General features: G+C 42.2%; 3 protein-coding genes across 3 annotated transcripts in view; all 3 read left to right on the forward strand.

Moving 5' to 3' along the window:
• Nucleotides 1-2,129: 2,129 nt before the first annotated feature.
• On the forward strand, nucleotides 2,130-17,187 carry LOC138766104 (cytochrome P450 2C16-like). Its single transcript, XM_069943450.1, has 9 exons — nucleotides 2,130-2,349; nucleotides 3,347-3,512; nucleotides 3,732-3,881; nucleotides 8,181-8,341; nucleotides 8,447-8,623; nucleotides 15,401-15,542; nucleotides 16,063-16,250; nucleotides 16,384-16,525; nucleotides 16,805-17,187. Exons 1-9 carry the CDS (start codon nucleotides 2,167-2,169, stop codon nucleotides 16,984-16,986), a joined length of 1,491 nt encoding a protein of 496 aa, XP_069799551.1. The 5' UTR covers nucleotides 2,130-2,166; the 3' UTR covers nucleotides 16,987-17,187.
• A 6,086-nt stretch (nucleotides 17,188-23,273) lies between these two features.
• On the forward strand, nucleotides 23,274-37,850 carry LOC138766107 (cytochrome P450 2F2-like). Its single transcript, XM_069943455.1, has 9 exons — nucleotides 23,274-23,505; nucleotides 26,633-26,795; nucleotides 29,064-29,213; nucleotides 29,290-29,450; nucleotides 29,533-29,709; nucleotides 30,197-30,338; nucleotides 31,706-31,893; nucleotides 36,125-36,266; nucleotides 37,307-37,850. The coding sequence occupies exons 1-9, from the start codon at nucleotides 23,338-23,340 to the stop codon at nucleotides 37,486-37,488; spliced, it is 1,473 nt and encodes a 490-aa protein (XP_069799556.1). The 5' UTR covers nucleotides 23,274-23,337; the 3' UTR covers nucleotides 37,489-37,850.
• A 10,311-nt stretch (nucleotides 37,851-48,161) lies between these two features.
• LOC138766108 (cytochrome P450 2F3-like) overlaps nucleotides 48,162-72,089 on the forward strand; it is a 24,734-nt gene continuing 806 nt past the window's right edge. The window contains exons 1-9 of the mRNA XM_069943456.1: nucleotides 48,162-48,183; nucleotides 52,689-52,864; nucleotides 53,786-53,948; nucleotides 58,868-59,017; nucleotides 60,448-60,608; nucleotides 64,405-64,581; nucleotides 64,715-64,856; nucleotides 70,046-70,233; nucleotides 70,642-70,783. Coding sequence (XP_069799557.1) covers nucleotides 48,162-48,183; nucleotides 52,689-52,864; nucleotides 53,786-53,948; nucleotides 58,868-59,017; nucleotides 60,448-60,608; nucleotides 64,405-64,581; nucleotides 64,715-64,856; nucleotides 70,046-70,233; nucleotides 70,642-70,783 — 1,321 coding nt within the window. The remainder of the gene's footprint in view (nucleotides 48,184-52,688; nucleotides 52,865-53,785; nucleotides 53,949-58,867; nucleotides 59,018-60,447; nucleotides 60,609-64,404; nucleotides 64,582-64,714; nucleotides 64,857-70,045; nucleotides 70,234-70,641; nucleotides 70,784-72,089) is intronic.

The raw sequence follows: 72,089 nt of genomic DNA on the forward strand, positions 1-72,089 counted from the left end.
AGCAGCACTGCAACTCCCAGCCAGCAGTCTGTAGTAATAGTATTAATAGAAGCTTTTAAGCCCTGAAAAGGTCTGTTTGTTTATATTGCTGGTATATACCCTGCCTACTGGAACGCTAAATCCTACACTGACACTCTCCCTGACCAGCAGCAGCTCTGTCCCTGATCTCTCACAGCATGCGTCTGAAGCGAGCACTGCCAGCGCCGAGTTTTTATATGGCAGGGTCATCTGATCTGGCCAACCAATCGCTGCTATCTACATGTTTAAGTCCCACGTCATCGCAGGATGTACCAAAGAGTCTCCTGCATGTTTATTGGCTGCGAAAAAGCGTGCAAACTTACAGGAAACAGATGATGAGATTTCCTCGAGTATCGCGAGATGCTCGTCCAAGTAACGAGTACCATCGAGTACCCTAATACGCGATCGAGTACCAAGCTCGGACGAGCACATTCGCTCATCTTTAATCCTGATGTTTGGTTCGCATCCCAAACATGAACTTAAAAAAAATGATCATGATCAGTTTGTGTTCGCTGAACATTATGCACATACGTACAGATTATCAAGTGCAAAGTCTAGAATATGTAATAGCAAAGCTGTTGGGCTGTTGGGTTAAGTTTTTTTTTTCACAGAGAATGCCTGGTCCCTACCGGGTTAAGAAATGAATCCTTATAGTGCTTAAATGCTGGATTCTGTCACCCTTCCTAAACTGACAATTTTACGACGTTCTAAGTCCTACTCGGTCAGCTCTCCCTCCCTGCACTGACTAACTACCACTGCGAATATTTTGTACCTGCTCATTTTACTCTATTGACTGAACGGCACAAGAATCAAGAGAGACTGTGAGAAAATTCTCCCGAGCGTAGCGTTTTTATAGCATGTACCCAACTTACGTAATGACGCTAATCGAAAAGCCCATCACAGTAATGCTAGTAGTGAACATGGCTACTATATTACCTGATGTGCCCTTCCTTCCCCACACATTCATTGGCTCTTTCAATTTGGTGGGAAGAAATATATGTAGTTGCTTACATTCGCATGTTATAAAATGCTCTAAAATGTTCATTATAACCATGCCGATCATCGAACAAATTTTTGTTCGTACTAACATGCGAACATTTACAAAAATGTTCGCTCACCACTACTTATACAGTGGTTACAGCATGGCACTTTAAGATACAATGGACCTGTCATTTGACTTTGCTGTGCTATGTGAGGATATCATACCATGTTTCCCCAAAAAATAAGACAATTTCATATAAATTTTTGCTCCGAAAGATGCCCTAGGACTTATTTTCAAGGGATGTCTTATTTTTCCATGAAAAATAATTCACATGGCACATGCACTACAGGGACAGAGCGTACGGTATGGCAGCTTCTGACCACCAGGAGAGCTCACCACAGCACACCCGTATAGCATAGCAGGGACAGCACACAGTATGGAAGCAGGCAATGGGATAACGGCTGATTGTGTGCAGCTCTACATCTGGGGGTAGGGGACAACAGGGATGGCGGCAGGAGACGGGGCCTCTTCATACTGTGCCTGCCAACTGTTTCATGCTATCAAGCACTTTCTCAAGGCCTTGAGGAAGCATTTGATAGCGTGAAACAGTTGGCAGGGAGTGTGTGTTCCTCTACCTCCTGTTATGTGTTTTTGGATTCAATAAAGATAAAGCTTTTAAGTAGAGATGAGCGAACCTGCCAAGGTTCGGGTTCGGATGAACCTGAACTCTCGGCATCTGATTCCTGCTGTCTGCGGCCTCCGTGAAGAGGGTGGATACAGCTGGAGGACCGTCTGGAAAACTGGGATTTTAATTTTCAACCATTTACATTTGAATTTCAATACAAGTACTAATAAGAATATAATTTGGTGTGAAATACATATAATGTTCATCTCTGCTCGCCGGTTCCTACATACTTCTCTAAGTGAACAGGTTAGTTGTGTTTTTCTTAATCTTTTGTGCTCATAGTACAATGAGTCATGCCCCTGCCACAAGTTTTTCAGTCACGCCAGTTTGTTTATAACCTTCACAAAGAACTGGGTGATCTGTCGCTATTGAGCAATCTGGTATTAAGTGTGGTGAATACATTCCTCTTCTTGAGCCATGCCATGTATAAATAGTTGGGATACTCCTACCCCTACATTTCATTTAGGGGAACATTGTTACAATGGAGTTAATTGGAGTGACTACCTTGTTGCTGTTTGCATGTGTAGTCTTAATTCTATTAAGCGTAACACAACTCAGAAAAGGGAAGAGCAAAGGTAAATTGCCACCGGGGCCAACACCATGGCCTATCTTGGGAAACATTCATCAACTCAATGGCAAAGAAGTATTCAAGTCACTCAATAAGGTGAGTTTATATAATTCCAAATTACAGTATGCATGAAGGATGTATAGAAAAGAGAGACAAGGGGGTGGGCTTGCAGACGATGCAATGCAGTAAAGTTTATGATAAGTAAAGATACCTATTGTGCGATGCAGGGTTTTTATAGTTTACTATTTCTTTGGTGGCGGTGGTGCAAGTCATGTAAGACATGCAAATTCCATCTGAGTACTATTACATTTGTAGTAGTACACCTGGGCTTATATTTACTATGTTTAATTGTTTCTTGGTTGTACTTAAGTCCCAATAAATGATTATGAAAGACGTAGCACTTAACCTATCTTCTAGACCTCAACATCAATGCAATGGAGCTTAGCCAATAAAAAGCATTGCATTCTAGCACTAGAAAGTTTAAAATGCAAATTGAATGCATTGCTATTGTATGATATTATGTTGAAATTAGGTCAATGCAGATATGTAATTTATACTTAAAGGGGTTGTCCAGCAAAAAAAACTTTTTCTTTCAAATTAAATGGCTTCAGAAAGTTATATAGATTTGTAATTTACTTCTATTTAGAAATCTGAAGTCTTTCAGTACTTATCAGCTGCTGTATGTCTTACATGAAATGCTGTTTTATTTTCAGTCTGACACCGTGCTCTCTACCACCATCTCTGTCCCATACAGGAACTGTTCAGAACAGTAGTAAATCTCCATAGAAAACTTCTGCTCTGGGAAGTTCCTGTCTCGGACACAGGTGGCAGCAGAGAGCACTGTGTCAGACTGAAAAGAAAACATTTCCTGCAGGACATACAGCAGCTGATAAGTACTAGAATGCAAGATTTTTTTAATAGAAGTAAATTACACATTTCTGAAAACAGTTGATTTGAAAGAAAATTATTTTCACTGGATAACCCTTTTAACATGGGGGTGGCTAATTTTTGGGGTTTGGAGGTTGAACGATTAGTGTATGGTAGAATATAACAACCTAATTGTGTTGATCTGTTTGGCTTTCCTCCCTAATAGTTGAGTGAAAAGTATGGACCTGTATATACTATCCATATGGGCACAGATCCTGCAGTGGTATTGTGCAGTTGTGATGCAGTGAAGGAAGCCCTCATTGACAATGCAGAGGACTTTGGTGCCAGGGGGCATATGCCACTTTTGGACAAGATAAGTTCTGGAGGGCAAGGTAAGAGCCAAGACTGGATATTGCTTATATTAATATTGTATAACTAGCAATTACCTAATGAACTACAACTTCACAACCTTACAACAAATTAGTCCCAACAAAATCCCAGAGCTGGATATGCTACAAATTGTTATACTTGGTTTCTTTTTTAATAACTTTTGTACAGTTTCCATAATTGTCAAGCACGCTCTTCCCAGTCACTCGAAATATTTTTTTCAGGGGTGGTAGGCAGCAATGGCGAGCGCTGGAAACAGCTACGCCGCTTCTCTCTGATGACATTGAGGAACTTTGGGATGGGTAAAAAAAGCATTGAACAGAGAATTCAAGAAGAGGCCCAGTTCCTTGTGGAAGAATTCCGAAAAACCAAAGGTGAGAGGTATTGTAAGTAAAGATCTAAAGCATTAGAGAATATATGCTCAAAGCCTATAGAAGGCAATGGGCTTCAATTCTGCTTTCTCGATTTCCGGTCGGATTCCTCTCAAATTCAGCTCCTATTCTGCCAGAGCAGAATAGGCGAGGAATTTCAAGCAGAAAACTTTCAGCTACAATTCCTCGAGATGCTGAGTGTGCATATACCCTAATATTTGGGCAGCTGAAAAAAAATGCTAAGGGTATGTTCACACTGAGCAAATGGGGCGGAATTCCCCCTGCTTCAGTGTCAGACGGCATCTTTATGGGAGGTCTTGCGCGCCTCCGCTCTCCGCTCAAAGAATTCCCATTTCAATTCTTTGAGCGGATAGCGGAGGCACGAGCCCTCCCATAGAGACGTCGTCTGACTCTCTGCCGAGGAATTCCGCCCCATTTGCTCAGTGTGAACATACCTGTAGGGTGCGTTCACACCTACAGGATCCGCAGCAGATCCGCAGCAGATTTGATGGTGCAGATTTGATGCTGTGTTCAGTTATTTAAATGAAATCTGCTGCGGATTTGCTGCGGATCTGCTGCGGATCCGCAGCAGTAAATACGCTGCAGATCCGGTAAGTGTGAACGTACCCTAAGGCTGGATTCACACGCTGTAACTGTGCGGCTGTATTTTTTATGCGGCTGTAAATGTGCGGGTGAAACTCCGGCCGTGGGAAAAAATAGACATGCGGCTCAAAACATACGGTCATTTACTTGGAAATCTGGTTCAACTAAAAATAACAAATAAAATGTTAAGAAAGTGATGGAAACACCTCTGGATGCATCTGGGAAAGCAGGGAACACAGTTTACATGAATCGCTATTACCGGGGTTTGCGATCCTCTGCACTATAGCCGATGTCTCTCATGGTTAATATATTGAATTAATAAAACACACTTTCTGTCTAATAAAGTCCCTTTTATTGTTCAATAATTAAATGTAAACGATTCCATCATTTTGCAATTAAATATACTGTTAAAATAAATATATATATAAATAAATGTATATTTATATATATATTTATTTTTTGACAGTATATTTAATTGCACAATGATGGATTCGTTAGAATTAAATTATTGACCAACGAAACTGAATTTATTTAAACGAAAATTTGTTTTCTTAATTAAATATTAATTAGTACAGGAAACTCCATAAGCCGGTAATTCATATGCCGGCAATAGAGCATTCTGTACTAATCATCACTTTACTTTAATGAAAACATCAAATGTTTCTTCTAATTATGTTATCACAATAGCATTATTAGAAGAAACATTTAGAATTATATGTGCGCTTAGCTGATTGGCTGATCGGCTGAGCGCACATATAATTAGCTGGTCCGCAGCACAGTGACTTCATTGTGCTGCGGACCAGCGAAGAGGACACATCGGGGTGAGTATAGAGCTCTCCCCACCCCCTCCCCAGCACTGCACCCCTCCCAGCAAGGAAGGGGGGTCACTTAACCCCTTCCTTGCTGGTATGGGTGCAGTCTGACATCAGTCTGGCCCCCAAGGGGTTAAGGGGGATGCAATACATCCTCCCTTAACCCCTTGGGGGCCAGACTGTAAGCAGCGATCTGTAAAGATGCTGCATACTGTAAGGTGCACAACACCGCTCACAATGATGGGTGTTGTGCTCCTGTTTGTGTGTTTTTTGTGTGTTTCTCCCTTTTTGTTTTTCAGATATCGGTATCCTGGGGATTACGTCGGATTCCGTGGACTACGTCGATGACCAGCGTTTTTTTAATGTTTTTTTTAATAAAATGGTCAATGAGGGGTGTGGGGGTGTTTTTATTTGAATAAAAAAATTTGTAAACTTGTGTCTTGTCTTTATTTCTTTACTTTATAGACTTAGTAGTGGAAGCCGTCTAATAGACGGAATCCATTACTAAGTCGGGGCCTAGTGTTAGCCGGTATAAAATGGCTAACACTAACCCCCTATTATTACCCCAGTACCCAATGCCACCAGGGGTACTGGGAAGAGCCGGGTGCCAGTGGTCCCGGAGCGTCAAAATTGGCGCTCCTGGACCGGGCGGCAGCAGGCTGGTAAGATTTAGGCTGGGGAGGGCCTAAACCAATGGCTCTTCCCACCCTGGTGTTACCAGGCTGCTGTCGTTTGGTTTTTAACCCGGCTGGTTCTAAGAATAGGGGGGACCCTATGCGTTTTTTTTTAATTATTTATTTATTTAAAAAAAAAAACGCATAGGGTCCCCCCTATTTTTAGAACCAGCCGGGTTAAAAACCAAACGACAGCAGCCTGGTAACACCAGGGTGGGAAGAGCCATTGGCTTAGGCCCTCCCCAGCCTAAATCTTACCAGCCTGCTGCCGCCCGGTCCAGGAGCGCCAATTTTGACGCTCCGGGACCACTGGCACCCGGCTCTTCCCAGTACCCCTGGTGGCATTGGGTACTGGGGTAATAATAGGGGGTTAGTGTTAGCCATTTTATACCGGCTAACACTAGGCCCCGACTTAGTAATGGATTCCGTCTATTAGACGGCTTCCACTACTAAGTCTATAAAGTAAAGAAATAAAGACAAGACACAAGTTTACAAATTTTTTTATTCAAATAAAAACACCCCCACACCCCTCATTGACCATTTTATTAAAAAAAAATTAAAAAAACGCTGGTCATCGACGTAGTCCACGTAATCCGACGTAATCCACAGGATACCGATATCTGAAAAACAAAAAGGGAGAAACACACAAAAAACACACAAACAGGAGCACAACACCCATCATTGTGAGCGGTGTTGTGCTCCTTACAGTATGCAGCATCTTTACAGATCGCTGCTTACAGTCTGACCCCCAAGGGGTTAAGGGGGATGCAATACATCCTCCCTTAACCCCTTGGGGGCCAGACTGATGTCAGACTGCACCCATCCCAGCAAGGAAGGGGTTAAGTGACCCCCCCTTCCTTGCTGGGAGGGGTGCAGTGCCGGGGAGGGGGTGGGGAGAGCTCTATACTCACCCCGATGTGTCCTCTTCGCTGGTCCGCAGCACAATGAAGTCACTGTGCTGCGGACCAGCTAATTATATGTGCGCTCAGCCGATCAGCCAATCAGCTGAGCGCACATATAATTCTAAATGTTTCTTCTAATAATGCTATTGTGATAACATAATTAGAAGAAACATTTGATGTTTTCATTAAAGTAAAGTGATGATTAGTACAGAATGCTCTATTGCCGGCATATGAATTACCGGCTTATGGAGTTTCCTGTACTAATTAATATTTAATTAAAAAAACAAATTTTCGTTTAAATAAATTCAGTTTCGTTGGTCAATAATTTAATTCTAACGAATCCATCATTGTGCAATTCAATATACTGTCAAAAAATAAATATATATATAAATATACATTTATTTATATATCTATTTATTTTAACAGTATATTTAATTGCAAAATGATGGATTCGTTAGAAATAAATTATTGATCAACGAAAGTGTCTTGATTACAAAGAAAATGTGTTTGATTAATTTAATATATTAACTATTAGAGGCATCGGCATTCGGCATCATTGCCGGCTATTTTTGAAGTACTCCGTACGGACCGCCTGTCAATCCACGGCCGCATATTCAGCCGCAAACAATGGTCTTGTTCATTTTTTACGGGTCCGTTTACGATAGGGCCGTAGATTCATACATAGTGTGCACTGTGCAGCCGCATATCCTATACTTCCCAGCATACACACGAACCATCAAAAATACCGCCGCACAATTACAGCCGCAAATACAGCCGCACTGTTACAACGTGTGAATCGAGCCTAAGGGTGCGTTCACACCTACAGGATCTGCAGCAGATCTGCAGCAGATTTGATGCTGTGTTCAGTTATTTAAATGAAATCTGCTGCAGAAAATCAGCTGCAGATCCTGTAGGTGTGAACGCACCATAAAAGTGTTTCTTTTAGCAGTAGTATTTTATTATTCATGATGCTTTTCACATAAAACATTACAGTTTTTACATTGGCCACTTAAGCAGACCCAATAGACTGATGCTTCCTATTTTTATTAGCTAATTTGTCAGCTTTGTTGTGTAGACTGCGACAGAATGAGCAGAGTCATCTCATTAACTCACAAGGGTGGAAAAGTTAGTGACAGCGCTACTGTATTGATGAAGGCCTAGACAAGGCAAAATAACATTATACGCAGAATTTAAAAAGTTGCATGCACCTCCCATGTTACGAACTATATTAGCTGTCAAACACCTTGTTGTGAGTCCTCAAAAACTAGAAGAAAAAAAATCTTGCTCTAGTAACCTCTTATCTCATGACAGGACAACCACTTGATCCAACATTTTACTTTGCCAAAGCTGTTTCAAATGTAATCTGTTCAGTGGTATTTGGACATCGATTTGAGTATGACGACAAAGAATTTCTGAGGCTTCTGGGATTCTTGAATGAACTCTTTAAAGGATTTAGCTCGGTCTGGGGACAGGTAATAAAAAAAAAAAAAAATTGCAACCAGTGCAGAAATAGCAAAGGTTGAATATCTACATGACTGTGTACTTCACGGTGACTTTGCTTCATCAATTTCTTTCAGATGTACAATGTCTATCCTAAAGTAATGGGAAAGATCCCAGGGCCTCACCACAAAATGTTCACTTCTGTTGATGGCATTCAGGATTTTATTAAAAAACGGGTACAAATGCATAAGGAGACTTTGGATCCCAATAATCCTCGGGATTTCATCGACTGCTTCCTTAAAAAGATGCAACAGGTAAGTTAGGTTCATGTATGTAGCTAAGATAGTACTAGAAGGCATGTACTCCAAGTCCTCCAAACTAGAGATGAGCGAAGGGTTCGGGTTGGAGTCGATCCGAACCTGAAAGTTCGGTATTTGATTAGCTGGGGCTGCTGAACTTGGATAAAGCTCTAAGGTTGTCTGGAAAACATGGATACAGCTAATGACTATATCAATGATTTCCACATAGCCTTAGGGCTTTTTCGAAGTTCAGCAGCCACCGCTAATCAAATGCCGAAAGTTCGGGTTCGGATCGACTCGAGCATGCTCCAGGTTCGCTCATCTGTACTCCAAACCCATTTGCCTTTTCCAACATATTCATATACAAGGCGAGGGCTGCTGAATCTTTGCATTGGATTAAGGAAAATCTAGTTATACCTCGTTTACATGATAACATACACTTGTAGGGAAAAGGTCTGCATCCAACACTTGAAGGGGTTATCCAGGTAACAAAAACACTATTTTAAACAATTCTCCTTCCCAATACCACCCTATGTCTAATATACATGTATAACCTATCTTGCACCCTTTCCCTGTTTTTTCTTCTCATACTTATTGGCTCCAGACATGTAAAATAATTTACTCTGGTCCACTCTGAACATGCTCAGCTCCCTCTTCCCCTCTCCCTTAGTTACAAGATATGTGATCTCCTCTCCGGGGGCTGGGTTAGCTGTCTATTGACTTGGTAGCTGGACCCCCAGGAAAAATTATCTGCATCATCTCCATGCACCTGTGCTGCTTCCATACACTTACATGTGTCCCTGAGCCTAGGTTTGTCTAATAGGAAAAGTTATAGTTCTGTCTCTGCTTGATGTCAGTGAATGCAGGCATATGTACCTGTCTTTGTTTCGCAGCTCTGTATATTGTAAGTGTTATAGATGTTCTTAGAGTCTGGATGGAGCTAGGATGTTTTCATTCACAGTCAGCAAGAAGAGATCTAAACCTACACTACACCCTCACCCCCTGTAAACAGATGCCCGTTATGCAGCACATAGCTACACCATGCACGTCAGCTCTGCTACATCAACTAGTATGGAATACATACTGGGGTGATGTGATGCAAAATCCGTGCAATAGTAATGACAGCAGTGGGCAGGAAAGAAAGCTAAGGGGGCGAGTACCCAAACTGACCAATCAGGGAAATGCATGATGGGAAATGTAGTTTCCTATCTTGGTTATAGATCGGCTTTTAGAAAAACCTGCAACTCGTAACAGGAATGGCAGCAGCTAAAAAGACAGGAGATGGCTGAAAAATACTTAGGGGGACTTGGTGAGTAAGATGAGCTAGCATTTCATCTTTTCACTCTTAGGTGGACAACCCCTTTAACCCCTTAAGGACAGAGCCTGAAATGGCCTTAATGACAGAGACAAATTTTATGAATATGACCAGTGTCACTTTATACATTAATAACTTCGGGATGCTTTTACCTATCCGGCTGATTCTAAAATTGTTTTCTCGTGACATATGGTACTTTACATTTCTGGTAAATTGGAGTCGATACTTATAACGAATCTTTATGGAAAAAAAAACAAAATAACGTGAAAAACTGTGAAAAAATGCATTTTTCCAACTTTGAAACTTTTCTGCTTATACCGAAAATGGTTATACCACATAAATTATATATTAAATAGCATTAGCAACATGTCTACTTTATGTTGGCGGGATTTATTAAACTATCTTTAATTTTTTTAAGACAAGCGTAAAACATAAGCAGCAAATTTCCAAATTTTCTGTAAAATTTCAAAAACAGATATTTTTAGGGACCTGTTCAGGTTTAGGCTATGTTCACACTGTGTATATGTCCGGCCACATATTTTCGTGGCCGGACATATACGCGGGGATTTACGCTACTTGCGGCCGGCTACGTACGGAGCGCGAACTTACGCCCGAAGTTTACTTACGCTTCCCGAGCGCCCTACGTAGCAATCTGACAGCGGTCTTTTACTTGGAAATCTTCGCCTAGCCCCGAACACAACACAGAACCTTTTGGATTGGCACAAAAAGCTAGAAAAGTGAAGAAATCACCACTACGTACGGACCGCATGTTACGTTACGGGCGTAAGTTACGGCATTTTCGTCCTCAAACAATGGTCTGGTTAATTTTTTACGGCGCCGTGTACGATCCTCGCGTAAGTTCTTACGTAGTGTGAACTGTGCCGCCGTACATCGTATACTTTCCATTGTACGCAAACTACGTAAGTCTCCGGCCGCTTATTCACGGAACGCGCTACATCCGGAGACGTACGTAGTGTGAACATAGCCATAAAGTGCATTTGAGGGGCCTGTATGTTAGAAAGCCCCACAAAGCACCCCATTTCAGAAACTGCACCCCCCCCCCACACTCTGCAAAAGCACATCCAGAAAGTTTTTTAACCCTTTAGGGGAGTCACAGAAATAAAAGCTAAGTGTGTAAGAAATTTAAAAATTTTAATTTTCTGTGCAAAGATTTTATTGTAATCCAATATTTTTCATAATTATAAACATATTACCAGAGAAATGCACCCCAATATTGATCGCTCCGTTTCTGCAGTTTATAGAAATACCCCATATGTGACCCTATTGCGCTATTTGACGCAACCACAAGCCTCAGATACAAAGGAGCGCCTAGTGAATTTCAATGGCTCCGTTATATTTGGTCATTTCTGACTGTACCACTTCAGGTTGGCAGAGGCTCTGGGGTGCCAAAACCTAAAAAAACACCCCTAAAGGGACACCATTTAGAAAACTACACCCCTCAAGGAATATAACAAGGGGTGCGGTGAGCATCTGGACCCCACAGGTGCTTCACAGATTTTCCGAACAATATGGCGTGAAAAAAGAAAAATGTATTTTTTACACTAAAACGTTGTTCTAGCCTTCAATTTTTCATTTCCACAAAGGGATAAAAGATAAAAAAAAAACAGAAAACATGTAGCGCAGTTTCTCCCGAGTACAGAAATACCCCACATGAGGACATAAAAGCTCAATTTGGGTGCAGGGTAAGCCTCCAAAGGGAAGGAGCGCCAATTGGCTTTTGGAAGCTGGATTTCACTGGAATGGATTTCAAGGGCCATGTCGCATTTACAGAGCCTTCGTGCTGCCAAAACACTGAAACCCCCCCACAAGTGACCCCATTCTGGAAACTACACCCCTTAAGGAATCTAACAAGGGGTGCAGTGAGGATATGGACCCCACTGGTAACGGGCACAAATGTGGAAAAATGTGACGTGAAAGTGAAAATTTTCATTTTTTTCACTTTCACGGTACAAATGTGCCAGTCATCAAGGGGTCAATATCCTCACTGCACCCCTTGTTAGAATCCTTGAGGGTAGTAGTTTCTAGAATGGGGTGTGGGGTTTACAGTGTTTTGGCAGCACGAGGGCTCTGTAAATGCGACATAATCCATGCTAGCCAAATCCAGCCTCCAAAATCCAAATGGCGCTCCTTCCCTTCGGAGGCTTGCCCTGCGCCCACATGGGGCTTTATGTCCACATGTGGGGTATTTACGGACTTGGGAGAAATAGTTCTACACATTTTGTGTGTTTTTTTCTCTTTTAACCCCTTGTGAAAATGATTAATTTAAGGCTAAACCAACATAGTAGTGTAAAAAATGTAATATTTCATTTTCACGCCACATTGTTCCACATTTGTGCCCATCACCAGTGGGGTCCATATGCTCACTACACCCCTTGTTACATTCCTTGAGGGGTGTAGTTTCCATAATAGGGTCACTTGTGGGGGGTTTCAACTGTCTTGGCAACACAGGGGCCTTTTAATTGCAACATGGCCCCTCGAAATCCATTCCAGCCAAATCCAGCCTCAAAAAACCAAATGGCGCTCCTTCCCTTTGGAGGCTTACCCTGCACCCGCATGGCGCTTTATGTCCACATGTGGGGTATTTCCGTACTCAGGGGAAATTGCTCTACACATTGCTCTACCCCATTCTGGAAACTACACCCCTCAAGGAATCTAACAAGGGGTGCAGTGATCATATTGACCCCACTGGTGACTGGCACATATGTAGAATATGTGGTGTGAAAATAAACACCATTTTTTTTCATTTTCACGTCCCAAATGTGGCCGTCACCAGGGGGCCATATCCCCGCTGATCCCCTTGTTAGATTCCTTACGGAATGTAGTTTCCAGAATGGGGTCACATGTGGGGGGTTTCTACTCTCCTGGCCGCACAGGGGCTTTCTAATTGCATCATGGCATCCTCTAATGGGAATGGCAGCCATATCTATTTAGCTAGGGAAAAGGGACAATTTTAATTTATTTGGGGGATATTAGGCCAATTATTAGTTTATAAGGTTGAAAAAGACAGGTGTCCATCAAATTCAACCTGTGTTGATCCAGAGGAAGGCAAAAAACCCTCGTAAGGCAGACGATAGTAGCCTCATCACTGGGAACAAATTCCTTCCCGACTCCATAATGGCAATCAGAATAATCCCTGGATCAACGTGACCCCTGACATAGGAATAAGGGACAGAATTTAGATAATGTAGAACTCCGATGACGTGTGGTACGCCTTGAAGCGATCCTGTATGCAGAGGCGATCAGGACAGGTGTCACACTGGAAAATGTTGTCCTTCCTGATCCCCCTGTTATGCCACACTCTGCACTTCTTCTGGGGTCTCTTGTTTTCCAGTGTGGGGGACGTCACCTAGAAAATGTTGCCCTGGTGCGATCCGGGGTCCTTTATATCCAGAAATGCTGGGTTCGCTCCATGGCTGCTAAATATTAGGGCTCTATTACTGCTTCTGATATTTTCGAATCGTGCCACAAGCTACAGTACCAGAAGAGGGGGTGCTGAAGAGGGACCAGAAGAGAGGGTGTTGGTATAAAAGTTATCCCCGTACAGGTGGTGGTAACCTTTATCCAGCAGTGGGAAGATAAGTTCCCGAACAATCTTCCCACTAACTCCGAGGATAGGGGGGAGGGCGGCATTGTGGGTGATGGATTCGGGTGTCCCTACCTTCATACACTCTAAGGGTACGTGCACACTGCGAAATGGCGAACGATAACGCTTTGTGCATTCCGCAGCTTGCACCCACCGGCGGACTGATGCAGGCGCGCACGTCTCCGCACGTGTCAGACTCCAGTCTATGCACGGGTGGATTCCGCTCTCCATCCAACGTGTTCATTCTTTGGATGGACGATGGAATCTGCCTGTGCATAACATGGAGTCTATGACACAGGCGGAGACGCACGCATCTGCCCGCATCACTCCGCCAGCGGGTGCCAGCTGCGGAATGCATGAAGGGTTATCCTTCGCCATTCCACAGTGTGCACATACCCTAATAAATCTGTAAGTGTACCCTGAGGTACTCTCATAGAGGTTGTAGAATTTCATGCCACACCGTTATCTCGTACTGAGATGGTACTGGCGGAAAAGAGGTGTCTGGGGAGGCAGCGTACGCTACGCTACCCCCAGACACGTCACAGGATAATGAGGACGATGAGGATGAATGGAGGAAAGAAGGATCCCCCCATTCATCCCCACTGGCTGTTTCGGTGTCGGAGGCAATAATAGCGTATGCGTCCGACGCCTAAACACATGGGGGCCTTTTTTATATGGGGATTGGTATATGGGGTAAGTGAATGTGTAGTGGTGTAGTGTAAAACTTTATTTAGTGTAGTGTAATGTAGTGTTTTTACGTTTTATTTTAACAGTAAGTAAAAAAAAAATCTACGCCAAAAATGGTGTTGCTGATAAATGCCGCACTTATGTGCAGCACTTATCAGCAGACCATGGCAGTAGGATATAGAAAAAAAAACACCCTACGCCAAAAAGGAGGAGTTGCTGATTAGCAGCGCACTTACTTGCGATGCTGATCAACACTCAGCGGCTGTAGGGAGCGGAAAATAGAAAAAAAAAAATTGCGGGAAAAAAAAAAAAAAAACATTTAATACATGCCTAACATCCCTATAGCTACTGATAAGTGTGTTACACGTATCAGCCACTAGAGGGCAGTAGAGCACAAAATCCGGAAAAACCGATGTTAGATGACGAGGGACCCGAACGATGCCGAAGCGGACCCGGCGGAAATAGCCGAAGACCCGAGAAGAACACGAGGACACAGCGAACCCGGAAGTAGCGATCGGGACCCCGGGATCCCGGTGAGTATGGCCCAAATACCTGCTCTGGACCCCTCAGCTAGCTAGCTGAGGGGTCCAGAGCAGGTATTTTACATTTTGAGGGACTTTGATCGCCGTGATCGGCCGGACGTTCACGGCGAACGGGCCGGTGGCACCGTGGCCACCATTACTTTTTGTAGTAATGGCGGTCGGCACTGTCTCGGACAGCACCGACCGCCATTTTTTTCCGAGTCATCGGGTCACTGATCCCCATCAGGTGCCGATCCCCGATATCGGCTGATCTGAATTGATTAGCCAATAGCGGCGATCGTCGGCACGGGAGGGGTTAATCACCCCCCGTGCCGAGAAGCTAAGATGGCCTGCTATACATTATAATAGGCCATCTTCCCCGATCGCTGCGTGTGTACACGCAGTGATCGGGGAAACCGCGGGCGTACATTTACGTCCATTTGCGTTAAGGCACCGGCTGCGAGGGCGTAAATGTACGCCCGCGGTCGTTAAGGGGTTAAGGCACATAAGAGGCTCAGACCCTTCCCCCTAGCCTTAAATTAGTACATCTTTTAGAGATAATTTGCAGACCCCAAAATAATTACCATATAGTACAATAAATTACCACTTCTCTTAAATAGTTAAGAGTTACCTTATGCATCCCCAATTGAACCCTGTGTCCATAGGAAAAGGACTTACCTGAGACTGAGTTTCACATGGAAGCCATTGTCAATACAACATTTGATTTGTTTGCTGCTGGGACCGAAACTGTTAGCACAACACTGCGTTATGGATTGATGATTCTTCTAAAGCATCCAGATGTTGAAGGTTGGTAAAATTCTTGAAATACCTATAGGCCGTTACTGCAGTACCGACCGGATGAACTTTATTTCTTGTGATTTGGAATGCCGGCGCATTTGGGTGCGCGTGCATCCCAATTACCCACATCAGACAATGTAGAATGCAGCCAGACCCGCTCTTTACATTGTCTGCTCTGTTGGTCTTGTGTGGCCGATATTCAGTAAGTAGTGGCCGCACAAAACTGACAATTTTTTGTGCAGCCGATTGGAATTCCGGCCAGAGTATATACAGAGTGTATACTTTTACTACTAGTGCACCAACAACTACATTAAAAAGTCACAAATTGCTCACTTTGAATTTCCCCTATGGTCATAGAACCTAATTATAAAAATTATTTTTTGAACATTTACAATAATTTTCTCTTCTGATTGAAATTTGATTTCAATCAGAATATGTTAAGGTTTAGAATATTGGCATGAATGATTCAAATGATGGAATGACCAAGGTGCCTGTATGTTTAGACCCCCATTTCCTTCATTCTCTACAGAACGCATCCATCAAGAGATTGACAAAGTCATTGGACGGGACAGGGCTCCATGTATTGAAGATCGTTCTCGAATGCCCTATATGGATGCTGTAATCCATGAAATTCAAAGATTTATTGACCTCATACCATTGGGTCTCCCTCACAAAGTAATCCGTGACTTGAAGTTTAGAGATTTTTTTATTCCGAAGGTAAAATTGTGCTGCCCTTTGTGCTACGGTAGAATTTTGCTGAAACATTAAAATAGACCAGAACAGTATTATGATCTTATATGAATATAAAGAAAGGGTTGTAATGGTCACTATATTGGATTATCATTCCCAGGGTACTACCATCTACCCAATGCTCAGTGCTGTTCTACGAGATCCAAAGCAGTTTAAGTATCCGAATCAGTTCAATCCAGGGCATTTCTTAGATGAAGATGGCAAGTTTAGGAAAAATGATGGATTTATGCCATTCTCTTCAGGTAAGTGCTCGATACTAGATGGTTATCACCATGGAAGAAAAATATTTTAGTCTGAAGAAATCAATGGGCTCCAATGCAAAGCATGGGAAATATTCACTCTACTACAGCTATCTACCGGATGAACTGCATTCCTTCATTTGCCCCTTCCTCCTCACCATCACCACCATCCCCTGGTTTTTGCCACGTTATGTATCTTAAGTGATGTGATCTTAATATGGTAATATTGGGGCGCACAGCTAGATAATTGTTGATTTGTTCAAATATTCCTTTATCCCACAGGAAAACGGATCTGTCTTGGAGAAGGCCTTGCAAGAATGGAACTCTTTTTGTTTTTCACCACCATCCTACAGAACTTTAGCCTCCAATCTCCTGTAAGCGTACATGAATTAGACTTGACACCTTTAATGAGCGGTTTTGGGAATTTTCCTCGTTATTACCAGTTGGGCTTCATCCAGCGTTGATTCATTTTAAACTTTTTAAATGAAATTTGTTTCTTTTTGCATTTAGGAAAATTAAATGTCTCTTGGTTAGAATTTTGAAGCCATCTGGCAGCAGCTGCTAGGGTGTCCCTTTCGGCTGATAAAAAACTGCAGAAGACATTCAAAAATGCTTAAAGGAGAAGTCCGGCTAATTTTTTTTTCACAGTATTGTATTGCCCCCCAAATGTTATACAAATCCCCAATATACACTTATTACGGAAAATGCACATAAAGTGTTTTTTTCCCTGCACTTACTACTGCATCAAGGCTTCACTTCCTGGATAACATGGTGATGTCACTTCCTGGATAACATGGTGATGTCACGACCCAACTCCCAGAGCTGTGCAGGCTGTGGCTGCTGGAGAGGATGATGGCAGGGGGACACTGAGGGACACAGGGCACTGGAGGGACACTGAGCATCCCTCTGCCATTATCTTCTCCAGCAGCCACAGCCCGCACAGCTCTGGGAGTGGGGTCATGACCTCACCATGTTATCCAGGAAGTGACATCACCATGTTATCCAGGAAGTGAAATCACCATGTTATCCAGGAAGTGAAGCCTTGATGCAGTAGTAAGTGCGGGGGGAAAAGCATTTTATAAGCATTTCCCGCAATAAGTGTATATGGGTGATTTGTATAACTTTTGGGGGGCAATACAATACTTTAATAAAAATGTTCACTGAACTCCTCCTTTAAAGTGTTAATGTCACCTCCCTCGTCACCATCCACAAGGTTAGATGCTGCACATTTGATTTATCTGTATAAAACTTTTCTGTCTTCTTACTGCTCTAAAATTGCTTCATTTCATTGGTGGACACTGTCACCTAGGCGTGACTTCACTGCAGTTGGGTCCTCTCCTCAGCAGGCAGATGGGTAACAGCTGCTGTAAAGCTCCACCTAGGTGACACTGTCCAACAATGAAACGAAGCGAGTGTAAGGGGGAGGGGGGAGAACAGTATAATTTCAAATCAAAATGCATAAAATATGAAAATGATAATAATAATTAATTATCTTGATGGAACATACTGTAGGTTCTTTATTTAAAATAAAATTAAAATTAAATTATTATTATTAATTTATTTAAAATAAATATTAAAATTAAATTACTTTGTGTACTAATGATTAATATATCATATAGTTAAAAAATGTTTACCCCTTTAAACACAAAATTGTTTGAGCTTTTAGATCTGCTTTAAAATATACACATATGAGGAGGTTTATCAAACATGGTGTAAAGTGAAACTGGCTCAGTTGCCCCTAGCAACCAATCAGATTCCACCTTTCATTCCTCACAGATTCTTTGGAAAATGAAAGGTGGAATCTGATTGGTTGCTAGGGGCAACTGAGCCAGTTTCACTTTACACCATGTTTGATAAATCTCCCCAAATATATAATTTATATAAGCTAAATAAGATACAATAATTGCCTCAACGTTATACACAACTAATAGGTTGCAAGACCATACACAAACAGCAGTAAGTGGACGTGATGGAGACAGTGCAGACAGATGGCCAGGGCTCAAGTACTCAGTTTGCTCAATATGCAGTGGTGAGTGCTAGCAGAAGTCCAATCCTGGCAGTTTAACCCTTTCATCCCCAGTAATTGAGTACAAATTATTTCTGTTATTAGATATCTTATATTGTTATATTATACATGATGTAGCGCCCCCTGGTGTTTCTAGTTCTGCTGAAGTCTGGGTCTACTTTCTTCATCCTCCAATGGTGGACAAGTTCTTCTTTTAGTTCTTTCCCCCAGGCACACTGAAACTTTTGTATAGGGAGAGAGGAATAGGTCTACTGAGAAATTCATAGAAATACATCTCTCTCATAGAGAGAAGTGTAGTACTATCTCTCTCGCTCCCTCTCTTTACATATATATGCTTATAGAGCGCATATAGGAGCTATAAGTAGCACCAATAATAACAAATTATGTTAGGGACAATGAGGAAGAAAGTTGAGGCTATGTTCACACAATGTTTTTCAATAGACTCAAAATAATGGTAATGGTAAGTTTACTTTGGCATCTGCGTTGCAGCAACGGCCATTGGCTCATTAAACAGGTTCAGATTGAAGACTAACCCCTTTTAACACCCTTTTGGGTATGGCTATTAAGAAGTAAAACTGAATTTAAGTTAAAAATGGAGAAATGACAGCCAGAAAATAAAACTATATGTGAACAACTAAAAATACCGGCCACTGTTCTCAAAATAACGGACACAAATGAATATCATTAACATTAATATGACAGACGATTTTCGCAGCTGCCATTATTTTACATTGGGTAAACAAACGGCCGTTTTTTGCATAGACTTCAATGGGAATAATTGAAAATAATCGAAAACAATGGCCATTGTTTTTAAAACGATAGCAGACGTTCCTTTGTAAAGAAGACATTGTGCCAATGAGATGTAAATTAGATCCCGTAACACTATGTATTAGTGAGATTTATGAACCTGTTTGTGCAGGACTACTTTTTAATCAGGCCAGTGGAGGGAAACAGGGGAAGAGAGTTGTGATAATTAAAGCGGTATTCCACTCAAACATAACTTTTGATATGTTGCTGCCCATGGTGAGACTAAAAATTCATTCTATACTTGTTATTATCTATTCAGACTTCTTTTCCCCAGTTCTGAGCTGCTGCTTTCTGCTGAAAACACAAATATCTGTGTGTGAGCTTTTCTTTCTGTCTTTCCCTCCTCCCCCCTCCCATTAATGTAAACAAGTCCCTGCATGGCTTTATCTGCAACATTGTAGTTTCTTTGTGATACTGGAAGGGGTTAATCACAGTGAGTTCATTAGCAACTTGACCTTAACCTTTCCACATTACAAAGAATAATACAATACAATATTGCAGATAAAGCCAGCCAGGGGCTTGTTTACATCAGCTGTCTCAGAAGGGAGGGGAAGAGGGGGAGACAGAGAGAAAAGCTCATACACAGTTTTTTGTGTCTTCAGCAGAAAGCAGCAGCTCAGAACTGGAAGAGGGAGACAAAATAGATAATAATAATAATAATAATAATAGTAAAGTATGGAAGGAATTGTTAGTCTCGCCATGGGCAGCAACATATCAAAAGTTATGTTTGAGTGGAATACCCCTTTAAGGGCTAGACTGCAATGCATATTGGTGCTGCTTACAGCAAGTGCAGAAAACAAAGTGGTAGAGAGGTGATAAAGAGGTGAAAATTACCAGAGAGTGTCTGTTTTCAGATGGCTTGTGTTGCAATAGTGGTGTGTATTACACCCACTATTTTTTAGTTCCATTAAGTAAAAATAACCTCTTCAAGGGATTAAAAATCTAGATACAACTCTAATAGGACAAACTTTATCAAATCTTTTGTGGCTGCACTGCCCTGTAAAACCATGAGAGAAGCAGGCACTGCTACTATAGTATGGGTGCTAAGCTAAACACAACCTTGAATAAAGGTGTTATTACAGTAGAAACAAAAAATCTACTGGGGGTTAGTGAAAAAAAAATCCAAGATCTTTATCTTTTCAACAAACATCAAACATTCTCATCCCATTTTGCCAATAAGCAAAAATGAAGGGTGGAATCAATTACAATCTATTTCTCAATGTTACCGCTGTCAATGTTTCTAATAATGTAATTGAGATTGTTCTAATCTGAAAACTGATCTCCATGTCACAAAACAACTTTAATTATACTGATAAATTAAAATAAATGGGTTTTCCCACGACTAAGAAGAGGTCTGATATATTATATAACTATGTCTGCTTTTTCTCTGTAGTAGTAGTAGTAGTAGACCTACCAGAAGACAAATAAAGAAGGTACTTTTCTGTACAGTAAAAAAAGTGACTTTTTTTATTGATACCTTATTTTTATACTGACATATAATGTCAAAGCTAAGAAACTGTAACCAGGCTAATGCTCTCAAATATCCTGGCATATTGTAATAGAAGAGAAAGAGCTGTGCAGATTGATATATCATTTCATATAAAAAGTATAACTTAAGAGTCTTGTGGGCGGTCCCACTGAATGGCAGCCTTTCTTGTATAAGCATACACACAAAGGTGGCTGTCAGTCACTAGTTAGGACTGCCCCCTGGACTCCTAAGGCCCAAGTATAACAAGAGATTTAAACTATATAAATCTTCTTCCTCACAGATCTTCTTCCAGAAACAGCGCCACTCTTGTCTCCAGCTTAGGTGTAGTTTTGCAATTAAGCTCCATTTACTACAATGGAACTGAGTTACAAAACCCCACCAAAACTGGAGACAAGAGTGGTGCTGTTTCTGGAAGAAAGTAGCCATGTTTTTCTAATCTTTGGCAACCCCTTTAATGACCTTAACTAACACAACCAAACATATTTGTTTGTTCAGTTCTTAAGATCTAATCCAGTTGGGTAAGGAGTTATGGATTTAATATGTCTGCCAAAATAAATTCATATTATACTTGTGAAATAGACAAAATATCATCTTTATCTGTAAAACTGGCATAAAGAGTTCATTAACTCAAAAGAAGGATCATAGCAGGAAGAGTTATCCAGGATTAGAAAATCATAGCTGTTTTCTTTGGGAAAAAAAAAAAAGCACCACCCCTGTCCTCAGGTTGTGTGTGGTATTACAACTCAGCACTATTCACGTCAACTGAACTGAGCTGCAAAACTTCACTAAACCTGTGGACAAGAGTGACTTTGTTTTAAAGGGTTTATCCAGCGCTACAAAAACATGGCCACTTTTCCCCCTCTCTTGTCTCCAGCTCAGGTGCGGTTTGCATTTAAGCTCCATTTACTTCAATGGAACTGAGTTTGAAACCCCACCCAAACTGGAGACAAGAAAGGGGGAAAAGTGGCCATGTTTTTGTAGCGCTGGATAACCCCTTTAATCCTGGTTAACCCCTGTAATATTTTGTTAAAGAAGATTTCTCTGACCCTTAAGCCACAATCCACTTTTCGAAAAGAAATACAAGAAAGAAAATTTGTGTAAAAGAGAAAAAATACATTTTGTAAAACATAAAAAATGTATAAAAAATAAAAAAATAAAAATAAAAATAAAAACTTCTTTCGTATTGCTGTGTCTGTAATGACCTGAACTGTAAACAATCTCGAGTTAGAAAAATAACAAGGGCACTCACCGGTTTGTGCAGTAATCTTTATTGTCTTCTTAATAAAACATGGTATAGCAGGCGGCGAGGACGCCAAGCACCTCTATGGACAGCTGTTTTGCGGTATTCGCTTCGTTGCGGTATTCGCTGACAAAGCGAATACCGCGAAACAGCTGTCCATAGAGGTGCTTGGCGTCCTCGCCGCCTGCTATACCATGTTTTATTAAGAAGACAATAAAGATTACTGCACAAACCGGTGAGTGCCCTTGCTATTTTTCTAACTCGAGATTGTGTGTGAAAGTGCTGGACTGCCTTTCAGCAAGTGAGCACCACCGCGCAGAATATACAGAGTGTATTACTCCACTCACCATTGTGTGGATCCCAACCGCATGAAAAGAGTTGTAGTGCCGGTGTCTGTGACTTTTTAATAGACCTGAACTGTAAAGTTATTGTGTTATTTATGAATGTCATAAAAATAAAAAAAATCCGAAATATTTATGCTCTTTTTGTTTGTCCTATCAAAAAAAAAAAAAAAAAACGTAAAGTCATGTGAGCTAAATAAAATAGAATTAATAAAAGGTGATCATAATGTTATGTGTACCCAAAATAACACCAATTAAAACAAAAGTTCAAACACCCAAATTGAAGAAAAATATAAAAGAAGATGTGGATAAAAATTAAAAACAACTGTGGATTGTATTGCCACCCCATTTACTTGCATGACTTAAAGGGGTTATCCAGCGCTACAAAAACATGGCCACTTTCCTCCAGAGACAGCCTCACTCTTGTCTCCAGCTTGGGCGGGGTTTTGCTGCTCAGTTCTATTGAAGTGAATGGAGGTTAATTGCAAACCGCACCTGAACTGGAGACAAGAGTCGTGTTGTCTCTGAAAGAAAGTGGCCATGTTTTTGTAGCACTGGATAACCCCTTTAAGGGGTCATGCAACCAGACAGCAAGATATTGGGGAATCCTTGTCACGCATCCAGGAATCGCTATGTAACCCAAGCCTTGGGTTATGGTCCCACATGATGCAATATAATACTTTAATAAAAAATTTCACCAGACTTCACCTTTAGTTGGATATACATAAAAAAGTGGCACAGTGCCAACACACTGACCCAGTGACATCTGTATCAGTGAATGATGTTTGCTGAATGATGTTTGTGAAATATTCAGTTTATTTGTCATAACATTTCCTGGAATCTCAGTACATAGTGCTGTGCCCATAGACTCAGTCAGTTCTTTTCCAGCAGTCTTCTCCAGTCTGCTTCACCATGGACCTCAGTGGGATCCTTATCCTTATTTTCCTCTTTCTGGTCACCCTGCTGATTCTATCTCAAAGAAGACTGAGGGGGAAATTACCTCCTGGTCCTACTCCCCTTCCATTTATTGGTAACATGCACCAGGTTAAGATGAATGACCTTATCAAGTCCTTGGTGGAGGTAAGTTGGACAAAGGCCCTTTCCATTGATTTCATATAAACTGACCCAGTTCACGAAGGCTGCAGAATAGGTTTGCACCATGTGATCTTATAATGTAAGTACAATGTATAGAACTCATCTGTGCCCTGGTTGTACCAGCCTGCTTTATAAACATAAAATATATCTACTGCACTTTAAGGCTATATTAACACACATTTTGGCAAGTATTTTTTAGCCAAAATCAGGAGTAGAACCAAAAGATTAAACATTTTAATGGAAATTTAAGACTTTTAGGTTAAGTAAAAAATACTGTGTGTGAACATAGTCTATGGCTATGTGCACACAATGTCAAAATGGCGGCCGTTTTTCTAGGACGTATGTCATTTAATGCCAAAAGAGGGCCACAAATAAGGTCATGATCATTATTTGTAGACGACCTTTTGTGTTTAAATGATGGTCATCTAAAAACACGTCTGTCATTTCGACGTTGTGGTCAGGGCCGGCCTTAGGGTAGATGGCGCCCTGTGCGAAACTTTCTTTTGGCGCCCCCCCCCCCCCCCTCCTCTGCTGATACCCCCTAATAGTGACATAAACTAAATATTACAGCCTCCCACCCCCCCAGACAACCCCCACTGCCCCCCCGCTGACTGTTATATATGTGACCTTTTTATCACTTTTTGAATTTTTTTTCTGGGATGTGATTTCACTAAAAATCTGTAAATTTGGACTTCAGGATATCAGGGTATGCTGGGGGTAATAGTTATGCACTGTTTTGGCTGTTGGGGTATGTTGGGAGTAGTAGTTATGCACTGTTTTGGCTGTTGGCGTATGCATGGGGTAGTAGTTATGCACGGTTTAGCTGTTGGGGTATGCTGGGGCAGTAGTTATGCACTGTTTAGCTGTTGGGGTATGCTGGGGGTAGTAGTTATGCACTGTTTAGCTGTTAGGGTATGCTGGGGGCAGTAGTTATGTACTGTTTAGCTGTTGGGGTATGCTGGGAATAGTAGTTATGCACTGTTTAGCTGTTGGGGTATGCTGGGAATAGTAGTTATGCACTGTTTAGCTGTTGGGGTATGTTGGGGGTAGTAGTTATGCACTGTAGCTGTTGGGGTATGATGGGGGCAGTAGTTATGCACTGTTTAGCTGTTGGGGTATGCTGGGAATAGTAGTTATGCACTGTTTAGCTGTTGGGGTATGCTGGGGATAGTAGTTATGCACTGTTTAGCTTTTGGGGTATGTTGGGGGTAGTAGTTATGCACTGTAGCTGTTGGAGTATGATGGGGGCAGTAGTTATGCACTGTTTAGCTGTTGGGGTATGCTGGGAATAGTAGTCATGCACTGTTTAGCTTTTGGGGTATGTTGGGGGTAGTAGTTATGCACTGTTTAGCTGTTGGGGTATGTTGGGGGTAGTAGTTATGCACTGTTTAGCTGTTGGGGTATGCTGGGGATAGTAGTTATGCACTGTTTTAGCTGTTGGGGTATGCTGGGGATAGTAGTTATGCACTGTTTTAGCTGTTGGGGTATGCTGGGGATAGTAGTTATGCACTGTTTAGCTGTTATACTGTTAGGCAAGGAGAGAAGAGATGCCAGTGTCTGTATATATACTGTGACAGTGCATGTATACACAGCAGCAGGGTCAGAACAGTGTACATGAAGTATATTGCCACAGTGTATACAGACTCTACAGAGAGAGAGAGAGAAAAAGAAGATAGAATATACACAGATAGATAGATAGATAGATAGATAGATAGATAGAAGATAGATAGATAGATAGATAGATAGATAGATAGGAGATAGATAGATAGATAGATAGAGGGATAGATGGATAGGAGATAGATAGATAGATAGATAGATAGATAGATAGATAGAAGATAGATAGATAGATAGATAGATAGGAGATAGATAGATAGATAGATAGATAGATAGATAGATAGATAGATAGGAGATAGATAGATAGATAGATAGATAGATAGATAGATAGAAGATGATAGATAGAGGAAGCATCAGGCTTACAGCAGGGGCACAGGATGCGAGACGCTGCAGGAATTGCTGAGGAGCATGGAGGAGGCACAGGGCTGGGCAGAGGTTACAGGTCATCACACTGATGGGGAAGCACGGCCTGTGCTAAAATGGTCAGCTTACACACACAGTCCGGCACGCAGTTGAGCAGGCTGCATTGTGGCAATGAGTGAGTGAGTATCCCACCCGCGGTGGGCGCCGGGGCGGGGCTTGTCAGCGAGGGGCGGAGCTTACCGGGACGTACCCGGAATATTAATTTGCCAGTCCCTAGTCTGGCTTCAGGAGCGCCCCAAACCAAGCACTATGCAGGGAGGGCAGGCGACCAGCTAGGGGGGGCGCTTTGGCAGACAGACAGAACGTCTGTCTGCCAGACAGTTAGGTGTGCAACTGTCTGCCAGAGCGCCCCCCAGCGGGCTAGGAGTGATGCGCCCTGTGCAAGCGCACAGGTCGCACACCCCTAAGGCCGGCCCTGGTTGTGGTAACATAACCTCAATCTGAAGAAACGATGGCTGCATTATGAACACTACATCCTTTATATCTGGGTCTTTTTGTTGATGCAGCTGCAGTCACTAAGATCTCAGTTCTGGACCTAGAGAGAGACGACCGATAGTAGATAGATAGATAGATAGATAGATAGATAGATAGGAGATAGATAGATAGATAGATAGATAGATAGATAGATAGATAGATAAATAGATAGTAGATAGATAGATAGATAGATAGATAGATAGATAGATAGATAGATCTATCAATAGATAGATAGATAGATAGATAGATGGATGGATGGATGGATGGATGGATGGATGGACGGACGGACGGACAGACAGACAGATAGATAGGAGATAGATGGATAGATAGATAGATAGATAGGAGATAGATAGATAGGAGATAGATGGATAGATAGATAGATAGATAGATAGGAGATAGATAGGAGACAGATAGATAGATAGATAGATAGATAGATAGATAGATAGATAGATAGATAGATAGGAGATAGATAGGAGACAGATAGATAGATAGCTAGATAGATAGACAGCACCAACTTACCAACAATAAACAAATGAAATAAAAGTAGATGTGTTTGGTGTACCTGTCCTTTATGTACAGAATTGTTCATTCACTTTATTAGCTCAGCAAAACATACGGTCCTATGTACACATTCTATCTGGGGTCCCGTCCCACCGTTGTACTGTGCGGGTACCAGGTGCTAAAGGAGGCTCTGATTGACAACGCCGAGGACTTTAGTGGCAGAGGAGATTTTCCAGCAGTCCAGCAGTACAGCAAGGGAAATGGTAAGGAAAACTGAATACTTTGTTGAACATAGAAATATACTGTAGAAGATTGTCGGCAGAAAAAGACTACCGGGTCCATCTAGTCCGCCCTTTTAATATTTCCATTCTTATTATCTTAGAATAGATATATGTTTATCCCAGGCAGGTTTAGATTCTGTTATTGTAGATTTACCAACCACATCCACTGGAAGTTTGTTCCAAGCATCTACTACTCTTTCAGTAAAGTTAGTAATATTTTCTCATGTTGCTTCTGATTTTTCCCCCAAGTAACCTCTAACTGTGTCCTCTTGTTCTTGAGCTCTGTTTTTTAATAAAAACACCTCCCTCCAGAACCTTATTTAGTCCTTTAACCCCTCCCCGCATCAGTCAGTACATTTACGTTCTGATGCAGGAGGGGGGTTCAGAGAGAGGTCGCGCGGCAACCCCGCTTTGAACCGCCACGATCCCGGGTGCTATTTGTAGCCTGGGACCGCGGCTATTAGCTAATAATACATTTTAATGCAGCTGCATTTAAATGTATTATTTCCCCCTTTCCTTGGTGTCTAGTGGAGGAATCCCCCCGCAATGCGATTGCGGAGGGGAAATCCCCTCTGTTTACCGTAAACACGAAACCCCCCAAAATTAGAACAAATACCTTTTTTCTTTTTTTTTCCCTGCACAATTTTTTTTTTCTGCTTTTGCTGTGTACTTTATGGAAAAATTAAGTCTGTCATTGTAAAGTACAATTAGTGGCGCAAAAAGTGGGTCTGTAGGTGAAAAAAAAATGCAAAGGCTATGGCGTTTTAAACACGAGGAGGAAAAAACAAAAATGCAAGAATGAAAATCAGCGCGGTCCTGAAGGGGTTAACATACTCAAAGGTTTTGATCATGCCCCCCTTCCGGTTCTTTCCTCCAGACTATACAGATTCAAAGCCTTAAGTCTTTCCTGATATGTTTTATGCATTCACCAATAACAAGGCCCCCAACTATATAACTGATCTCATGTGCTCAATAAATGCATGACCATTCTGCCTCCCATAGTTATGCTTAACACGCACCTTCCCCTGTGCCCCAACCTCTACACCAGTGCCTACAGTTCCTGTAGATGCCATCAATAACTTCACATAAGGTCACCAGAGCCTCCACATGTCCTTGAGGACTGACAGGACAGCACGTTCGCCATTGCTTCATTCATTGTCTATGGAGCTGCTGGAAATAGCTACTTGAGTGCAATGCTTCAGCAGCTCCCATAGAGAATAAACAAAGTGGCAGGTATGCTAACCAGCATCTCCATTCAAGACAAAAGAGTTGGGCAGAGAATGTGCAGGAGACACAGCAGTCATACCCCAAAAATGTCACACTTATTCACTATGCTGTGGATAGAGGATAACTTGATGGCCCGTTTACACGAAGCGATAATTCACCCAATCGATCGTTTTGGAAGCAACGATTTGGTTTTTGTAACGATCAGCGTTTAGAGGAATAAATCGTTAGAAAAATCTTTAGAAAATTCCTTAGAAAAATCGTTATTACGATCGGTTTTAAGATCGCTTAAGCCCATCTCACACATAGGGTGAATTTTTTAAATACTGTTTACATGAAGCGATGAATTTTTAACGAACGACCAACAACGATTTGAAAACATGTTGAAAGATCACAATGAACGATTTCTCGTTCATCACTTGATTGTTTGCCGTGTTTACACGAGCTGATTATTGCTTTCCAAAAATCAACCAGAACCCTGGTTAGGATGTTAGCACTATCTTGAATTAATGGGGTTATGTATAATGTTAGGGCTGTGGTGGCACCCTCTTCTCCGGGCCACTGCTGCACCTGCTCTCCTGGCGCCCCGCTGCTTGCAGGTGCCAGAGCCCACATATCCTGGCTCAGCACCACCTCCTCTTTGGCCCCCACAGGCACATTACCCGGCCACCTTCCTGCCTCCTCCTGCTTTGCCTGGCCCGTGTTTTCCCTTCTCCAAGGGCACGTCTTGGCTTGCGTCATCACTATTGGTGGTCCAGTGAATCCGCGACTCCAGTTATTACACATAAAGTTTACATGTGTTTTGTGAAATAAGGTTCTAAAGGTGTGCCCGAGAAAAACAAAATGGAAATAATATAAAGGCAGACTAGATGGATCTGGTGGTCTTTTCAACAATCTTACCAACAATCTTCTATATTTCTACTTGTGTTTTTTCTTCACTCAAAAAACACATAAAGAGAGAAAGCATCATCTATACTGGGATAAGCTTCTTGTAACTAACTGAATCTTGGAAATCCCTCCGTTAAGGTATTGTGTATGGGACTGGTGAAAGATGGCGGCAACTTCGACGTTTTGCTATCACTACATTGAAGAACTTTGGTATGGGGAAGAGAAGTCTGGAGGAGAGAATAAAAGAAGAGGCCCAATACTTGATAGCAGAGTTCAAAAAGAGTGAAGGTATTTCATAATAGTAAAAGTAAACACTAAATTTTTTTTTCTAATGTTTTCACAAGTTTTTCCCTTCTTTTAACAGGAAAACCTTTGGACCCAACTTTTGGCTTCAGCTCGGCCGGCTCCAATATAATTTGTCAACTGGTCTTTGGGGAGAGGTTTGACTATAGAGATGAAGAATTCATGACTTTGCTTTATCTCATCAACAACAGCTGGCACCTTATGAGCTCCACATGGGGGCAGGTTAGAAGACATTGAGAATTTACAAAAGATTTTTTTTTATGTGTAAGCAATTTATGCCCCAGATTTGTTTTTCTTTTTGCAGCTTCTCTTTGTATTTCCAAAAATCATGAAGCATATTCCAGGCCCACATAGGAAAATTTACAGAAATTATCTGAAACTTGGGGCTTTTGTCACCAAGAGACTTCAAATGAACAAAGAAACGCTTGATCCGAACAATCCTCGTGACTTTATTGACTGTTTTCTTATAAAGCTTGAGCAAGTAAGTGTATTCACATTGTTCTCTCCCAGTAATTTATAGAAGAGTTTCCGAGTTCTGTTACCCCAGTCTACTCTGAATCCAGTACTGGGAACTAAGAAGTGAAAAACTTTTAGGGTATTATTAGGATTTTGACCCAAATTTTGTCAAGTAATTTTCGCCGAGACTAGGAGTGGAACCAATACACAAAACTTCTGGTTTTGGCCACAAATACTGACCAAAGTAATATGTATGAAAGAGGCCTTACGCCATTTGCCATGTTCAAGTCTATTATACAGGCAAAACATATGACCTGGAGTCTTGGCTATCAATTATATGTCTTAGCACAGTGAAACTCTGGACTGGAACATGGTTCAGAAGAATTCAACTTTTACTCATTGCGCCTAAGGCTTTATTTGTAGACAGATGTTTAATGTGTCTACAGATATAGCCTTTCCTGAGTAACTGTAGACTATGGATTCTAATTTATCTTTATTCACTTTCATTGAAGGAAAAGAAAAATCCAAATACTCACTTCAATTATGAGACAATGTTAAAAACAACAGTCAATGTATTTTTCGCTGGTACTGAAACGGTTGGGTCCACCCTGAGGTATGGCTTTCTAATCATGTTAAAGCACCCAGAAATAACAGGTAATAAGATTTACTTGGGACTATCTCCCTTATTTATACAATACATTGCTGGAAATTATGCATTTTAGCCTTAAAGCACTATCATTTCAGGTCACTCTTCAGGATGCACTGTCCTGTGTATTAGGGATGGTCCAAATCGGTAATGATTCCCGCTGTCTGCCCGCTCCGTGGAGAGGGTGGATACAGCGGGAGGACCGCCTGGAAAACTGGGATACAGCCATAGCCATAGGCTGTATCCAGTTTTCCAGGCGGCCCTCCCACTGTATCCGCCCGCTGCACGGAGCGGCCAGACAGCGGGAATCTGATGCCGAGCGTTCGGGTTCATACGAACCCAAACCTCGGCAGGTTCGGACCATCCCTACTGTGTATGTATATAAGGAGCAGGATTATATCTGCCCATTCTATCACTCAGATGTGTCATTTTTCTCCCTGGTTAACGCTGTAAAAATGTTATCTTGCTGTCTGCTTTCCCTATGCTCAGTTGCAGTGTGAATGCAGCCTAGTTTCTGTGCTGCCTCCTATACACTATATAGACCCTAGAAGTAACATCCTGCAATCCTTCCTCACTGTAGCAAACCTTAGGAAGTTCCCAGACCAGAACTAAGCAATCTACATGTGAATCCAGCATTTTTTGCGGTCATAAAGTCTGCAAAATGCACAGGCTGTTTCTCTCCTCTTCCTACTCACTCATTCCCCTTGGCCCCTCCCTCCTCAATAGGCTATACTGGGCAGTACAAACTCGTCTTCACTTTGCTTCTCTCTGCTGCAGACTGCTTTCTCTTGATCATGAACAGATAAGAAGCGAGGGGGATGGGAGGAGAAGGAAAACAGCCTTGTGAATACAGAAGGAAACTCTTTTGCCTAATAAAATCTATTACAGAGTTTCTTATATTCGCTAGTACTGTTGATTTCTGAAGTTGTGTAAAATGACAGTTACACTTTAAGTCAGCAGTTATACCGCGTCTCTGTGTATTGTAAGCATTACAAGATTAAGTACAATTTTCATGTGATCCATATCTTGTACAACTGCTATGTAAAAGTAGTGCTACATAGACCTTAAAAAAGTGGATTTTTATTGGCTTATAAATAATGTCTTTCACATATCAAACATATGCATCACAAACTATTTTACTGTAGCCCTGAAAGTGATATGAGGTATAGAAAGTACAGTACATCTAAACACATACTGTACTGTTCTGATATTGTGTGTGGGGGAAAATGTATGCCCCTATCTCAATATGAACAGGGCCTAGACTCTAAGTACAATTGGAATGGTTTATCCACCAATCCACCATTTGACCATATAAAGGAAGTGTAGCCAATGATGGAGGAACTTTAAAAACAACCATGCTAATGTTTCAAAACAGAAAAAGTTCAAGAAGAGATTGACCGAGTAATTGGCCGAGACAGATGTCCATGCCTGGATGATAGAAGCAAGATGCCCTATACGGAGGCCGTCCTCTATGAGATTCAGAGATACGCAGATATAGTTCCCATGAGTGTTCCACATACTGTAACAAGAGACATTACATTCCGTGGTTACAATTTACCTGAGGTACATTTAATAACTTAACAATGTATTACATAAGGTAAATGGTCTTTGTCATTTTAATCAATTTTCCCCAATGTGATTTTTAACATTTCTGTAAATCACTTCATGTATCACAAATGGCTTCTTACCCCGGAAAAACATCTATAACATCTTGGCCAGTAGGTGTCTCTCTCTGTTCACGGTCTGTTGTTAGGGAAAATCTGTCTGCGGTATCGGACTGACCTTAGCTTGGTTGAATTTGAACCAATGCTGCCCATGACCTGTTTGTCTGTTTCTGACTATGCGCAACACAAGGGCCATTCCCAGATCCAGATGCTGGTAGGCCAATTCAGCAAAGACCAAAGGGGACATTTATCAAAGTAACGGCCGGGGCATACGCCTGTTGAATCCCACGCTTGCGCATCAAGTTGGGGAGGAGGTGTGGCCTCCTGCTCTTCATTTATCATGAGTTACACCAGCTCGCAGCTGGAAGCAGATGTAGGTTTGGGACACCCGGTACATGGTCGGCGCACGGCCAGCAAGATTCACTTAAAGGTGTGCGTCTCTTAGTGAATTTAGCCAGGAAAAGGGGGCAGGGCCTAATTTAAAAGCAGTGTACTCGTATGCCGGTCTTGATAAATCCCCCTCTAGATTCTTAAAGTTAAAGTGTGAAAATCAAGGGCTACTTACACAATACCATTGGAGTGGCCCAAAACCAACCAGTTGGTTGGTACAGCAGGTCCACACCCATGGCACATTAGTCACCAGTTGCACATGACACAATACATTTTTCATTTAGATAGCAAGTGTACAGTAAAAAGAAACCAATGCAAAGGTGTCTTCAGCAAAAAGTCCCCTCTTACATACATCCACCCCATAAAGGCTAGGTACAGCTCATCTGAGTTATGAATAATGTATAAGCTCCTTTATGTAAGGTCTACTAAGTTCTCACATCATGAAGACATCTGTACTGTGCCGGTATGTCCTTGGCTCACAAACATGAGAGCCCAGAAAGAACTGTCTGTACAAAATGCAGAGTATTGGCGGCACACCCTAGCTAGGCATTAGGTGTTCTAACTATTATTTTTCTTGCCAACAAACCGCTGACATGCCTATTCCATATTATAATTCTATTCGACAGACTCTTCAGGTTAAAAAGTCAATAAGAAAAATATAACAAGTGCTTTAGGTGCCAAGATGAGCCGGCAGAACAGTAGCTGAGTTTGCTATTGTTGTTTTAAGGTGGAGAAAGACATAAAATGTTTTTTGGCAGAGCTAACCGGCCGTCATGGAATCTGCTCTCAGTCCAATGCCTGGGACATAGACATTAAATGGTTATTTGCCATCAATATCTAATGCCATCTTAAATAACAACAAATATCTTTATTGATATAGTAACAAACTAAATCACAATTCAAATAGGAAGAATGAAGGCTGAGCTCACAAGAGCTTACAATCTATGATTAAAAGGGGTGGAACAAGAGGTGAAAGAGGTAACTTCATACAAACACACACAAAAAAAAACAAGGCAGTGATCCAGCCAGCGTCTGTGTGTACACAGATATTAAGGGGGAGATTTATTAAACATGGTGTAAAGCACACAAAGCTTTAGCTTTGGCTGTTCAGGCATGATGGAAATTGTAGTTCTGAAACAGCTGGAGGGCCTAGATTTGATACCCCTGGTTTAAAGTGAAACTGGCTCAGTTGCCCCTAGCAGCCAATTATTCTTCACAGACTCTTTGGGAAATAAAAGGTGGAATCTGATTGGTTGCTAGGGGCAACTGAGGCAGTTTCACTTTACACCATGTCTAATAAACCTCCCCCTAAGGCCCCGTTCACACAGAGCAAGAATGGCGGCATTCCGCACCGGAATGCCACCAGCCTCCGTGTCATAATGACACTCTATGGGAGGCTCGCATGCAGCATCTCTTGGCACTGGAGAATGAACATATTCATTCTTCAGCGCGAGGAGAGGAGCTGCGTGCCTCCCATAGAGTGTTATTATGACACGGAGGCTGGCGGCATTCTGCCATAGACAATTCTGCTACGGAATGCTGCCGTTCTTGCTCTGTGTGAACAGGGCCTAAGTGTATAGGTGCAAGGATAACACAGAGCTATCAGTCACTTGGGGGTATCAAGACCTGCGTACTCATACGTCGGTATTAAATTAGGCCCCACCCCCTTTTCCAGCCAGATTCACTAAGAGGCACACGCCTGTTACTGAATCCGTCCGGCCAGGCACCCGGTGTACCAAATCTGCACCTGCTTCCAGCGGGTGTAGATTTGGATCATGATTTAAGTCTTGCTGGGCCCCACTGAGCCTCCCAGTGCCCACTCATTAGGCGATCAGGGGATACGGCAGTGGTACGCCAGGGAGAAGGGCCGAATCTGCGCCTTCTTCCTGGTGTACGTCTCGGGCGAGACCTTTGTAAATGTCCCCCTAAATGAAGTATGAATTTTATACATTCTTTTCCTTCAACTAACATATAGACAAAGCTGCCGTGAGTAGAATTTGAGGTCCACTTTAGACTTAACAGGCTAGCACTGTGCTGGGGATGACTGACCGTACAGTACTAAGAAGGGAGATATTGATATATAGGTTTGCAAGGTGTTGTATGAGCAGAAAGGAAACAAATAGCAGCAGGATCAAAGCAATTAGGAGGTTACATAACAAAAGCTGCCTTGGTTTAAGCAGTGAACTGTCGCTGCTGATAATAAGGGCTAAACAGCAAGGGTTTCATCATATAAACAGCCCTGGTCTCAGCACTTTCCTAATGATAATGATAAGGAGAATGGGCGATTGCGTTCAGGAGGCAGCACTGTGTACATAGGTAGAACACAAATGTACACAAGGTGATTTACAGAAACGGAATAAATGATCACAGCTCACCTGTGCCTAGATGGGGTATCTCTATAGAGGACGGCACACGGGCAACCGACTCTTTTTAAAAAAAGGACCCATTTGTGGGTTAATTATTGGTGTCAGTATAAACTGTACCTGACAATTGCTCTTCATGTGTCTGTACTTCCCACTCTACTTTTCGACTTATATCATCCAAAGTTGGTATTGTGGTAGGACTAAGCTTAGGCTATGTTGTGGTTAGTTTTGAGCAGGTGTTCTTCAAAGCCAAACCATTGGCATTTGACTCCTGGTGGCTCAAGAAGTTGAAGCCATAGGAAATAGCTGCAACCATGTTTTCCTGGCAGCCCTATCACTAGCCGTGGTATACTGTATATCATTATTGTCCATAATTAGAAAAATGGGTTGGCTTTAACTGGGAAAACCACATAACAAAAAAAAAAAACAATATACATAAAAAAGACAAAATGGTGCACATAACAAGTAGGTAACAAATGTATAATGACTATAACGGTTGTAACATCAGTCTTTCACATGAGCGAAATGACAATTCTATGACAATGTGGATGTCCAATCCAAAGTAGTGGATGATTCAAATTGGGTTTTTAACTGAACTTTGACCTTGAAGAACGTTTCAGTTCAGATTGTAATCTAGTCGAAATATATTATACAGAACAAGTCCTGAAACAGGAGATTCCTTCCTTCACAGAACCTGAATTGATAAAGCCATGGGGTACAGTACATAGTCTAGTTTCCCACACATTATATTCTATAACTAAGCAGGTGCAGAACTCTTTTCTACTTCAGCTCAGCTTATCTTCTTAAGTTGTTCAGAATACAACAAATAGAACTTTAATTCTAATTCTAAGCTTTGTTAGACTGTGTGAAAATGGCTGAAATTTTATAGGTACATATTGTTTCATTGTGTTTATTATACCAACAGATGGTGGATTATATTTTCGTGTGAGATGCCCTGCAATTTAATGGTCAAGAGAGTTTACTGTAATGATGGCGGCGGCAGCAGGAGATGAGTGTGATGGTCTTGTGGTATATAGTGACTTGTTGAGAGATGTCAGTATGTAGCTGTAGCTAATCTGATCCCAGCAGTAGAAGACGATTGTGCTGATCGTGTAGGAGTCAGTGACCTGTTGACCGACGTTAGTGAAAACAAGGCTGTAAAGTGACAGGGTGTCATAAAACAAGTGGAAATTGGACATTTTATAACCAGATGATGGAGGTGATTGGCAGCAGAAGGAGAAGTCTATGTTGATCTTGTAGGTAGGCAGTGACCTAGTTATATCTTATTATATCTTTATATAGCCCCTGTGTTTTTCTACTGGGTGTGTTGGTTGGTTTGTTGGTGAAAAACTATTGTATTCTTTTACTTTTTTCTAGGGTCTTAACATCATGCCTCTGATATGTACATCTCAGTATGATCCTACAAAGTTTAAAAATCCCCACTCTTTTGACCCAACACATTTCTTGGATGAGAAGGGACTCTTCAAGAAGAATGAGGGATTCATGGCGTTTTCAGCAGGTATTACCCACTTTACTAACGTTAGCATTGAAGTGAATAAAAGCTAAAGTGAGAAAGATACTCAATGCTAAAACGTAGCGGGGAAGCTTTGGCAAAAGCCTCTAACAGCTGCCTAACAGTCATCTTTGTACTTTTATTTTAAAGGGGAGCTATCAGCAGATTAGGTGAATGTCATCTCATGATAGCCCCCTATTTTGCCAGAGACGCTGAGGATGAAGGTATACCTTCTGATCCGGAGCAGTTAGACATTTGCTCCATGGTCTAGTAAGACGGTTAGCAGCACTGGGGCACCGTTAAAAGCACTGCACCTCCCCCATAGCGCTGATCGGGCCCTGGCTGGCCGCCACTTTCTAATATATTTTAATGGAGCGAGTCGGCCGGGGGGGGGGGGGGGGCAGTTCATTGATATGGGGGTGGGCAGCACTCCTAACTGTGCCCCAGTGCCCCTAATAGCCTTACCAGACCATAAAGGACATGACTGCACCGGAATGGTGCAGAGGATGAAGGTAAGAGACATATCTTCATTCTCGGCATCTCCTGCAAGGATCAATATTTGACATAAAAGCTGCGTTCTGATTAGTTGCTATAAACAACAAAGACAATTTTGAATACTGTGGCTCATTATTTTTTAAAATTAGTTTTTACTTTGTGACTGTAGATTTTTTGTATTCCAATTTCCATACATGATTATGCAATATCTTGTCATTTGTTCACCTTGACAGGGTAGCTTTATTAACAGCATTTCAGAGGTTTGCTTTACAGACACATAGACTAAGATAATGCAAGAGGGAGTGGATTTCCTAGAAATGCCCCCAAGATGTTGGGGTAGTGTTTGCTTAGGCAATACCCCTTTGTGGCCCACCCCTTGGCCAAAATTGGGAATGTGATGGATAAAGAGATCAATAGACATAATATATAAACTGTTTATGCTTAGTATAATGTTTGAACTATAGATCTTTACTCTTATGAAGTTAAAACAGAAAAAAATAAAATAGATGATGTTTATTAAGTGGAATTTAACTATCATGGATATTTTTTAGGGAAGCGCGTCTGCCTTGGGGAAGGTCTTGCCTTGATGGAGCTGTTCATTTTCTTTACCACCATCCTCCAGAACTTCAACATAAAGCCTGTGGTGGACCCCAAGGACATTGACATTACTCCCGAGAGCAGTGGTTTGGGAAATCTTCCACGGCCCTACAAGATATGCCTCATTCCCCGCTGAGATTATATGATTGACATGCATAAGATTTATAGCATATGTCATCTAAAACACGGTTTCTCTGCACTTTAAGACTTTAAAGGAGAAATATTAGAAGGATGATCTAAATGGGCTTTTTCGGTGCTTAAATTTACAAATGTAAATTTTTCATATATATATATATATATATATATATATTTTCTAACTCTTTATCTTGTGTTTGTTTCTTTCCATTGGGACATTCAGTAATATGGATTCAGATCATCATTCACATCAATATCTATAGGATCCCTTGAAGGAATAGTGGTGTTGATGTGTCTAGATAACTGGATATTAATCTAGTCCTTATAATAAATCTCAGGAATAAAGTATCACATTTATATTAAGTTCTGGCTTCTCTAAATTAGTGGATGTGAACTTTTTACAGAGTTGAACCTTCACACACGTGGATCGGTAAGAGCCTGTGAAATATTAACCAGCTTCTAGGTGCCAAAGTCAATTTAAGATAGGGTCATCATCAACAAAGGTAAAAACGCCAAGAGGACAGCAGGCATGCAACATCATAAGAGAGCAATGGGTAGAATTAGCTGGTCTTAACCAGGCAGAACAAGAAGTAGATGATATCAAAGAAATTGTATTTCTTTTATGATAGTTACTTGGCAAGCATTGAAAGCAATATCAGCACTGGATATTGTATAGTATGTAGCATCTCACCTTATTAAGGTGTCGTCACCGCATGCGCTGCTTATCTCTCAGGCCACGTACTATTAACATCACTGATCACGCATGCATGTCCTCACTGAGGGCATTGGCTTCAGTCCCTCAGCGCTGATCCTACAGTGTAGATGTGATTGGCGATGTTGGGAGCGCATGCCCCGAGAGATCATCGGTGCATGTGGTGATGACGGCGTGGAGCAGGAGGCGGCCGGGCAGCAAATATTTTAGTGGTGAAAGTAGTGGTGAGCCCTGCCAAAATGTGTCACAAATGCCAAGCCACTACTCCTCTTTGACTCTTGATTACAGTGGGATACCCACAGACACACCATCATCCTCAGTGCCCCATGCCCACTTGGGACCTATCAGCTGGTTAGATTCATCTACCTGCCAATAGTTCCCCTTTAAATATCTCTAATAATTTTCAAGTGATTGTGAACCATAAAATTCACTAGCCTAGACCTTTACATGGAAGATAATAGACAGTAGGAAATTAGTTTTAAGGTGGGGACTTTATCGTAAAGTCAACTGTGTTTGGGCTACAGTATAAAGTGTATGGGGACCTCCCGGCTCTCAGCTACCAGTGAAGTTAAGGGTCAGGCATGATGGATTTTCACAGTCCAACCCTTTTATACTTGGAAGGATAAGACATTCCCAGAGCAAGAGAGATAAGTGTCAGCTGAACAATCATTGAGCCAACAGTTATTGACGGTGCTTAATCATAGGCACCTTTCACTAAACTGCCCCTGTGCAGTTATATGGATTGTACAGTATATATAATATGCACAGTATTGTTTCAGAGCTGAACACAACCTTTGTACATATCTACAGAATAAGGTCATACTGAACCTCCATATACTTCTGATTTGTTAAAAAGACAAATGGAGTCTGGGAAGTAAATACCACAATACTGCCCAATATGAGTATGTCCATTCAAGAAGGACTTATCTCCTGCATGAAATCCATTAGATAACATCCTGTATCATGTAACAACTTATGCTCTAGGTCCTGTTCACTACACACAAGATCCTAAGGACTAAGAAGTGGCAAGTAACTGGTGGAGTCTTGTATTGCTCCCCAAAAGTTATACAAATCACCAATACAACTAATTACGAGAAATGCACATAAAGTGTTTTTTTTCCCCTGCACTTACTACTGCATCAAGGCTTCACTTCCTGGATAACATGGTGATGTCACTTCCTGAATAAAATGGTGATGTCACTTCCTGGATAATATGGTGATGTCACGCCCCGACTCCCAGAGCTGTGCGGGCTGTGGCTGCTGGAGAGGATGATGGCAGGGGAATGCTCAGTGTCCCTCCAGTGACCTGTGTTCCTCAGTGTCCCCCCTGCCATCATCCTCTCCAGCAGCCACAGCCCGCACAGCTCTGGGAGTCGGGGCGTAACATCACCATGTTATCCAGGAAGTGACACCACCATTTTATCCGGGAAGTGAAGCCTTGATGTAGTAGTAAGTGAAGGGGAAAAAACACTTTACAAGCATTTCCCGTAATAAGTGTATATTGTTGATTTGTATAACTTTTAGGGGGGCAATACAATACTTTAATAAAAAAAATTCTTTTTATCCGGCTTCTGAATAGCTTTGGGATCTAGATTCTGATTTTATTCTGAGGTCTGGTCTGAGGTCTAAATAAATTTTGGGGTCTTGCCTGACTTTGTTGTCCTCTTATCAAAGTATATCTGGCAGATATCTCAACATAGTATATGTTTCGGGGCACTGACTGCTCTGACAATGATAATAATTTATTCTTTTTTTTACATTTCATGTTTGATCACAGAGTTTCATGTATTTTCTCGAGAAAATGAATTAATGTTTTGGGATTAAATAATTTCACGCCTGTCACTTATTCAGAAGCTAGGAGAGTCTGAAAACTCATGGCATAGGTTCTTCCCATAAATTAACATTTATATTAAAAAAAATAATCTCTAAATTATCATTATTTTCAATTTGACATGGTCCTGAACAGAGCCCTGTGGTGACATTGCACCAGTATTACATGTGTGCTAGAAGGTGTCACATGGCAAAGGAACATGTAGTTTATGTAGGATTTTATAGAACAGGATGTGCTGAGTAGATTTATATATAGTTATCTGATAAATGACTGAAGGCCCTCTTACACGGGCCGATGTTGAGAAGGAAGCAAGAGCTCTCTTCCTCCCCGTTCTCTGCTCGCTGTCTGTGCTATTACATGTACAGACATTGAGCGGGGAACAGAGTTGATTGAACCTCGGAAAATCCTAGGTTTGATCGAACTCGAACATACCCAAACCTTCCGCATTAGATTGCTGATGCCTTCCCAGTCCTATTACCTTGGCTGAATCCCGGAATCCCAGACGGTCCCTGGGCACGCTCCTCCTTCTGCACGGACCGTGAAGACACCAGCAATCTAATGCCGAAGGTTCGGATGTGTCGAGTTTGATCAAACCTAGGATTTTCCAAGGTTCGATCAACTCTAGCGGGGAAGAGCAGGAAGGGGGACGGGAAGCTGTGGCTGCCCAGATGATCTTTAGATCATCCAGGTGGTCCATAGGAAAGAGTGGAGGTCTGCTTCTACTATTACATGGAGCGATGCGCAGCAGGCCAGCGCTGTGCTGATCGTTCAGTTTCAGCATGTTGAAAGATCATGATTAGCCAACATTCTTCATGTCAGCTGATCGCAACCTTTTAACAAGCCCTATTACACCAAGCGATTATCGGATAAAATGGTCAGTAATCGGCCAAGCGCAGTTGATAACCGCTTCATATAATAGGGCCTTAAGCAGTGGCGTAGCCACAGTGGTCGCAGGGGTCGCCGCTGCAACCCGGCCCAGCTTTGAGGGGGGCCCGCGCCCCACAACCTACCCCCTGCCAACGCCCGCCCTCCACCGCCGTGGGTTCCTGTCGCATTGATTGATCACTCTTGTGACCGCAAGCAGCGTTTTGCTTGCGGTCACAAGAGTCAGTGTTGGACGGGCCCCCCGGTGACGCTCAGCTCCCTGGGAGTGCCCCTGGAATTCCCAGGCAGAACACGCGCCAGGGAGCTGTGTGCGCTGAGACTGTTACTTCCGGGTCAGGGAGCGCTCCCTGACCCAGAAGTAACATCCCCGGAACACACAGCTTCCTGGCTCGTGTTCTGCCCGGGAATTCCGGGGACACCCCCAGGGAGCTGAGCATCACCGGGGGCCCGTCCAACACCACAGAAGAATAGATGAGAAGCGAGCTGCCATGGGGGAGCGAGGTGTTAGGTGAGTTGGTCTTTTTTTTTTCCTTTGTTTTTATCTGCTTTGCGATTGGCAAATATAAGAGGACAACACATGTATAAGGGGGCATTATAGGGGGCAACACAGTGGGGACATCTACAGGGGGGGAATGTATAAGGGGGAATTTACATGGGGGCAACATAATGGGGACAACACAGGGGCCATCTATAAGGGGGGGCATCAATATGGGGGGCATGTATAAGGGTGCAATACAGAGGGGCCATCTATAAGGGGGGCATCAATATGGGGGCATGTATAAGGGGGCAACAAAGAGGGGCCATCTATAAGGGGAGACAACACAGGGGGAGGGGCATCTATAAAGGGACAACAAAGGGAGGGTCATCTAAAGGGGGGCAGCACAGGGGGCCATCTGTAAGGGAGGGGGAGCAACATAAGTGGGCCATCTACAAGGGGGCAACATAAGGGGGCCATCTCTAAGGGGGACAACACAGGGGGCATCTATAAGGGGCAGGCAACATGAGGGGGCCATCTATATTACGTATCAACATAAGGGGGCCATCTCTAAGGGGGACAACACAGGGGGGCATCTATAAGGGAGGGGGGGCAACATGAGGGGGCCATCTATAATGGGTAGCAACATAAGGGGGACATCTATAAGGGGGAAAACACAGGGGGCATCTAAAAGGGGGCAGAGAAGGACAACTCAGGGGCATCTGTAAGGAGGACTACACAGAGGGGGCCATCTAAAGGAGGGAATACAGAGTAATGGGCAATCTGTAATGGACACTAAACAGTGGGGGGGACAACACAGGGGGCATCTATAAGGGAGGGGGGCAACGTGAGGGGGCCATCTATAATGGGTAGCAACATAAGGGGGCCATCTATAAGAGGGGCATCTATAAGGGAGAAAACCCAGGGGAGCATCTATAAGGGAGGGGGGGGGGCAACATGAGGGGGCTATCTATAATGGGTAGCAACATAAGGGGGCCATCTATAAGGGGGGCATCTATAAGGGGGAAAACACAGGGGGCATCTAAAAGGGGGGCAGAAGAGGACAACTCAGGGGGCATCTGTAAGGAGGACTACACAGAGGGGGCCATCTATAAGAGGGAATAAAGAGTAATGGGCAATCTGTAATGGACACTACACAGGGGGGGCATCTGTAAGGAGGACTACACAGAAGGGGGGCGTATACTATAGGGATACACAGAGGGCACAATCTATAAGGGGGACTACATGGGGGCATCTAATACAGGGGGACTTCACAGAGAGGGTCTCTCAAGGAGATGAACATGGGGCCATCTATATGGAAAGACTCAGCAAGGGGCCAACTACACAGAGGGGGGCATATACTATAAGGGGGGGATCACAAAGAGTCAGCCTACCTACTGAAAGAGGGTGTAAAGGGGCTAATACAGATGTTCAGTTTGTAGAGAGATGAGGATGGTGCCAGAGTGTGGAGCCTAATATGTCTGTCTGGCAGATTCTGTGTATAGACCCTGTGTGGAGCTGGGGCTACCTCTATGTAACTGTATGAGGTGATATACTTTACGTAGTAGGCTGAAGTAAAACAAAAAAAAAATCCAGACAATATTGGCGGTTTAAAAAATTAACAGATTTTAAGGGGAAAAACTTCCATACCGCCACTACAGAGGCCATCCCAATTCATCTTGATTCCATGAACTCCTTCCTTATTAACTAGAGCACTCAAGAGTCAAGAAAATAAACACAAATGGATGGAATTTACTAGGAATTTCTTCAATCACTCTGCAATTTGTAATGATAATTACCAGCATTAAAAAGGTGGGCTCTACAATGGCCTTTTTCAATGTTAAACATTATCAGGGGGAATTTATCATTCCCTGTACCACACAAGAGCAGAGAAGGAAAATTGTACAATTTTGTATGCAAAACCCTTCTTTTTTTGCACAATGTATGCTGCAAACTCTTACTTTGCACAAGAAAGTTGAACAATTTTGGTGTAAAAAAAAATATAAATTCTCTAAGTCATAGTCTATACATAGTCTATGTATAGTAGACTTCATATTTTTTTCTATTACCCTTAAAGCAACTCTGCACCCACAATCTGCCGCCCCCCCAAAAAAACAGCTGCTTTTAATCTAAAATCTGTCTTGGGGTCCGTTCGGCAGGTCATGCAGTTATTGTCATAAAAAACATCTTGAAAATTGCAGCCCTGTGTCAAATTGGTGTGGCCTAGTGTGTGTACGCCCTAGGATTGCAACGCCCCTCCATCCCTCCTCCCCACCCTCCTCATCACTAGGAACGCCCAGGGTAGGATTTTTCCTATTCATTACCTAAACACTGCACAGGTGCCTTAACGATCCAGCTCATGTGCAGTGTTCACACAGGTGATAAATAGGAGAAATTGTTCTAGGTGTATTCCTTATGATGAAGAGGGCGGGGAAGAGGGACAGAGAGGCGGTGCAAGCCTAGGGTACAGACACTCTAGGCCACGGCCGTTGGACACAGGGCTGCAAGTTTAAAAGTTGTTTTTTATGACAATAACTGCATCACCTGCCAAACGGACCCCAGGACAGATCTTGGATTAAAAGCAGCTATCTGAAGGTACAAGTGGTTTGGAGGGGTCAGATTGTGGGTACAGAGTCCCTTTAACCCCTTGACGACATAAGGCGTATATTTACGCCCTATTGCCGGTAAGGGCGTTCAGAGCGGGGCCGCGCGGCGACCCCGCTCTGAACCGCTACGTTCCCAGGTGCCACTTGTAGCCCGGGACCGCAGGTATTAGCGGGCACGGTCCGATCGCCGTGCCCGCTAATACAGTAATCAGTTGCAGCTGTCAAACATGACAGCTGCATCCGATTACCGGATTCAGCTTATCTCTGGTGTCTAGTGGCGGAGATCGCTCCCCCGGGACGTTATCCCGGAGGAGCGATCTCCGTTTCTGAAGCCGTCTGGGGACCGCTCCAAGATGGCGCCGTCCCCGGCCGACACTCGTTTACTTCCGGCTGCAGCAGCCGGAAATAAACGAGTGCCTATCTCATGGATCTCTGCAGCATATCTATGCTGCAGAGATCTCTATGAGAGATCAAAGCACTTATACTAGAAGTCCCCCAGGGGGAATAACCCTAACCCCAGGGGGGCTTCTAGTATAAGTGTAAAAGTAAAAAAAAAGTGTTGTTGTCAATAAAAAGCCCCCTCCACTAATAAAAGTCTGAATCACCCCCCTTTTCCCAGGTTATAAATAAAAGTAAATAAATAAACAAATAAACAAACATGTTTGCTATCGCCGCGTGCGTAATCGCCCAAACTATTAATTAATCACATTCCTGATCTCGCACGGTAAACGGCGTCAGTGCAAAAAAAATCCCAAAGTGCAAAATTGCGCATTTTTGGTCGCATTAAATCCAGAAAAATTGTAATAAAGAGCCATCAAAAAGTCGTATATGCGCAATCAAGGTACCGATAGAAAGAACACATCATGGCGCAAAAAATGACACCTCACACCAAAGGATAAAAGCGCTATAAGCCTGGGAATGGAGCGGTTTTAAGTGACATATATTTGTTGACAATGGTTTGAATTTTTTACAGGCCATCTGATACAATATAAGTTATACATGTTACATATCGTTTTAATTGTAACCACTTGAGGAACATATATAACAAGTCAGTTTTACCCCAGGGCAAATGGCGTAAAAACACATTTCCCCCAAATAAACAAAATGCGTTTTTTTTTTTCAATTTCACCACACATTGAATTTTTTTCTGGTTTCGCAGTGTACTTTATGCAAAAATTCAGCCTGTCATTGCAAAGTACAATTAGTGACGCAAAAAATAAGGGCTCATGTGGGTTTCTAGGTGGAAAAAATGCAAGTGCTATGGCCTTTTAAGCACAAGGAGGAAAAAATGAAAACGCAAAAATCGAAATTGGCTCTGTCCTTAAGGGGTTAATATCACTTCCAGGTCATCAATATTCTTTTAAAAGTTTAACACCCAATGGTTTGCCCCACATTCAATATAAGGAAAAATAGAGGGAAAACATTGTGTGTCCAGTTTCTACTTTAAGATACTAGATCATTTGGGAAATAACAATATTTATCAATACTAATCACTAAATATGGAATGGGGGAACCAGCAGTATTTCTTAATTAAAAATTGAAATAAATTAAACTGAAATTAAATTTGTCTGCTACATTACCTGTAACACAGCAGATCCTCTTTTTCTGCAATCCAGTTCTCGCAAGCCTGACTGGACCCAGGAATTATGTAAACTTCACCTCTGAACCCCTTCTCAGAGGTATGGATGTAAATGTGTCAAATTCCTATCTTCATGTCGTATATTAAACCCTGTTTAGTGAACAGAAACAAAAACATATTCTACTTAGCAGGGATTGGCAACCTGAAGACAGTTGAGGTACCAGAGGTAGCAAACATAAGCAAAGTCTAGTATACAAGCCAAGGGTCAAATCTGTAGAGCACAAAACACCAAGGGTACAGTACAAGAGACAAACAACTTCCCAAAACCAAGTGAAGAACCAGGCAAAGTCTTCAAATCAGATAGTGTTTTTTTATGAGATCTGCCCATGAGTAATGTAGAGTGAACTGCAGAAAAGTGTCTGGGTTCGGCCACATGGTCAAACCTGAACACTCTGCAATCAACTTATGGTATCTGGAGAAATTGGATGCCCCCCTAGGGCTGCCAGGAAAACATGGATGCAGCCTATGGCCTATGGCTGTATCCATGTTTTCCAGTACTCCCTATGGCAGTGTTTAATTTCTTTTAAGTTGAATGCTGAGTGTTTGGGTTCAGCCATGTGGCCGAACCCAGACACTTTTCTTCTGTTTACGCAATGCTACCCATGAGATCACTATCAAGCATTGGTTGGCTCAGCAACCCCACAATGCAGAACATGAGAGCCGACCCAGGCCTAGAGGAATCGGGGGATTTCTAAGAGGTTGTCCAGATCTTAGAGAGAGAGTCATAGTGCCTTTGAATCAGCTGATCATCAGGGGGGCAAAGAGATGGACTTTACCATAACTGATATTAACATCCAGGTATAAAATTAAGACCGATCCAGGGATACTTTAGTTGTCAAAATGACATATTTGCTCATCTCTGATAATTATTATGAATGTTATTATGTTCTTTACATTTACTATTACCACCCCAGGTAATGTATAATATATGTAGCACAACATTCATAATAAAACTACAGTTGTCGATGCAATCAGAACACAGTAACAGCTCTGCCCATTGTATTTTACAGTCTAATGGGATTATAGGAAAAAGCAGCATTGCTAATCCTATTATTATTGGGGAACATCGGATAAACATCTCCACTCCCAGAGAACACCCATCGTACACTCAGCACCCAGAGAGAGATGTCAGATTTCTGCAAAACTCAACATGCAGTTAGCGCTCAGGCAGATACGTAAATATGTAAATGATTACAGTTGTGGTCAAATTGCCGCAGATTTGATGGTGCAGATTTGATGCTGTGTTCAGTTATTTAGATAAAATCAGCTGCGGATCAGCTGCGGATCCGCAGCAGAAAATCCGCTGCGATACGGTGTGTGTGAAGCTACCCGAAGAAAGGAATCGAATCTATGTTACCTGTATGGTGGGAGTGTAGGGTGTTACAACCAACACGGTCCCTTAATCTAGAGACATTGATTTGCGAGGAGAGAACCATAATTGTCACTGTAAGAATTGGATGAAAAACCAGGTCCAATCTATAGCAGAAATAAATATGGCATCCACTTTAATTACAAGATGGAAGAGATACTGTAATCGCAGAAAGAATGGATAAAATTCCTAATTTTGATAAGACGGGGCTAAAATGGAAGAATTATTATAACAACCTTAAATATTAAGGAGAAGGGAAAATGCACATGTAAAAAAATTCATGTACCTGGAATAGAATAGATATAGGAATGGGAGAAATAATTGGGGTGGGTTATTAAGGATAATTTATTTACAAATAATTTATAAATAATAACAATAATAATAATAATATTATTATTATTATTTCTATTTCTATTATTATTATCATTATTATTATTATTATTATTTCTATTATTATTATGATTATTATTATTTCTATTATTATTATTATTATTATTATTATTATTATTATCATAATCATTATTATTATTATTATTATTATTATTATTATTATTATTCCTATGTAGCAGGGATTTAAGAGAACATAACCCAATTTAAATTTTTTCTGTTTCCTACAGAATCTAGCCAAAATTAGATTATATATATATATATATATATATATATATATATATATATATATATATATATATATATATATATATTAGATTTATAGATTTAGAGTAAGTCCCCATGCATCTCTGTGTGCCCTAATATGTATCTGTGGTATGTTCCTATTAGTCCATAGTCAGATCCCAAATATATAGTCATACAATTTTTCTAGTGATTTTTTTTTTGCCCTGACCATCCTAATATAAATGTGAATTTTTCTCAAACTGTCGTTCTAATTTTCAAATGTTTTCATCCCTTGAAGCTGTAAGATAAAGAACTGATGAAGTTAAACCTACACTTTGGATAGGATCCAGAATAGGCGTATAAATGACATCTAATCCACTTTGTACCACAACAAATGGTATCATACAATAATACTACTATCCATAACCGCTGCTGGTTTAATATCAGGGTCACACTACTCATATTTATTGATGGGGGAACGTCTACTAGCAAAATACCGATTACTTTCACCAGGACCTCACCGAAGCTAAAAGTCAAGACTCAAAATGTTTTCCAACATGGTGACAGGTCGGGATATTTTATATTCATTTATAGATTTATAACAGATTTTGTGTCATTAATATTCATATGCAAGGTACAAAGGTTGTACCAATGTCCTAATCAACCAATCAGGTGTCATTTTATTGAAAACTTATACTGCACCTGCTTTCAGTATATGACTTGGAGGTTTACTGCTGAGGACTTATATCTCAGAAATGTATAAGCATGAAATGTATATTTGAATAATTGATGAAAAGATGTAATTTTAAAAATATATATTTATAAAAATATTCACATTTGAGATGGTTTACATCTAGAGATGAGTCAATAAACAGTATTAACAGAGCAAAGCTTTTCGTTAGCTGGGCGGTCGGCTTATCAGCCTGCTGCCACTCCTCTCCAAGTGCCTGGAAAAGCTGGATCCAGTCCTGGGAAACTTCTTCCATTTTCCCAAGACAGGATCCAGCTTTTCCAGGCACCCGGAGTGGCATGAGGCAGCACGGAATTCAAAAGCAGCAGGCTGATAAGCCGACTGCCGAGCTAACGAAGAGCTGTGTTTTGGTAATACAGTAAATTCACTCATCTCTATTTACATCCTTTCTAAATCTTATTTTTTCTAATTGTGATAAATACCATTAATGTAAAGTTTTTCACCTCTCAGTCATATCAAATTTAATGCCTATATTATGTATGTAGAAAAAACTATATTTTGCCATGTTTTATTCTGTTTCCTTCCTTTTTAATTATAAATGTTTATGATACATTAAAAGGAAGTAAAAAATAAAGTAAAAATTATGTGAAATTAAAATAAAATTAAATTTATATTGGCTTTATATTGAAACGTGAGGGCCACCTATTGGGCTCAATCACAAGATTTTTTTTTTTAAGTATTTACAGCTTCTGCTAAATGTATTTAAAGAGGAACTATCAGAGGTTAGACAAATCTAACAAGCTTATAGACCCCAATTGCACAGAAGGCACTGAGTATGAAGGTTTGTCTCTTACCTTCATCCTCTGCGCCATTCCTGGGCACTTAGTCGTTTACCCCTTGGTTTTGGTAGCAAGGGCTGACAATGCACAATGCATTTCAAGATGGTCTCTTTTTCACTTGTGTACACCTGTAAAAAAAAGACCAGTCTGGTCTCAAAACCTTTGTATTTTATAAGTTTTTATCAATACATTTTGCACTTTTCATAGAATTAGAAAAAATTTTTTTTTGGACCTGCACCCTTTTACCTGTAAATTGGAGAAGTGGAGTTGTTCCAAATAAAAACTGTCTACTAAAGTAACCATAATAAACTAATATTTCCTGTTTTATATAGCTCATGTGGCAGCTTTTTTTATATAGATTGGGACAAGATGAGCAGAGTCACCTCAGTATTAAAGGAGAAGTCTAGAGTAAATTTTTATTAAAGTATTGTATTGCCCCCAAACGTTATATAAATCACCAATATACTGTACACTTATTATGGGAAATGCTTATAAAGTGTTTTTTCCCTGCACTTACTACTGCATCAAGGCTTCACTTCCTGGATAACATGGTGATGTCACGACCTGACTCCTAGAGCTGTGCGGGCTGTGGCTGCTGGACAGGATGATGGCAGGGGGACACTGAGGGACACAGGGCACTAGAGGGACACTGAACATCCTTCTACTAGGGATGGTTCGAACCTGTGGAGGTTCGGGTTCGTATGAACCCGAACGCTCGGCAGCAGACTCCCGCTGTCTGCCCGCTCCGTGGAGCGGGCGGATCCAGCGGGATTAACGCCTGGAAAACTGGGATACAGCCAATGGCTATGGCTGTATCCCAGTTTCCCAGGCGGTCCTCCCGTTGGAATCATTACCGGGGGTTCGGGTTCGTACGAACCCGAACCGAACTCGGTTCGGACCATCCCTACCCTCTACCATCATCCTCTCCAGCAGCCACAGCCCGCACAGCTCTGGGAGTCGGGTCGTGACATCACCATATTATCCAGGAAGTGAAGCCTTGATGCAGTAGTAAGTGCAAGGAAAAAAGCACTTTATAAGCATTTCCCGTAATAAGTGTATATTGGTGATTTGTATAACTTTTGGGGGGGGCAATACAATACTTTAATAAAAATTTTACACCGGACTTCTCCTTTAATAGAGGGTGGGCAAGTTAAATAGGTTATCTGGATAGAGAAAACATTATCTATATTGTTGGAAGTGTATATGTGGTATCCCACCATGGGTGTTGCTATTGGTTGCACCCTTTGTAAAAGCCTGTAATTTTTGAGTGTAAGTGGTGATGTAGTAGTACCAGAGTTTTGCCACAAAATGTCGTTGTTACGTTAATGTTGTTAAGTGTCTATGCTCAGTTATTGCTAGTTAGTGTTTAAGGGGTTATTGTTTATTTGTATGTCACATGGATCTGTACGCCAATGAAAGAACTTTCTTCTTCTATCCTATCATCTCTCTACTTCACACATACACTCTCCTCACTCACTCACAGCACACTTTACAGGGGCTGTAGGAAGGGGCTGTAGGAAGTCACATGGGTAGAGGAAGTGTAGGGTCTTTTGTGTTTAGACTCTGTAGAGGAAGGACACAAGCCAGAACACTCTCTACAGCAGTCCAGTTGGGCCATGGCCCCTGCCAGTTCCCCAGTATAAGTAGTGGTCTAGACGCGTAACACATGTACCTAGCCACAGTTTTTTCTCAAGCAACCGTATTCTACACTATGCAGTGTTAAGCTTTCACTAGAGAGGACAAGTCAGGGATCATCTCAACCCACGCCATGGACAAGGAGAGACACAGTGCAGGAATGTATCCATAAGCATGTAAAGGAACTTATCCGGATAGAGCAAAGTTGCTAGAAGCCTATGAACTCTATCTCACAGCGCAGGTGTAAGCAGGGAACCCTCAGCATTCTGCTCATCCCAGGTAACAAGGTCTGGGGCTTGTGTTACCCTCTTGGATCGGTCACTCGACACTGGTGGCAATAGGTGGCACCATACCTGTGTGCCAAAACCGGAACTGGCGTCACGACGTAACATCACTGGGCCCGGCTATATCTCGACCAACCACAATTGAACTGGCGTCACACCTCACCATTTGGCAAGTGACCGGCCGTTACACCTCCACACCGGGGGTGTACCACACCACATATACAAAACAATAAAAAAGCTACAAATTACCTCTCCACGCTCCTGACTTTTTTCTACAAGTCTCCAGTCACACATACCCCCCTGAGATGATCCTGCTTTCACCTCCGCGACAGATATAGATAATGTTTCCTCTGTCCAGATAAATCCCTTTAATGACAGTTCTTGTTGTGATTAAAGTAGAATTTACTATTGTATTTTATTTCAGAGTGCAAAAAAGAGTATACACACTTGTATAGTATGGTAGTATGGAAGTGGTTTAGGTTAACCACCCTTCATTGGGCTAGGATACCACCATAGCTGAAAGTCAAGACTAAAAAGTATATGATATCAGACTAACAAAGAAAAGACAGCACTCCAATGGCGCAGACTCTGAAAGCGTGGTGGGTACGCAAAATTGTGATGGAAATGCTTTCCTTCGGTGGTTGTGCAAAAGTAAGGCACAACTTTCCACAATGCAGATACAATAATCAGACTTTCCTATGATGATCTCACCCGGAAAAAACTTTTGCATTTTACTCCACTCCAAAACATAGGTAAAATTAGGCACAGGTTACAAAAGGTCCCAAATATTTAAAAAAAAAACACAAAAAAACAAAACAAAAACAAAAAAACATTTCAAAAAGTTTCTACACACTTGATAAAGAAGCCAGTCTGGTTTTGAAATGTGTTGTGTGTTGTGTATTTAAATAAATCTTTTTATTTTTACATTTGGAACCTTGTGTGACCTGTGCCTGATTTTACCTATGTTTGGAGTGGAGTGAAGTGCAATAGGATATCATAGTGTAAGCCATGGACACAGTAGTGTGTCCTTGGCCTAATCCATGGTGTCCAAGTCTAATGAAGGGTTTAACCTGAAACAATGGCATGTTTCCATAGGACTATTATTACTACATAGGACTACTATTTTGATCACACCAAGTACCAACAGTTCCAATTCTTCTTCCATTGTACATTTCTATTTCTAATCTATATGATCTGAATGGCCATGCCCAGAAACACCTTGGACTATAGAGAGTGCTGCATAATATCTTTTTTTCTAGAAATGTGTCAAACCTACTTCTAAAGGCATTTGTTGAGAAAAAGAGTGTGCTAAGAGAGTGCTTTGTAAGATTAACAAGTGCAGGAGTGATAGCACTAACACATTGGCGGAGATTTATCAAACATGGTGTAAAGTGAAACTGGCCCAGTTGCCCCTAGCAACCAATCAGATTCCACCTTTCATTTTCAAAGAGTCTGTGAGGAATGTAAGGTGGAATCTGATTGGTTGCTAGGGGCAACTGAGCCAATTTCACTTTACATCATGTTTGATAAATATCCCCCATTGTGCATACATAGCTTTGAGTCTTTATTTTCTATACTTTAAAGTCCAAACATTTTTACTAAATTAATTTGTTTATTTCTTAGGATGGGAAAAGATCGAATTTCGCTCTATGACAATGGCACTACTTGTGGTCTGTTTTTCCTTTATGATATTACTTAAAAGAAAAAAGGGCAATCTTCCACCAGGCCCTAGAGCCTTGCCATTTGTGGGAAATCTCCACCAGCTGGATACCAAAGATTTGCTCAAGTCTCTAAAAGAGGTATGATATGTCTGCTCTGAGGACGCAACTATATCCCTGCCGCCATTGTTTTCATGAAACCCTGGTCCCGCTACAATGCACTTCCAGAGTTGTGGTCAGCACTTAGAGTTGGCCGATCACTACCCAGAATAGGCTACATAAATCTATATTTCACTGAACTTATTACACCTATGTGCAATCTTTCTCCTGTAAGTAGTGTTGAGCAGACTTGCCGAACTGTTCTGATTCGTCAACATTCTCTGAACCCGAATGAAGTGGAATGTAAAAGTTGGATGTCTATGATTGTACCCCTGTTGTTCAGGACTCCCTAGGACTGCAACCAACTTCTCCTGCCACTAGGAGTCAAAAGTTTTCGGGTTCGGAGAACATTGCCAAACCTGAACAGTTCAGCAAGTCCTCGCAACACTACCTGTAAGTTCTGTTTGTACTGCATATGCCTTTGTTCTTCCGTTCCATTTTTGGGGCAGGAGGTAGCATACTTGTCAACCCCAGAAACACCCCAGAAACCACAGCCTGCTTTGTTGCCAAGTAAGAAGTAGCTGCCTGACACCACTGTCAGCGAGTTTAGCTCTAAAGGGGCTCATTTTTGTGTGACCCAGATGTTTCTTCCTTCCTCCAAGCCGTACTGATTTACATTGTGTAGAGACACGCTTAACAGTATCTATGTCTATTAAGGATGCAAGTATGGCTCCTAGTTTGGCAACGGGTACATCTGTATACTAACCTGATGACTAACTCTGATGACACCACAGAGCACCATGACTCCATCCTTGTTATTACATTTTTCTATCATTTCCTTTCTTTGCATTTGCCGTCTCATACTCGGTATGGTTTTGCTATTGTTTTGGACAAATAAAATTTTACATTTATTTTCTCAAATTAAATTTCATATGGCCTACACGTATGTTCTTCAAATTGTAGCTAAGCAACAAGTATGGCCCAGTCTTCACCATCTATCTAGGACCCCAACCCAATGTCGTCTTATATGGATACAAGGCAGTGAAAGAAGCTTTGGTGGAACAGGCGGACAATTTTAGTGGCAGAGGACCGTTCCCTGCAGTTTACAACTTCACAAAAGGAAATGGTAATTGTTTCCATACTACAGCACTGACTAATCAACTGTAATTCCTTTGGGTATTAAATGTATTCTTTATTATTGTTATGAGGGCATGATGCTGGCTAAGATGATGTTTTCCTCAAAATTTAGAGGGGTTGCCAATAGAGATGAGTGAAACGAATTCGGCTAATCAAAACTTGATGCAAATGGGGCCGTCAATTTGCTTCATTCTGCGTAGAAAATTCCCGACAATTTATTAAGGAAATTTTTTAAAAAATGGCGGCTGCACACATGCTGTCTGGAGTGTCACTGGGCAGGAGAAAGGGATTACCCATAATCCCTAGTGCCTGTCCAATCAGCTGCAGGCCCCCTCTATGATGTCAGCACCTCCCCCTCGCCCTCTATATAAGGCGGTTCGGTAATGGAGGTGGCCAATCGGCTGTGTGTAGAGGAGAGAGCAGGATGGCAGCAGGCAGTTACAGCAGAGCAGGGAGAGACTAACAGAGAGATTTAGGGACAGAGAGGACAGGATAGGAGGGATGATTGTAGGTGATTGTTTGTTGGAGCTGCCAACCTAGTGTCCAGTTTACCGAGTACCAGGGTGCCTATAGGTGGATATATCGTTCCATCTAAACACTGATCGTTATAAAAAAAAATCGTTACTTCGAAATTGTTAATCGTGCGATCGGGCGAATTATCGCTCAGTGTAAACGTAGCATTATGCTACGTTTACACGGAGCGATTATCGGGCAAATTTTCGCGATAACGATCGAATTCGAACGATAATCGTATGTGTAAACGTGGCGAACGATCGAAAAATTGTTAATTTTGATCTTTTAACATGTTCTTAAATCGTCGTTCGTCGATCGCAAAAAAAATCGCCGATCGTTCCGTGTAAACAGTCGTCTCGCGATGGTCCGGCCGCGGAGAGAAAGATTTATGTGACAGATTTTGGAAGCCAAAGTCAGGAATGGATTTGAAAAGGCAGGTAATCTCAGTCTTTCTTTTATGACCTGTTCCCTGTTTATAGTCTATTCCTGGCTTTGGCTTAAAAAATCTGTCAGATAAATCTCTAAATGAATTTTCGCGATAACGATCACATTGAGCGATAATCGTTCCGTGTAAACACAGCAAACGATCAAGCGATGAGCAAAAAATCGTTCATTTTGATCTTTTAACATGTTCTTAAATCATCGTTCGTCATTCGCTAAAAATTTCGCAGATCGCTTCGTGTAAACAGTCTTTCAAAGATTTTCCCTATGTAAAAGATGGGCTTAAGCGATCTTAAAAACGATCGCAATAACGATTTTACTTACGAATCGTCTAACGATTTTTCTCCGTCTAAACGCTGAACGTTATAAAAACCAAATCGTTGCTTCAAAATCGTTAATCGTTCGATTGGGCGAATTATCGCTTTGTGTAAACCCAGCATTAGACAAGTTGGGTTTTATTAGATAGATTGAATGATTGACTCGCTGATTGACTTTTTATGTGATTTTCCATTTTTGATACTTTTACAAGAACATGCGGTCACAAATTCGTCCTTCTGTAATAGTCCCAATATTGTAGCTACTGTAGTTTGGCTGTTTTATTAAAATTTGTTAAGATTGTTAAGATTTGCAAATATTAACAAATTTGACCCAAAATTTGCAAAGCTCACAAAATGAATTTCCGACTGCTTTGCTCATCTCCAGTTGCCAACATCAATAGGCTGTCCAAGAAGTAATGTAAATGTGGCAGACCAGAGAGAATGCTGATGTTGCAATTGGGGGATGCCTGTTGGAAAGGTAGTCCTTAAGGGTAGCTTCACACGTACCGTATGGCTGCGTTTTTAATGCTGCGTTTTTTACATGCGTTTTTAATGCTGCGTTTTTTACATGCGCATTTTGATTTTCACATGATTTTTATGTGAAAATCAAAACGCGCGTGTTAAAAACGCATGTAAAAAAAACGCAGCAAAAACGCAGCGTTAAAAACACAGCCATACGGTACGTGTGAAGCTACCCTAAAAGGGTTTTCCAGGTCTTGAAAAACATAGTACCTCCTTTAAGAAATAGCACCACCCTTGTCCTTAGTTTATGTGTGGTATTGCAGCACAGTTCATTTGAAGTAAATAGAGAAAACATGTTATACCACACACAACCTGAAGTCAAGAGTGGCATTGTTTCTGCAAAAAATTTCGGACACAGAGTGGCATTGCACTTGATGGCAAATACCAGCAATGTTCTGTAGTGTTTGTGCCGAGACAACCCCCTGTAATGGTTGGCTTTATGTTCCAATGTGAGTGTTGTAATGGCAGTAAAACATTCCAGGATACACAGAGACACGATAATGTTAGCTCAGTTACATCAACCCACAAAACATCTTGCACTGAGACTATTGGTCTCTCTCCCAGTTCAGGTTTCATCACAAAACAAGCAGAATCCTTTTATAACCCTTTTATTTGTTGGCCGTCCTGTTAAATGTGACTTCACAATACCAGATTAGTGCTTGTGTCTGAGGAGTAGGGGATAAATATATAAGTTCCATTCTTCAGACATGGACACGTCTCAGGTCTCACACAAACATTTCTTCATTCTCTGTGAATAAAAATGATCTGTACAGTAAATATTGTGAAAGCTGTGGATTAGATTGGTAACTGGAACTGGATACAAGTAATATATACCATGCTTGGCCCCAACACCATCCACTGGGCTGCACGACCTGGCACAAATATCTGTAATGAGAAATTGTTGTGTCGCCATAGTTTGCACTAGAGATGAGCGAACCGGTTCAGCCGGTATGGGATCCGGGTCGGATTTTCCCAAAAGTCCGAGTCCGGTCGGATTCGGATTTTTGGAAGTCCGCTCCGATTTTTTTTTTCTTGCTTTCTAAAATGGCAGCCACCATTTTAGAAAGCAGGAAGTGTTCCGGGCGGAAAAAGCGCTTTCCCATGATGCCCAGAACACTTCCAACCAGCTGGGATGTTGCACTAGCCCACCCCCTGTGTCACGTCGGTATAGCTTTAAGAGGAGCGGCCTCCATGTTCACTACTGCTGCTCCTGTACTGGCCTCAAATGACTATTGCTGGACCTTCACTGGCCTCCAATGACTACTGCTGCTCCTGTACTGGCCTCAAATGACTATTGCTGGACCTCCACTGGCCTCCAATGACTACTGCTGCTCCTTCATTGCATTTGTGACCTTTTTCCTACATAGACCCTGTAATGGTGAGTTTCCTGCATAGACCCTGTAATGGTGAGTTTCCTGCATAGACCCTGTAATGGTGAGTTTCCTGCATAGACCCTATAATGGTGAGTTTCCTGCATAGACCCTGTAATGGTGAGTTTCCTGCATAGACCCTGTAATGGTGAGTTTCCTGCATAGACCCTGTAATGGTGAATTTCCTGCATAGACCCTGTAATGGTGAGTTTCCTGCATAGATCCTGTAATGGTGAGTTTCCTGCATAGACCCTGTAATGGTGAGTTTCCTGCATAGACCCTGTAATGGTGAGTTTCCTGCATAGACCCTGTAATGGTGAATATTGAAGTCTAAAAAAAAAAATTGACTTTGAGATATTGAAAAGATAATGATGTTACTGACATGTAGAGCCCTAAATTCAACCAAATACACTACCCCCGTATTATATAGATGCTTTAAACTATGAAATCCGAAGAAATCCGAAATTCGGTCGAACCGAACTTTTTTTAAAAATCCGGAAGTCCGGTTGGAACGAACTTTTGAAAAGTTTGCTCATCTCTAGTTTGTACATCCAGCTAAACAACGTTATTCAGCATATTTTTATTGTGAGTAAAATCTGTGTGGAAATGTAGGCTTTCTTTGCTCGCGTAGCTTCTCACGCAATTAAAGAGTTGGCCACTTTATAGTAAAATTGCTCGGTGTACAGTATTAGTAAGTCTATTTACTGTACTTACTGACAGCAGCTCCCTGTGTACCTCATAGAGCTAAAATCACACTCCCCCAGGCTGTGCTGTCTTGCTCTGTGGTGAGTCTGTCCATGAGATGGGTGACACGCAGGAGCATGTGGCCATGTCCCGCCACCCAGTGTCCACCACTGAACCTGTATATGCCTATGGAGGACACTGGGGGGCGGAGCATGGTCACATACTCCTCCATGTCGGCCATCTTATGGACAGACTCACCACAGAGCAGGGCAGCACAGCCTAGAGGAGGGGTATCTGATTTTATCTCTATGAGGTACACAGGGAGCTGATGTCAGTAAGTATAATAAGTATTGTTACTAATACTGTACTGTACACTGAACTGTTTTTCTATAAAGTGGCCAATTCCTTTAAGTTTCTCATGCCGGACGGGACTTCTGCCACTTTATAACCCTTCCTGTCACCAGTGGCTGAACTGGTTTCTTCCCATAATCATACATAAGTCATATATAGACACAGCAGACGCCAACACTATTGCATTAGTGCAGCCTCTCAGGACCTTAGCACACTTTGTGTTGAGCTGTGTACCTCACTGGAAATGCGTACACATCCCAAGTCACTTACACAATAGTTTCTGTAGAGCCCTAAAAAAACAGTATAGAGCACTACTCAGACTTTGTAAGTGGAACAGGGATTCCTGTCTAACTGAGAGGAGTCCCCTGCTCATTCACTGTACAGTAAGCCAGTGATACTTTATGCGTCATTGACTTACTGTTAATAGTGTCTCTGGGCTGGGTGTTCTGTAAAATGTATCTAATGGGACAAATGGCATGATGTATATTATGTATTATATATTTGTTGTTGGTATTTCAGGCCTCATTTAAATGAGTACAAACTTTGGCCAAATGACAAGTCTAAGAACCCGATCTTTGTGGTGTTTTCAGTTCCGGTGACTAGACCTGGAGTTAGAAGCTGCAGCGATAATAATGGCTTTAATAATGACCAACATTTTACTGTTAGAAGACCAACTTTGATGGTTTAGTATTATTTCCCCTAAAAATCAGGAATAGCATTTTCCAATGGAGAGAAGTGGAAGGTCCTCAGGCGTTTTGCCTTGGTAACCCTTCGAAATTTTGGAATGGGGAAGAGGAGTGTGGAAGAAAGAATTCAAGAGGAAGCACAGTTCATGTTGGAAGAGTTCAGGAACACAAAGCGTAAGTGCTGGGAGATCCTGGAATCTTTCCTGTTTTAGGCTATGTTCACACTATGTATGAGACCGGCCGTTCCGTGACCCCGGCCGGGTCACGGAACGGCCGGTCTCTGGCCGGATCATCTCACTTAAGTACCAGCCGGGTGATCTTTCCGGCCGCAAAGCTCTGATGTCACACACTGCAAAACTACGGCCGTGGTTCTGCGGCAAGAACTACGGCCGTAGTTTTACATAGTGTGAACATAGCCTTATACTAAATTCTGTACATGCATTTTATTTTATTTTTCAACTTTGTAAGGTTTATTTGGTTTTCTTTTTTTTTTTCTTTTCTTTTATAACATGACACTAGAAATGTTTACCACTAAATGACTTGGTGGTTCTTCATTATGCCTGTATGGCTATGTTCACATGGAGTTTTTTTCTTTATTTTTTTATTTTTTTAAATGACATCCATCATTTTTAGATCCAAATGACCTCAGACATTTTGCGTTTTTGGCAATGATGCATTATTCTAATTCAAGTCCTTCTGGGTGTGATTCTTTATTGAAGATCCATTAAATTTAGTTTTAAAGACAGCAAAAGGACAGTGAAAAAATGTGTGTGAAGAACTAAAATTAACGTCCGCTGTTGGCAAAAAAAAAAAAAAAAACCTCTGCAAATAATTGTCATGAACATTAATTTGACGTCTGTGCAAAAAATGTTGGGTATTCAATACACCAGGGGGGGATTTACTAAGATGTGCTAGGACATTTAAAGGTGTTATCCAGCGCTACAAAAACATGGCCACTTTTCCCCCTACTGTTTTCTCCAGTTCAGGTGCGGTTTGCAATTAAGCTCCATTTACTTCAATGGAACTGAGTTTCAAAACCCCACCCAAGCTGGAGACAACAGTAGGGGGAAAGTGGCCATGTTTTTGTAGCGCTGGATATCCCCTTTAAAAAGATGCACCTCTGTTGTTTGCCATAGAAAGAAGGCAGATTTGCCCTTTCTCCATGGCGTACACCAGCTGTATCCCCCGCTTGCCTGATGGGCGGGCAGGAGTGGGGGCACGGCAAGGTGGGGAGGAGGTGTGGCCTCCCCCCACACCTCATTTATCATAATGTAGGCTTGCTTGCAGGTGTAAATCCTGATATAAATTTACACATGCTGGAAGCAAGTGCAGATTTTTTGCGAAAAGCCTGCTCCAGGTGCAGGGCCAACCAGCTTTACTAAGAGACTATACCGGGAAAAAGAGGGCAGGGCTTTATGTAAGACTGGCATCCGTGTATGCCAGTCTTGATAAATGTCCCTCTATGTGTATTGAGCGTCAGTCTAAATAACATTGACTTCAATTACAATTCTGTAATAACAGACGTTTGGGGAAAAAAAAAGTATGAACATAGCCTTTGCATTTAAATGAACAATGCATATTACATAGCTTTGTTTGCTCTCTAGAAAAGCCTTTCGATCCAACTTTCTTCTTGAGTCGAGCCGTCTCCAATGTCATCTGCTCCATCGTTTTCGGTAATCGGTATGAATATGAAGACAAGAGGTTCCTGTCACTTCTTCAACTCATCAATGACAATTTTCAAGTCACAAGCTCTGGCTGGGGAAAGGTAAGGAACACAAATAGTGTGTGTGATCTATTTCCCCTCATTCCATTTCAAGAAATTACCCACTATCCACAGAATGGGGGATAACAAGCTAATGTGTGAAGGTCCAACTGGTGGGACACACACAAATCATAAAACCAGAGATTAAATGTTACCTGAAATTAAATTAGCGCGCAGAACATGCATGGCCAGCACTTCATTCATATTCTTTGGGGCTTCCAAATATTTAAAAGCTGTGAGCTTGGCAATTATTAAAATGAATAGAACACCGGGATTCCTTCTAGGAATAATTTCCTTCTAATTCTCACAATAAATAGGGGTCACCAATTAGTTTGTTAATGTAGATAGAGGATAACTTTTAGAGATTGTAATACCCATTTAACCTACCATAGATGCTAAACACATGGCTACGACAGTGCCAGTAGCAAAAGCAGCATTCGGCCAGGACCACACATCGTCTTTTTTTTGGCCAATTGACAGCTGTCTTTGGATGGGCATCATTTTGAGTGAAAATAACAGATGTCATTTTGAAATAACTGCTGTTATTTCAAAGTAACTTAAGTTATCTTGAAGTAATAGACATTATTTCGGCTCAAAATGACGTTCGTCCAAAAAACATCCGTCAGATGGCCAAAAGAAGACAGTTTGTTGTCCTGGCCTTGAACTGCCAAGCATGACTATTATTGTAGCTAACCAAGTGGAGAACTCACTATATATTCTACTAATTATTACAGTTCTTTTAATGGTTTTGTAAATCTGTATCTGTATCATAATGATTTTGAACATAAAATTTGAATATTTGGTGGGGTGTAGTCCATTTTGACTTATTTTATATAGAACTCTAATTTGTGGGTTTGTTTCTATAAAGAGGACAAACCCACTTAAAGTGATACCAGCGTTTGCATAGGTGACGTTCTCAGCAGCCTTAGTCACAGTGGCTGCTGCACATTACAAAAATATTTTTATTTATAAAGCGCTCTTGGTTCCAGAGTGCTATACAAGCGATAGGGATTAACAAACGGGAACATTACAAGATCAAAAACACATTGCATGAACAAGATAAATGGCAAACTGGTAGATGAGAGAAGAGGGCCCTGTGAGGGCTTACAGTCTATCAGGTAAGGAGAGAGAGACAGAAGGGAAAGTGCAGCCAGTCAAAGTGTGGAGCAGAGTTATTGTAGGTTGTAGCCTACAGCAGTTTAAAGAGATGGGTTTTCAGGTTACTTTTGAAGGTCTTGGTGGTGGATGAGAGCCGGATGTGATGGGGTAGTGAGTTCCAGAGTATTGGGGAGGCTCTGAAAAAATCTCAGAGGCATTGTGTGAGGTACGAACAAGGGGAAGCACATAAGGACGTCATTGGAGAATCGAAGGTTGTGTGAGGGACAGTAGCAGGATATCAGGTCAAAGATGTACAGGGGGAACAGGTTGTGGATGGCAAGGTATGTCATGGTTAACAATTTAAAATCAATACCTTGGGCAATGGGAAGCCAGTGGAGGGATTGGCAAAGGGGAGAGGCAGAGGCAAAGTGAGGGGAAAAGTAAATTAGCCAGGCAGCAGAGTTAAGGATAGACTGGAGGGGGGAAAGGGTGTTAGATGGAAGGCCAGAGGGAGGATGTTACAGAAGTCCAAGCGGGAGATAATGAGAGCATGTACCAGCAGTTTTGTTGAGTCAGGGTTGAGAAAAGATCGGATTCGGGAAATGTTTTTGAGGTGAAGGCGGCAGAAGGTGGTCAGGGCCTGGATGTGCAGTTTAAAATAAAAAATAGAGTAAAAGGTGACCCAAAGCCAGCAGACTTGGGGGACAGGGGAGAGAGTGCAGCCATTTATTGTGATTGAGAGATTCGATGGAGGGGTGGAGTGAGTTGGGGGAAAGATGGTCAGTTCTGTTTTGTCCATGTTGAGTTTTACAAAGTGGGAGGAGAAAAAGGAAGATATAGCTGATAGGCACTCTGGAATTCGGGATAGACAGAAGTTGACATGTGGACCGGAGAGATAGATCTGAGTGTCATCGGCATAGAGATGGTACTTGAAGCCATGGGATTCTATGATAAGTCCCAGGCTAAAAGTGGAGCTGAAGAAGAGAAGAGGCCCAAGGACAGAGCCTTGGGGGGGGACACCAACAGTCAGGGGACAAGGAGAGGAGGTGGTATGGGAGTGGGAGACACTAAAAGTGCAGGTAGAGAGGTAAGAGGAGATCCAGGAGAGGGCTGAGCTAGTGACACCAAGGGATGAAAGAGTTTGTAGGAGGAGAAATGGTCTACTGTGTTGAAGGCAGAAGACAGGTCAAGTAAAAGTATTGTCGTGAGGCTTTGGCAGTTAGCAGGCCATTGGCCACTTTAGTGAGGACAATTTCTGTTGAGTGGTGGGGGAAGAAGCCAGATTGTAGGAGGTTGAAGAGCAAGTTGGATGAAAAGTGGGAGGATAGTTCATTGTGGACATGTTGTTTCAACCTTTGTCTGTGATGTCCTGTGCTTCTTTTATTCAGTGTGTATAAATGCTTTTAATCACCAGTGGATAGTGTCACCAGCTCTTGGCCATTGAGTCTCCACTCCCGCACTGTACCTTACCCCTTACTCTTGTGATGTTACCAATGCCTTGCCGAGCCCCACCTCTAAGGGCCCTATTCCACCGGACGATTATCGTTCAGATTATCGTTAAATCGTTTGAATCTAAACGATAATCGTTCGGTTGAAATGCAGTAAACGATTAACGACCGAACGAGAAATCATTGACCTGGACCTATTTTTATCGTTGCTCGTTCGCAAAACATTCGCAAATCGTTCGCATTGTATAAGACTTCGTTCGGTCGTTCGCAGTAGATATGAACGCAATTGTCAAGAAATAGCGAAGAAAAAACGATCGCTAATACGATCAGAAGTAACAATTATCGTTCCATGGAGATGAGTGAACGTTTTCAGGTCTTTAAAATCTGGACCAAGGTTTTTTTTCTTGTCATTTTAGTTTATTTTTCCACGTTTACCAATCTTAAAATAAAGCCTGAAAATATCGATACATTTTTTTTCTAGTGGCATAAATCAAATATATCACAACCACAGGGTGGCAACATACAGATACACATAGCCTAAACTTCTTCTGAACAGAGATGAGCGAATGTCAAGTTTAAGTAGGGCTAACTATCAGTCACAGCTTGCTCTGGGACAGGCTGCTGTGGCTACAGCACAAGTGACATGCTAAGTTCACCCACCGTCAAAAAGAAATTTGTACTGGATAACCGTCATTTACTGGAAAATAATGTCTGTCATTATACGAATAGCGGCCGTTGTTTTAAACTAAAATGATGGCCGTCCAAGAAAAATGGGTATGATTTTGAGAGTGTGTGAAAATAGCTTGTGACTTTTGACGGTGTGTGAACATAGCCACAGACTGCTATCCCAACATAAGAGGATAATCAGGATCACTAACATTGCATGCAGTAGCTCTAGCGATAGGTAACTGTATCAGGACAGTGCTTGTGTAGTGATCAAAAAGTTCCATATTGGTACTGATAAAAGTTACAGATCAAGGTGCAAAAAGTGAGCCCTCTTACAGTTCAGAAAACAGACAGAAAAATTCTAAACTTGTAGGGGTCACAGTAGGGCATTTTCAAGCATTTTTACTTATTTTAGGTTTAAATAAAAAATAGCTAGAAAATAGCTAGTAAAAATAAAAAGTGTTATAGTTTTTAGAACTCAGAGAGTAAAAACACAAAAACAGAAATACAAGAATACCCCTTTAGGATGGTATATGCACCATGTTTTTTACCTGAATAATGTTATTTCTTACTTTGACCCTGATCAGTTTTATAACATATTTCCCGGGATCATGGATCACTTACCAGGACCGCACCATCGCATTTTTAGAAATTTCGAAAAGATGAAATCCTTTGTGCTGGAGAACGTGAAGGAACATGAGAAAACATTTCAGCCTGAATGTCCACGTGACTTTATAGACTGCTTCCTCATCCAGATGCAAGAGGTAAAAAAAAAAATCAGACCCCCAAGAACGAATAAACACCTTCTGCCTTTTTTTATTTTATTTTTTATTTTACTTTTTTCATTTCTTTCCCCTTAATAATCCTCTCTATTTTCATCATTTTGCCTGATAATAGGAGAAAGGAAACCCTATGAGCAACTTCAACATTGAGACCCTTGTAAAGACAACTCTGAACTTGTTCTTTGCAGGAACAGAAACGGTTAGCACTACTCTACGATATGGGATCCTTATTCTGATGAAATACCCACACATCAAAGGTATGGGAAGGTTTTCTGAGGCTTTTTTAATGAAATTCACTAAAAGTAAGGGCTGCAAGTCTCAAACCAACTGTTTTTATTTTTTTTTTCATTCAAATTAACTGTTTTTTGTTGTTGTTGTGTTTTTTTTTTTTTTTTACCAATGATTAGACTAGCAATTGACCTGAGAATTGCAATTGTCTAAGTGGGGTTTAAAGCGACTCTGTACCCACAATTTGAACCTCCTCCCCCCCCAAACCACTTGTACCTTTTGGATAGTTGCTTTGAATCCAAGATCTGGCCTGCGGTCTGTTCGGCAAGTGATGCAGTTTTTATCCTAAAAAACTACTTTTAAACTTGCAGCCCTGTGCCCAAGGGGCTTAGAGGATCTGTGCTCTAACTTTGCACCACCCCTCCGTCCCTCCTCCCCACCCTCTTCATCATTAGGAATGGCATTGGAACATTTTCTCCTGTCTTAACATTGCACAGGTATGATCCAGCCGATGTGCTGTGCTGACACAGCTGAAGAATAGGAGACAATCTGCCTGGATCATTCCTAATGATGAGGAGGGCGGGGAGGAGGGACAGAGAGGTTGTGCCAGCCTCATGCATAGACATTCTAAGCCCCGCCCGTTGGGCACGGGGCTGCAAGTTTAAGAGTTGTTTTTTAGGACAATAACTGCATCACCTGCCGAATGGACTCCAGGACAGATCTTGGCTTAAAAGCAGCTATCTGAAGGTACAAGTGGTTTGGGGGGGGGGGGGGGCACAGATTGTGGGTACAGAGTTACTTTAATGTGGCACTGCTCCATCTTTTCCAGGGAGGGTTTTTGGTCAGCTAGGTAAACTCTGTGTCTACTCCGCAGAGGAACGGCAGAAAATAACCAGACATTTTGTTTGCTTACACCTTTTACTCCAAGAGAGCCAAAGGCTTACATTACACGGGGTGCCTTATGCTCAGCCGGAGCTCGGTAATAGACTGGCACTATGCACGGGAACTGGGCAGCAGTTCAAAAAAAGGACTGTGGCACTGGAAAAAAAGCAATGTACGTAGTGGTACATTCACTTTAAGCATTGCATGATTGACTGAAGCATTCAGGTTCACAGTAATAGGCAGGTCAGGTGATACTTCATGTCATATGTACATTCTGTTCTGGAGCCAGTTATGTCATATTATGTCACAATCCCTGAACAGATTACAAAGGGATTCAGCCTCAGCTATCTGATGTAATGAATATTTGCAGTACATCCATTAATGTTTAGCTATGGTGACAGACATGATGTAAACACTCATTTAATAGAGCATAAGACACACAGCCCGAAGCAATTTGGCTGGTAAACTAAGGAAGGGAAATACCTCTCCTGCACTCTTGGAGAAGAAGCAGAAAGTGATGGCCAATGTAGTATATATTTAAAGCTACACACACTACTATGAATTTAGGAGCATTTTTTATTATATCTGCATCTGTAGTTAAGAAAGACCCAATGGCAAAGACATAAGGAAAGGGCTTATAGGTAATAAAACATTTATAAATAAATAAATAAATAATAATAATAATAATAATAATAGGCTAAGTTCACACAACGTAAATTATCAATTAATCTCGGCCGTTGTTGCAATTTGCAACAACAGCCGTGACTTATTGATGATTTACATTGTGCTGCAGACAATGGAATTCTGGCTGGAGTGTATACACTTAGTATAACCTCTGGCCGGGATTGCAAGCGCCCGCAACGAAACCTGGCATGTCAGATTTGTGTGGCTGTTATTCATTGTGCAGCCATGCTTTCCATTGTGTGCAATGGGGAATTGAGATGCAGGCGCACACAGGTGTGCCCGCATCCAAATTCAATAGAAATAAAGTTTATTCGGCTGGTACTGCAGTACTGGCCAGAATAAACTTCACTGACATCGGCCGTTCTGTGACACGCCCGGGTGAACCCGGCCTTAGGCTACTGTATGTTCACACTGTGTAAAACTACGGTCGTAGTTCTCGCCGCAGAACTACGGCCATAGTTTTGCTGTGTGTAACAAAACCTTATGTGCAATGGGATCCCGGCCAGAGCGTACACACACCCAGTAGCGTTCTTTGGCACCAAGCACCCCAAGCAATTGCTTGGGGCCCCCAACATCCAGGGGGGCCCCCACGCGCTGCTCTTCTCTTGTGCTCAAGACCGCTAGACAGGGCCGCTGCCCCGCTTGCTGCTGTGATCTGAACTGTAACTATGAGCACTCGTAATGAGCGCTCATAGTTACATGCAGCAGCAACAGCACTGACAGGGCGGGAGCCATTGGCTCCCTTCCTGTCAGTCATTCTTGTGGCCGCAGGAAGTGTTTTCCCTGCAGTCATAAGTGGCCGCTCTGTCCTTGTGGCGTCAGTGCTCCAGTGACATCACTGGAGCATCGGCGCCAGGACAAGAGGAGCACGGCCACAAGAGTAAAGAGAAGTTGAGACGCCCGGACCCAGGTATAAGTGTTTGTTTTATTGTGTTATATACTATATGGGATGGGGAGCACACAGGGGCCTGTGTAATTGGTGGAGCGCACAACGGGGGTCTATATAAATGGGGGAGCACACAGTGGGGCCATATAACGGGGAAGACACAGGTGGGCTATATATACTGTAACTGGGGGAGCACACAGGAGGGCTATAGACTACTGGAACTTCACAGAGGGGTCTATATACTACTTGGGTCAGCACACAGGGGGTCTATATACTACTTTGGGCAGCAGAATGGGGTCTATATATAACTAGGGGAGCACACAGGAGGTCTATATCCAAGTGGGGGAGCACACAGGGGGGCTATATACTACTGGGTGAGCACACAGGGGGTCTATATACTACTGGGGTAGCACACAGGGGTCTATATACTACTGGGGAAACACACAGGGGGTTTATATACTACTGAAGGAGCACACAGGGGTCGATAGCCAAGTGGGAGAGCACACAGGATTTCTATATCCAAGTGGGGGAGCACACAGGGGGGCTATATACCACTGAGGGAGCACACAGGGGAACTATATACAAGTGAGGGAGCACACAGGGGGTCTATATACTAGTGGGGGAGCACAAAGGGGGTATATGCAACTGGGGGCAGCACACGGGGTATATACGAATGAGGGCAGCACACAGGGGGTTTATATACAACTTGGACAGCACACAGGGGGTCTATATACTTTTGGGGGAGCACACGGGGGGATATATATAACTAGGGGAACACACAGGCATCTATACACTACTGGGGGAAGCACACAAGGGGTATATACTACTGAGGGGAGCACACAAGGGGTATATACTACTGGCGGCTGCGCACAAGGGGTATATACTACTGGGGCAGCACACAGCGGTCTATTGTTGTGGAGTGCGTGTCAAGGGGGGGGCCCCAGAAATGCCAAGACCACACATCGCATATGCTCCGGTCAGGATCCCATGCGGCGCCGGGAAAAACTGACAGGTCAGTTTTTTGCGGCCGGAATTCAGTGAATTCCAGCCGCAGAAAGCCCTGTCAGTTCACACAGTAAGCAAACGGCCCCTGTCAGATCACACAGTAAAGCGAGCACTGTGGGCTATGGTAAGCTCTGATTCGGGCGCACGCTGATGTACCCGCATCAGAGCTCCGCGGCCGGACGGATCATCTGGCCGGTACTTAAGTACCGGCCGCGATGATTCGGGCACAGACCGGCCGTTCCGTGATCTGGCCGGGGTCAAGGAACGTCCGGTCTGATACGCCGTGTGAACATACCCTTATACTGCAAAATTGCAAGTAATGACTGTGGGTGAGGCTGCTTTGCGACTTGCTGTGTATTGTTACTGATGCTGTGAAATGCACGTGAGACTACAATGATCTTTCTGTTTGTAATGGTGTTTTAGGTACTAAATCACACGTGTCTCCAGCTAAATCACATAGTACTAAATCAAAAACAACTCCAATGCAACAGTGTGCTGGCGAATCACACACATTTTCTGGTCACTTGACCTCTATGCACTTCTGTATCACACAACCAATGTTACCAGGTAGCCCTACCCTCTAGGGCCCCAGTTCAAAATCTGTAAGGGCTTGTTTACACTGAGCAAATTTGGCTTGCGCGCATCCGCTTTCCACTCTCAGCTCAAAGAATTCACATGACAATTCTTTGAGCGGAGAGCAGAGCTCGCCGCCCCAAGACACGCTGTTTGACACTGAGGCTGGGGGGATTCCGCTGCGGAGAGCGGCAGAAGCGGAAGCACGCAAGCTGTCCCATAGACACGCCTGCTTCAGTGGCAAACAGCGTGTCTATGAGACAGCTTGTATAAGTAACTGTTGCCACCCGAATCCGCTTTTCGGTAGTAAGTAGATTGTCCACAAACTTTGCAGATGCTTTGAATATAGTTTATTGTGCAAAAAGGGGGGGAATCCACAGACTAAAGAGTTAGTCGACGTTTCGGTGAGTCATACACCTTTATCAAGATGTCTGTGGTACGGAATACAAAATAGACAGTATAAATATCTAGTAAAGTTACTGGACATGGTGCATAACAATAGATAAATAACAATATACATAAGGATAATGGAAAAATTCCAACATGTAACATCCTCCGATCTGCAATTACGGTGGTTGTGCATCGTTATCATAATAATAACGTCGGTGTGAATCATATAGGAATATATTGTACATGCTCAAATCCATAGATGGAAAAAAACCTTGTCCAGTCAGAAAGGGTGATGGCGTGGCTATGGATAAATATATGAACCCAATTAGATAATATAAAATTGGCTATAATATATCAAGTAGGACAGCTTGCACGCCTCCACTACATCCACTCTACTTTCAAAGAATTGACATGTCAATTCTATGAGCGGAGAGCCATGGAGACCAGAGGCGTGTGAGCCGTCCCATGGACACGCTGTTTGAGGCAGATGGGAGAGCTCCGCCACGGAATTCTACCAGATTTGCTCAGTGTGAACAAGCCCTAACAGGCCCTCCTCCATCTGAAACCAAAGATTCTCATCTTCTTATGTGGATAAAGGGGGCTCCTCTCAAGCAGCTAGGCCCAGTTGGGATTGAACCCTCTTTAGCCATGCCCATATCTACCGGACACTCAGTTTCTGAAATGCTGTAAAATGGGGACGGTGTGGTAAACTTTTGTCTTCGATGTAGCAGATTTAGTAGCTAGTGAATGATGTATTGTAACCTAGATTTCACTTTAGAATACTCTATGTCCAACCAGAGAAAGTTCATCAGGAGATAGACAAAGTAATCGGAAGAAACCGATGCCCAACAGTGGAGGATAGGAGCAAGATGCCATATACTGATGCAGTGATCCACGAGATACAAAGGTTTTCCAGCATAATTCCACTGAGTCTACCGCATTGCGTCATACGGGATACCGACTTCAGAGGTTACCATCTGCCTGAGGTGAGAGGTGAAGCACAGTTTAGAGGGGTGTTCCAGCCCTTAAAAGACCATCAACCAACAGTAAACAGTAGTACAACCAAGATAAAATGCAAGATTGACCGCACAGTGAATGACGTCAAAAAGACTACCTCCACATTTATTTTATTTTTTTCAATTTTACATGAATAATTGTTTTCCAGATTCACAGTATATTTTTGGCTATGTTCACACAGAACACAGAGAACATAGAGAAAGCAACAAGCCTAGTCCTGATATTCACCTAGGATTAGAGTGTACAATAGGGCATATAGTGTTAATTGTAAGAGGAAGAAGCATTTAGTTTGATAGATTACACCTAGAAACAGTGAATTGGGAATGCAATCCATGAAACCTAACAATGAATGTGACTACTATGTGACTTCTCTCCAGGGAACAAATGTAACCCCAGTCCTCATCTCCGCTCACAATGACCCGGAGAAATTTAAGGAACCTGAAGCATTCAACCCAGAAAATTTCTTGGATGAGAATAGTCAGTTCAAGAATAATGATGCCTTTATGCCTTTCTCTATAGGTATAGTATCTATATGGCTATATAAGTGTGTACAGTACTTCCCATTTGTCCCCCTTGCACAGCTCACTCCACTTCTGCTGCCCAGTTGCTCTGTTTTTAACATTCATTGATCTGGCTTCATTGATCTATGTAGAAGGTTTGGCTTGTGTCATGCAACGCCTCCTGCTACCCTCCCATGAGGAGCATCAGCTCTCTTCTGTCCCTCCATATGCCTTTGATTTCTTATAGAACTTTTACTATGTTGTAATATTGACATGAAGTCAACAGAAAGAAATTCTTCTAGCACTTTCCCCTTGTAGCAGAAAATATGTATTAAAAGAGAACTCCGTCTGATTATAAAATCTGGTAGCCAACAGGGGCAGGGGGGAAATTGATACTAAATGATACTAAAGTACTGACTAACCTCTCCCCATGCCCACAGTGAGTGGCGGGACCAGCCTCTTGACCCCGCAAAAAAGGCATTTTCCCCCGGGTTGTGATGTCCCGATTGATGGACTGGCCAGTCAGTCACTGATTGGCTGAGCGTCCAGTCCATCAGCCAGGTCGGGATGTGTTAGCTCTGGAGATCCCAGAGCCCAGTGGGGGTCCCACAGCTGGTCCTGTCGCTCACCGGGGGCACAGGCAGAGGTAAGTTAGTACTTGTTATCAATTTACCCTCTATCCCTGCCAGTTGCCGGATTTTATAATTCTCCGGACTTCTCCTTTAATGTAACTACAGCCTCTGTAACCCCAATGATGCATAGAAGTAAATGATACCACTGAATGGAATGCCACTTTGGAGACAGAATTCCCCAGCCTCAGGGTGATTGCCTTGGCAGCCCAAACCCCCGATGTAAGCTGCATTTCTCCATGTCAAACTGGCGAGCTTGTGCCAGCTCATAGTGACAGGTACCTGCGATTTTCAGCTCCAGCCTGGAGAGATGCATTCTACGCGGCTGGGCTGCTGGGTTGTTACGAAACCATATAATACCCAGCAGGTTCCATGCATGAGCCTTTTTCTTATAGGACCTGTCAATGTAGCTAACTGGGCTCGACAACCTTACAGCCCAATACAGAATGCGTTTTTCTACACAAAAACTAAAGAATGCATGGGACAGGAACCGGTTTATTAGCAGGGGAACAGAGCTGCGCTGTAGGAGGGGGAGCAAGGCAGCTGTTTAACCTCACCCTGCTAATGCCTCTTGTGCAATAAAATGAATGGTTGCAGTACAGTGGCCATAAAATAATTTTATGTGGGCACTAGAGGAAAGTGGCCCTTTTTGGACTTTCTGGAGCCCCCCCCAAAAAAGGCCAAAAATTTGCAAAA

The sequence above is a fragment of the Dendropsophus ebraccatus genome, chromosome 10 (assembly GCF_027789765.1).
Source record: "Dendropsophus ebraccatus isolate aDenEbr1 chromosome 10, aDenEbr1.pat, whole genome shotgun sequence".
NCBI lineage: Eukaryota > Metazoa > Chordata > Amphibia > Anura > Hylidae > Dendropsophus > Dendropsophus ebraccatus.

What these genes read in the sequence shown, in the direction of transcription:
- LOC138766107 (XM_069943455.1), top strand. Translation starts at nt 23,338, where the DNA reads ATGGACCTCAGTGGGATCCTTATCCTTATTTTCCTCTTTCTGGTCACC. An exon ending in TTATCAAGTCCTTGGTGGAG is followed by an intron (nt 23,506 to 26,632) that starts GTAAGTTGGACA and finishes TCACTTTATTAG; the next exon opens with CTCAGCAAAACATACGGTCC. An exon ending in GCAGTACAGCAAGGGAAATG is followed by an intron (nt 26,796 to 29,063) that starts GTAAGGAAAACT and finishes CCCTCCGTTAAG; the next exon opens with GTATTGTGTATGGGACTGGT.
- LOC138766104 (XM_069943450.1), top strand. Translation starts at nt 2,167, where the DNA reads ATGGAGTTAATTGGAGTGACTACCTTGTTGCTGTTTGCATGTGTAGTC. An exon ending in TTAGCTCGGTCTGGGGACAG is followed by an intron (nt 8,342 to 8,446) that starts GTAATAAAAAAA and finishes AATTTCTTTCAG; the next exon opens with ATGTACAATGTCTATCCTAA. An exon ending in GAGATTTTTTTATTCCGAAG is followed by an intron (nt 16,251 to 16,383) that starts GTAAAATTGTGC and finishes TATCATTCCCAG; the next exon opens with GGTACTACCATCTACCCAAT.